Raw genomic sequence first — 72,089 nt, 5'->3', positions numbered from 1 at the left:
GTGACTGACACACTTTACATCATGATGCATCGGGAGCAATTTGTGGTTCAGTGTCAAAGGATCCTTCCTCACATAGACTGCAGGGGCCAGGGATCAAACCAGCGAGCTTCTGATAAGTGGACCACCACTCCGAGCCACAGCTGATTGGAAAATTAAAATAATATGAATAATAAATGAACAATAAATAAATAAATGAACATTTCTGTGTGTATACGGATTACACTAACAGTATACACATTGACCAGTTAAGTCAGGGTTGGAGCTGCTGGTAGGCAGAGCCAGGCTGGCTGCCTCCCCCTGCATCCTGTGTTCATGGTAAACTTGGCTGTTTGGAGATTTACTCACTTTTTAAAGAATTCATTGTACTTCCTGTCACAGCCATGTCTTTCTGTACCGATGCATGAATGTTGACCTTATCCAGTCTGATGTTAACGATGTTATCTGCTTTGTTGGTGCTGGAGAGCAGCTTTTGTCGGAGGCTGACGCCAAGGTGAGCGTGACGTCGAACTGACGCGGAGGAGCTCAGAAATACGCCATGAATCACATGGACTGGAGCGAAATACAACACTCAGGATCCACACACGGGGTGGCATAGAGAGCTTTCTCATTCAGCGCTGTGCACGGTGACAGCACGAGAAAAAGGAAGGAGCAGATGAAAATGTGCTGCTGTATTCACCGAACATCCCTCTTTTTTTAGGTCTCTCCTTTGAAAAGAAATAAAAGAGAAATAAGGAGGGAATTGCTAATGTAATTTACCACCTTTGATGTGTCATTTCTATGCCAGACACACAATCGCACACACACACACACACACACACACACACACACACACACACACACACACACACACACACACACACACACACACAGCTGGTTGATGATGTGAATCATTTTCCCGTTGGCACAGAAGAAGGCGTCTCTGTCTCAGAGTAAGAAACTGGTTTGATAGAATCTAACTAGAGAAAACAAACAACAGTTCAGGGTTTTGTTTGTCTGGTCTTTTCAGTGTCAACAGTAATTGACTTCTCTCACTGAAAAGAGACACACACATAGAAGAAAGGAGGAAAGAAGCAGGAAACAAAGAGAGAAAGAAACCCAATTTCTTAGAGAACCCTGAAAGGAAATCCTGTTCAAATCACAGCTGGAAATCGGGTATATATATATATATATATATATATATATATATATATATATAGTGTGTGTGTGTGTGTGTGTGTGTGTGTGTGTGTGTGTGTGTGTTAACAGCATTCAGTGCGTCAGCCACCTCTGGCAAATCAATACACGCTTACATCTCGGGGATAGATTGATGAAAAGTAGTAGTTTGGGCTGTGAGTCATGCTGATAAAGCGTAGAGTGACTCCTTTGGGCAGAAATAATTGAAATGTGATGATTTACTTCAAAACGCAGTATTTCAAACACGTGAATGCATCACAATGTAGTACTGAATCAAAACACGTCACTTATTGATCGAGGCTAAACATACACACCGATAGTTTAACCACATGTTTTAATGTAGGAGCGTCTACTTACAGATGATTTCAGACATAGACAGATCCAGAGAAACACATAATTCCTTTTATTTGGTCTTAAAATATTGATTTGAGGTTGGAGAAGGTCGATGTGAACTCGAAAGCAGACCAAAGAAAGGATGATTAGTGTGAAGTAGCTTTTATTTGGAGGCCGTTATCCCGTCTAGACTGTCCAAACCGGGCAAACAAGTTCAAGAAAGCGAGGCTGAAGAGAACAAGTGAGGCCAAGCATGAGGTTTATGTGTTGGGCTTGAGGTGGGAGTGAGGCACAGGTGTGTCGGGGGGGGGGCAGGTGAGGCCGGAGGTGGAGCAGAATGAGGGCACTCGGTGGACAGATGTGGAACAGCAGCTGAGAGGTGAGAGCTGAAGAAGAGATGAACAGATGCAGCGGAGGTAGAACAAATAACTTCACTGAGTGTTTCAAATCTCTGAAATGAGAAGGTGTTTTTGTCAGACTGCTGTCAGGTTGAAAAGATAAGATAAGATAAGATAAGATAAGATAAGATAAGATAAGATAAGATAAGATAAGATAAGATAAGATAAAACTTGATTGATCCCATGTTGGGGAAATTTCGCTGTTTCAGACAGCATGAGTCAAAAAAAAGGGAAAGAGAACAAATAGACAAAAGCAAACAAATAAAACTCAATGAAATCAATCATATATATGTACATTATTTACAAAAAGAGTAAAAAATAAAATTATCATGTGAAGGACGGCTCAGTTTCACAATGGACACATGAGTCAGATGTGGATAATACAATACTGTGGTTTTGTGCTATTGCATGGCAGTTTGCATAAAATACACGGCTGATCTCAGACCAGATATGCTGATAATAAAAGATTATTCCATTTGAAGAAATACAAGACCGGGTTAAGTTATTGCAGTATTGCAAGAAAATCATGTAAGAGGTGAGAGCGAGGGGAAGACTGCAGCTGTATGCAGCAAACAATGAGCAGGCGTGAACATACAAGAGCCTAAAGAGGTGCGAGGTTGAGCAAGAGAAAAATATAAAAAGAAGTAATAAACTAAGAGTAGAATAATCAAAAACTGATTCTTAGAAATTAAGTTTGTTTGTTCTCTGTTTAGGTTTGCAAATATGAACAATTTACATCTTGTTTTTGACGGGAAATCCATCCCAGAAACTGATTTTCAAAGACAATCAGAGAAGATTAATATCCCTGAACCTCACTTACTCCAGGATATTTATCAAAGGTTTTTCAAATGAATATTCTGTTAGTGAGTCCGTGCCTGAGCATATTCATGAGCCTCCAGTCAAAACATTCGCGTTGGTGTGCTATAGAGCAGGTTTGCTCCATATCGGCATGCCAGTTTGGGTGTGCATTCATGAACTCAGTGTACAAATAGCCTCATGGAGAATTGTAATACAGTTTGCAATTTCTTGAAAACCCCCAGACACCTGCAGAATCAGCTCAGACAGCCCGAACATGGCTGTGTACGGTATATAATCAAAGCCTGCGCAGGGTTTCTCCGGTCTGATGCGATTCCCAATGTTCTGAATTTGTGAGCAGGTCAGGGTTCGGTTCAAAAACAAGTCCAGGTATCGCCTCGCACGCTGTGCTACAGCAGCGAGATGAGGCGTCTGGAGGACAGCAGAGGACGACGACGACGCCGGGCTGCATCATCTTTCATTACTGCAGCAAGCGAGCGCTAATTGTTGCCTCATTCTCTTTGAGAGTAAAGTCAGCATTTTACCTTGCATCATTTCCTCCATGCAGGCTCAGTGTGCGCAGTCATGTCACCTGTGAACATGCGGCGGGGTAGTATCTGTAAATGTAGGTGCAGCAGTCTATCAAACAAGGCCCACAGCACTCATTAAGTCCACAGGGTGTTAGTGAAAGAGGTCTGAGAGAGGCAGAGTGAAAGAGAGCGGCTGGCCTTTGATCAAAGTCTGACAACACTATACCACAGGGAGATTACCATTACTCACCGAGGTGGGGGCAGTGGGAGGGTTCGAGAAGGAGAGGGTGGGAGAGAGAAAAGTGAAAGGGATAAACTGAATCAATGTGAGAGAAATAGAAGAAGAGGAACACAGCGGAGAGACACAAAGGGAGAAGAGGAGGAGGAGGGAGGAAAGAAAGAGGTAGTTAAAAGAAGGAGAGAGAGGCAGGCTTTTGATCATGGGTGACAATACCCGTCTGTGAGGGGTGGTATATCGTTGCATCAGTTTTGCTTCATAAAGGAGCGACTGAAAGATATGAGCTCGGTACAAACTGCAAATATTCCCCAGTCAGATATCTCTCTGAAACGCACACACACGCACACACACGCACACACACACACACACACAAAGATTTTCTGCAAGTCAAACCGTATTCTGTGCTCAGCCTCGCTCTGCAAATTCAACGAGCTCGGTCTGCTCGCATAGATTTAACACCCTCTCGCAATGGAAATGCGGCAGGTGTGCAGGCGTGTGCTTTCATGTCATGTGTGCAACGCCGCCGCGGTCGAGCGAGCCCAGGAGCTGCAGAGCTGAGCGAGGCACAGATCAGCGTGCGACAGATCGGCGTGCGGCGAGCGGCCACGTTCTGAGCCGCTCGCCATGTTGGAGAAGCTGCTGCATGCGATGCTGGACACCTGTTGACTGGTGATAGCAGAGGGATGGATTACTTCATGCATGCGCTTGTTTAGATAAGATAAGATAAGATAAGATAAGATAAGATAAGATAAGATAAGATAAGATAAGATAAGATAAGATATAAGATTATTATTATTCAGTCTGAAAGGGTTGTTTGTTTCAACAGACCTTCCTTTGAGTCGACTTGTCAAACACGTCTCACTAACACCGATAACGGCCTCAAACATTTCGCTGTGATTCCGTCCTCCGGCTCCTGGACGGACACGCTCCACACTGCGCCTGAGGTTCACTCTGATTACACAGCGAGACACAAAATGGCCGCAGAGGTGTGGCCACGAGATGGAGCGTCCACGCGGGGTGCTTCGAAATGACTTCAGAAAAACCTTTAAGTCGTCTCACACCTCCAGATATGTTTTTTCTCCGTCAAGCTGCTGTCAGCTCCTCCTCCTCCTCCTCCTCCTCCTCCTCCTCCTCGCTGCCCTCATTCCACCTTGGCTATCGCAAACAGACACACAAATATTACAGAAGCGCGTCTCACATTGCCGCCACCCAAACGCTCACAAATAGAGGACATTGCAGTGATGGACGCCAAAGCTAGAGGGTGAAAATTGAGGCCGGACGTCGTGTCAAACCAAGGACTCATAACAGCTCAATACATCAGCCTGCATGAGCCGGCACACACACACACACACACACACACACACACACAGCCCCTAATAGTCACCTGTGCACATGTGTACACACACGCATCCAAACACGTACTCACACATAAACACACAATCAAACACATCACAGATTGCACCTGACAGATGAGCCACTCTGGAGCCACTGAGACACAGAGAGACGGCGTGAGCGTTGTCACACTCGCTTACCGATGCCTCTCCATCCGTCTCCCGGCTCGTGCGTCCATCTTTAGAGAGCTGAGCGGGGGGGATGGAGGTGTGACCTCTCGCAGATTGCCTGAACCCACCCCTCCGTGCAGCCTCTCTGTCTTACCGCCGTGCTGTCTTCTAACTGCCTATCAGCTCCGCTCTCTCGCTTCGACTCCATTTTTCCACGCTCTCCTCTTCCCCCCGTCGACGGGCTCGGCTGTGCAGGGAAACGCAGCCCTGTGAGAGCCCGAGCGCGACACACAAAGCAGAAGCATCACTTTGAGATAGTGAACAAATAACCTGGAGAAACCCGTCACAGCTGGAGAGATCTTAAGCAGCGCAGTGTGTTCTCATGGTAATTTCTAGAAATTTATACGAAAAGCAGCTCAGACTGGTTTTGTTAGCAGTGTATGAAAAATTGAAAAGGAGGGAACGGCTGCAGAATCTCAATACGGGAGGTGCCTATGGGGCCGGTTAGAAGGGGAAAAACAATGAACAAGGCACAACAAAGGAACCAAAATTTACTCTTCCAATAGTGTACCTGCTGAGGTTCCACACTGATTTACCACAACTCAGCTTAAATATGGTTTAAACAAGATTATCTGTGTTTAGTGTCGGCTGTAAATAGTGGAAACGGAGGTTTAGTCCCAAGGATTTCGCCACATTTTGACAGGGATTCTTTGCGGGACAAAGATGATAAGTACATTGAGGTCATGGTTATTGTACCGTGACGTCCAGAGCACGCCCGGGTGGTTTGTGGAAGAGCGTGAAGCAGGCTGGATGGAGGATTAGCACTTTCCAGTCTGAGGGCATGGTACTCAGACAACAAATCCCCCACAATACAAGACAAAATATGTTGTTTGTCCGTGTCTTTGGCAAACCACCAACCACAAATTATTATCTTATTGACAGAACAACTCTGTTGTTTTTAGTGGTGTTCAAAAAAAAAACCTTGGAAATGAATCAGTTTTATGATCTTTTACTGAAAACGTCAGGCACATTCTGGTAAAGTTAATGCTTCGTTAAGGTTAGGGGACATTTGTTTGGATCAAAGAAACTGACTCTGACTGTCGTGCATCCCTCTGCAGACTGTAGCTCTATAACAACGTCGCCTGACTTCCTGCTTTGTTGGAAATGGACAAAATCATAATTAGTTAGTTTGTTAGTGACCGAAGGAATGAGATGGAAATGATTCAGTTCACGTCCAGAACGAGGTCGGAAAGGTGCAGCTGCTCCTTTGGATTGAGACGAGCCAGTTGAGGTAATCCATGTGATCAGGACGCTTCTCGGATGCGGCTCCAAGGCGGAGGAGACCCTGGGTCAGACACCTGGAGGGATTACAGGTGTCTCATCCGGCCTGGGAACGCTTCCAGGTGCCCTGGGAAGGGAAGGACACCTGAGACCGCTCAGCTCTGTTCACTCCAGCTGGAAATGTTTGCATTCTGCAAAACGTCAACAGTTAAGAGGACATTTTACAGGGAAAACTCAGCAAAGAGCGGAGCAGCACATAAAGCAGCAGCGTCGCACCTGAGTGAAGCTCAGTGCAGAGAAACCTGCAGCCGAGCAGCGACCCTGAGCTTCTCCATGTGACTCTCCCGTCTCATTATTTGCTGCACAACACGGCAGCAAACAACAAATAATCAGCCACGTTTTCTTCTTTTTCTCTACCTTTTTTTCGTCTTTCGGTGCTGCCGGTCAGCAGGTGTCACTGGCTGTTGCCATGGAAACAAAGGTCTTACTTCAGCGTTAGCCCGAGGATCGGGTGGCGAACTCGTTAAGCTTGATATGAGTCAGTGTTTATTTTGATCAAAGTGTAACCCAACAGCAGAATTAAGAGCGGTCTGAAATGTCAGTGTGACGCCGGCCTCTGAGCTTCCTTTGTTGTGTTTTCGAACCAGACAGTCGCACCTGAGCAGGCAGACAAACAGAGAAGAGCTTCAACTTTCAGTGCAATTTACCAGTGAGGTCACATCACCTGTTACCGCCAGGCGAGCAAATCATGCTCTTTATTTCATGTCTGCAGTTGCGTCTTTCTTAACCCTTTATCCTCTATCTCCTCTAATTCCTCAGCTTAATGCGTCACCCTCACCTGTCTCACCCCTCCTTCCTCCCCTTCTCTCTCTTTTGCTCAACTGCCCTCTAATTGAATAATTTATTAGCTGGCTGCTCCAGAATTTATTACTTGGGCGGACATTAAACTCCCTCAAATGCACACACTTCTCTGTCCGGAGACAAAAGACAAAGAGGGGGAACAAGTGGAGCAGGGAGACACGTGGAAGTGAGATTTAGGGGGGAGAGGTACTCAGAGGGTGGGGGGGGGACGTTGGGAGGACAGATTGATGGACGGGTCAAGGATTGATTTAGAGGAGGAGGGAGGGAAGGATTGAGGAGGGAGAGGTAGGCTGGGCATGGAAATGCAATAAAGGAGAGAATTAATGGCAAGTTAAGAGGAAGAGGAACAGTCAGAGAGGAAGAGTTATGTCAAGCAAGACGTCCCTCCACTGCAGCATCTGCGCTGAACGGATGCTTCACAAGGTCGCGAGCCACCTTTAACTTTGTGCTCTGTTTAGGATTATTCCTACCATGTGAAGCCAAGTGCAGACCATGACTCAGCATTTCTCTTAAGTGTACAAACTGACTCAGCATTCTGTGGCTAAGGTGGCACCAGCAACCCTCAAACCAATCACCTGTTAGTGGACCATGAATCTGTCCAGAGAGAGCAGGAACATGTGTTTGATATGAAGCTTATAAGCAGAATTCAGCTTTCATTTAGCATCTTTACGCCATGCAGGGATGCAGGCAGTGCTTAGACCGGCTCCTTTCATTGGGCAGTATATGCTCAAACACCTCTCGCCTTCCAATCAGATCAATGCATGTTGCTCCAGCCGACCTGTCTGTGAACAGCTGGATATTCAATATTTTCCTCTAACATTGCAAATTTATCGCCCAGTTCAGTGAGTAAGCAGTGAAATGTTTCAAAACACTTTGCATGTGAAGTCACAGCAGACGTCCTGAGTGTTTCTGAACGTGACACCAAACAAGTTTAATGACGCTGGAGTCACAGCGATGCTTATCGTACTGACAGTTTGGACACATATTGGCTCAAACGAGTATCAATATTTTTACCTCTCACCTCCAACATTAATTAACAGCTCATTGTCTTGATGCTCCTGCTGGCCTTGTGTTTCCTTCAAAACACTCCCTCGACGAGAAGATCCACCTTTAAAAGGCGCATTATTCATATTCGACATGTAGTTCCTCACCCAGCGGGAGGACGGACACAGCTTAGACCCCACAACCAAACTGAAATGATCCCCGTTTCTTATTGTTATTGAGATTAAATCCATTGATTACGAGGCCACGAGGATGAGGGGGTGCAACACACGGTGCTTCACAAAGACGTGCGAGCTTCAGAAAAACCTTGAAATCATTTCACTCTTCATGTGAACAAACTGGTTCAGGGATGAGAGCCCAGGCGGGGACGCAGAGACGGACGACCGCGCTGCTGGTTTCAGTCTCTTCATGGAATTTGCTGACAAAACGAACACACAGACGAACGCTGGCTTCACGGTCAAAATGAACTGTGACTGAAGGAATTTGGTCCAAGATGCTTTTGACGCACAGATCAGTAGAAACAGCTGATAGAAGAACGTTTTTCTCACTGGATCAAAACCAGTGCAAGTGTGTGGACGCTGAACACTGTGGACGACAGGCGAGAACAGTTTTAGCTTCTTTAGCTTCAGGATGCGTCACACTGCGGACGTTTCTCTACAGAGGAAACATCTAAAGAGACATTTCCTCTGACGTTTTGCCTTTTTACGTCTCATATTTTTGGACTTTCTCTCTCTGGAGGGCTATGCATGAACCTGCTCACGCTTTTAGTGAATTGAATGCATCAGTTTGCAACTACTGAACGTGAGCGTTTTTACGCAAATTAAACACATCGAGCTGAAGGAACTGACCCTGACCCACCCGACTTAAACTCACAGCATTTTAAAAAAGGCTGCTTCCCAACTGGATGACACTGCAGGACATCTGCAGCCTTAACAGCTCATTAAAAACATGTAGTTTTAATTGTGAGCTTGCACGACACTGTCTCTCAGCCTGTCCCCGTCTCCTCTCGTCTTTCTCGCACTCTGTCCCCTCATCTATCTTCAGTCTTTCCACCCGTCTGCGTCTCTCTCTTCCTGTATCTTCCCTCCTGGCTCGCTCTCTCCTGCCTCACAGCCTTCCCTCAGGCCGAGCTTGTAGTTTTCTGTCCATCAGCACTTCTGGGAAAACGAAAGAGGGGAAAAGATGAGAGGAAGCGAGTGAAGGGCCTTGAGGGATGCCGGCAGAGCGGCGGAGAGGCGACAGCAGAGGAGGGAGTGAAGAATCTGAAGTGGGGAGAGCGAGGCCAGCGGACTCCACGCTCGCTGATGTCCGGGCGTTGACAAATGGATGTCTAATGACCTGAGATTAACTGGCTGAGAGGTCAAGATGAAAAGAGGAGCCCTGAAGACAGAGGGGAGAAAAGGAGTGAAACATATGGTGGGCAGAGAAAGAGAGTGAATGAGAGTGAGATGAATAGACCTCGCTCTTGAGCTCCCAGCTGCTGGTCGAGGAGAGTTAGTCGAGCAGTGTTGGAGGAAAAAGATGGATTGCAGTGTTTGTCTTACTTAAGCCGTCTTCAAGTTGTGCAGTCAGAGGCGGCTGACTGGTAAAACTGGCAGGGAGAGACGGGACAGCGTGGGCCGGCTCAGAAATGACTGGAATATATGTCTGAGCAGTGTTTTAGCCTGAACTTAGCCAATGGAAAAAATAAAACGCTGTTTCTCACAAACACGTCAGTCCGCTCGGTGCTGATGCTGCAGCTGTTACAAAGGTGGCGAATGTTAGTCGTTACCTGCTAATTTTATCTTGCTTTGCTGTGAAGTAACTGAGTTTCTGTGTTTCCAGCTAATTATCAAGCAAGTTAGAGTCAAACTCGTGAAACGTGATTTAGGTTAATTTCCTTTGATTGGTGTGGAGTGAACCAGTTTGCTAACCGCCAATAAACCTCGAAGAAGAAGAAGAAGAAGAAGAAGAAGAAGAAGAAGAAGAAGTAAACCTGTCACCTTGGCTGTCTATGAGAAAAAAAATGGAGATGGAAGACGCACAATCAGTTATAAAACGTCCTCCGTCTTGTTTTTAACATACGTTGATATTTAAGTGACACATAAACAGCTTCGAGCTGCTCGGTGGGTCTGTGTTATTCCAAACTTTGAGTTCTTTCCGTGTCCTCTGCGTCAGTGCTTTCCTCCTTTTCATTCATCGTTTGCTCCGTCCGTCTTCCCTCGTTTTCTCTTAAATTTCCTGTTTGTCTGCTTGTGTGTTTGTTTGTGTGTGTTTGTGTGTCTAAATGTCTGTTCGGTTTTGTTCCAGCTCGACAAAGAGAGACCGCTGTGTTGACCCAGACTGATAAATTATTTAATCCAATAACCACAATCTGTATAGAGGAAGTCAGAGGACGGTGGTCGGTAAGGAAGCCTGGGCGCTCGAGGTGCACACAACACTTGGGTGCAAACAGACCTTTAGCCCGTTCACAGCAATGTGACAGGCAGGGGAGAGCCCATGGTGCACATAGATGACTCTTTTTTGGGGGCTGAAAAGGACTCTTTGTGTGCGCAGAATACAAAACCTCCACTGGGAATTGAAAAGGCTGCAGCGAGGTAATGACTGTTGCTGTAAGACCATCAGTATGTTTCTCACAACTGTCACCGTTTCCACCAACAGTCCTGAACTCTGACAACGTGCCAGGACTCACGGCTCGAAGGCTCCGATCACATCGGACATTCCCGGCATTGCAGCCCAGGTGGAGGGCGCTCGGTTAGGGTGGAGGAGTCCTCCTGCTGATGCATGGCTCCTCTCTGAGCTAATGGCATTAGGAGGTAATCCTTTAACATTAAGGTGTTTGTTTCAGCCCACACTCGGCTCTGTCTGTGAGGGACTGTGTGCAGCAGAGCACACTGAAAAACACTCGAGTGCATGTCAATGGCTGTCCCAGCAGCTGTCTCAGGGTCATCTGAAGCAGAGAGAGTCGAAGAGATTGTAAGGAAGCGTTTTCTCTACAGGGTGAATATAATATGGCTGTAAAATACCAATAAAAGAGCTCCGTGTCGTCTCAGATTTTCTTGTGAAAGCTTTGTCTCACCATCATTTAAAACAAGAAGCAGAATTTATTCATTTCAGTGGAACAGATGCAGTTATTGGATGTAACAGCGGTGGTAAAACAACTCCATCCACATGGACTAAACAGAAAGCCGTCTCTCTGAGTCCAAGTGGGAGGACGCCATCGTAGCTCGTTAGCTGTGTTGCACCACTTCTATATCACCTCCTCTGTCAGGGTATAAACTGCTTCACGGGTGATCCGGAAACATCAGCGTCTTTCCCTTTCCCTCCCTCCATCATGAGGTCAACAAATGAGAGAAATGTTTCTTGACTGCATGCATTGCATTTTGGTTACAGAGGTGAAGCAAGCAAAGGCCGCATATTAAAGACTTAATATCAAAGACTTCGGCCTCGATCACACATTCGATGCAAAGTATGGCAAAACATTGACCTCGAATGATGGATATAAGGTCTTTAAACTTAGAAGAACCGTGCAAATTTTGAGAATAACTTTCAGTTCATTTCATCGAGTCTGAGTGATGCTGCATGTTTGCCTGAAGATGCTGGAATATAATAATGTTCTGAAGGAATTTTATTTCTATCCTGACACACATGTGCATGGAAAATACTTATTTTATCACTTAATTCCTGTTACACTGATATGTGTTGATGTATTTACACATATTTCTCTGGACATTAACTAGCTAGGATTTGATATTTCTATCAGTCGGTCACAGCACCACATTTCAGGATTTGTAAATCACACAACGACAAGGCGACGAGCTGCAGCCGGGTGCGCTTCACACTCACCTCGATTGTGTTCAGGTGTCGCAGTCTCGGGAAAAACGAGCGACGTTGTCAAAAACACCTGCAGATACCTGAAGAGTGTGTGTTCATCCAGAGTGAGAGTGTGTCTTTGGGGTTCAGGTAAACCTTTGCATTCGAGTGTGAAGGTGCACTTATTAATGTATGTTTTTTTATACACATGTCTAAAGGGCAAAGGTTTTAACTTTTAACACACACACACGCACACACAGATATCCGTCTGTGTAAACTGATCTCTCTGTGCCACCGGTTTTGTCTTGTTTGTGTGTTTTCTCGTTGCTCTTCTGAATTCACAGCTGCAAACAGAAACCAGCGCGCAGCTGAAAAACAGCAACCAGCTAAACATCTCAGCAGGATTTAACATCTTAACTCTGGTTCCAATTAGCGAGCTCAGAAAAGAGGTTTCTGGGCCGTGTTCGATGTGACTTCGCCCAGCAGGAGCCGACGTTGATCACAGCTGAAAAAACTGCAGATGCAGTGTTTTTAAAGAGCTACGATCCGTTTAGACGGAGGCTCGTCTGATCCCTGAACGCTGCACAGCCGCCTCACTTACAGTCCACCGGGGCCTTGGCAGCAGATCCGGATCCACGGCCTCACAAAAGCCTGGATCGGGTCCATTTTAAGGCCCTGACACATGTTATTCAATCATCTACAAACAAAAAGCAGTGAGATCCGACAGGAACAGGCCAACGCTGGAACACTGATGGTTCTGTCCGAGCTGTCACTGGAAGAGTTCAGGCTGATCAGACTGATCAATCTGATCAAAACACACCTACACAGTCCTCGTGAAGCAAACACTACCACTACCACTACTACTACTACTACTACTACTACTACTACTACTAGTACTAGTACTAGAACTTTATGCTCGTAGCACCTTTCATCTAAGAACTGCAGCTCAAAGTGCGTCACAGCGTCTCTTATTATCCTTATTCTGCTTTATTTTTACCTCGATTTGATTTATTGTGTGGTTTTATGCATCGTCTTTATTTTATTTATTTTCATCCTTATTTCAGTCCTATTTTGCATCTATTTTTATCTGCTTTTATTGTCTGTCTTTTGCACTCACTCTGTGCATGTGATTTCTCTTTTGTAAAGCACTTTGAGCTGCCGTTCCTGTATGAAATGTGCAATGCAGATAAAACGTATTGTTATGTTATTATTAACATAGTGCTTCACATCAACAAAGACATGGAACGAGCTTCAGAACAGGGACAGATGTCCAATAAAACCCACCAACAGTGAAAATAAGAATATAAAGACAGTGTGTGACATAAGAGAAAATAAAAGCGCATAAAATAAAGTAAAATAACACAATTTGAAAGTAGGACAGTGCACAGAAGTGAACTATTAAACATATTTTTATCCTTAACTGACCATCACATGGCTAAATTGTTATGTGAGCTGCTTCTTTACACGTCCAGCAGTCACAGAGCAGCTTCAGATCGTGTTTCTGGTCACCTGGTGAAGGTAAGTCGGAGATTTGCTCTCTTTTAGCTCTGTTTTTGCTCTCTACCAACTCCTAATAAAAGAATATCTGGCACTTTAGCTGCTAAAGGCTCCACTGTGTTCACCAGCTGGCCTCTAATTTCGTCTGCCTGTGGTTTGGCAGGTCGTGTACGGTGACATTTCGCAGCTTTTTGCCTGAAAAAAGCCTCCAGCTGCTTCGGAAAATGATGTGATGAGAGAGGTGAGAGCGAATGAAACGGAAAGTTGCTAAAAAGCTCCGTAAAGCCGAGAGGAGCTGCAGATTGAGGTGATAATTCTCTGTAGATTCATTATGAGACGCCTTTCACCTCAGCAGATCGTTGTTAGACGGATATCGATTCCAGCAGCTTTACGTATGGTCTTAACTCCGCCATCACTCGCACCAGGAGATGTTATTTATGTGGTTTAGCCCTCACACAATGGTGATTTCATTCAGCGAACAGAAGGATGAAAAAAACTCATCGCAGCTCAAAGAGCAGAGGAGCGAGGGACGTTAGCTGAACAAAGGACGAGCTTTCCATCCGACGGGGACTGAAATTGCTGCGTCAAAGTTCACGGAAAATACAGCAGCTCATTTGTCAGCGCTTTCAGTCCCGTCTGGGGGCCGTTCGTATCAGCGTGAGAGGGCAGCGGCCTGATTCCATTCCAATCCACTCACATCAATAACTTCAGTCATCAACACGCAGCAGGGCAGCGAAATGGCATGCAGGAGGAGAACGTGCGAAGCCGACCTCAGGGGATCCAGGTCCTGCAGCGTTTTATTGATTTTTACTTAGTTTCTCACTCATTATATTTCTATTTCTATTATGCTTTCCCTCATATGGAATTCAGTATTTGGCACCTGAGTGTTAAATGTGCCGGGTCAAATCATCTTTTGGTTGTATTTATAGAGCTGTGGAGAAAATAACGATTTTGCAGAGTGAGAGAGTTTATTTAGACAGAAGTTTTTCTTTTTCACAGAGCTGCAGTTTGTTTTTTCCACTTTAAGAATTTGTATTTTTGGACTTTTTCTGGCTCCATGTGTCGTGCACAACACGGCCGAGCTTTGAGTACAGTATTGGTTTGTTTTACTTTGATTTGTGAGGGCTCTTCAAGGCACTTTGCAGTAAATAGAAAAGTGTCTACATGCCAGACGGCTCCTTGAGTGAGGTTATGTGCAGAAGTGGAAGATAAGAACCTCTTTAATGTCTTTGCAGACAATGTGGTTTGAAGTTTTCAGCGAAAAAAAAAGCGAGGTAGGAGGCAACCAGAGCAAGGTTTGATGGGAGGGGATCCCACCTGATCAACGAGGCCAGCTGCTGCTCAGCACCATGCAAATCATGGTGATTCCCACTTTGTTATTAATGACGAGTCATGTTTCAGAAACGGTAGATGCCCTTCTGTCCTGAGAATCAGCGCCTGTCAGTACTTCCTCTGAGCAGACTGCCTGTTTGTGACTTTCTGAGGACGTGGAGCTGTTTTCATGAACCCAGAGGCAAACAGATGGGGGTCAGGTGCGTCCGGGACCACGTTTTACATACTTTATTCACATTCATGACTCAGATGAAGTCATTTCTGAAGCTCAGGTTTTGTGTAACTGTTCCTGTTAAATTCTTAAAAGAAAAACTGAAGTGCTTTCAGAGCCACCTGTTCCCAAAATCAAGCTCTTGTCATTGATGACTGTGTACAAGCACACCTAAGCAGTACACATCCCCAAAACAAGCGCCTCTTACCCGCACTTGTCCGCGGAACAAGTGCTCCTGAGTGGTGCCTGTCAACAAAACAAGCACCCCACTGCACAGAGGTTACAGGCGACAAGTGCCTCTCAGGCGAGGCTGTTGAAGAATCAGGCCCTGCTCGGATGCACGCATGTGTTCATCAAAGGGGTCGGCCTATGCGCTGCAGATAGAAAATAAAAAAATAAGAGAGTACCCCTCAGCGCTGTGTGTACATAAATCAAGCGTCCCTCAGCAGTGATTGTGCACAAAAATCACCCCTCAGCTGTCCCTGTCTAAAAATTAAGAGGCTCTCAAAGGCTGCGCTGTAAGAAAACAAGTGCACCTCTGCAGGCGCTCTCTGCACAACAAGAGGGGCTTTTCTTCTCCGGATTCTGCACATAAAGCGCTCCCTCGGCTCCGCCCGGTCAAAGATCACAGCCATGTTTCACTTTAACTGTGTAATTTCTTTCTTTCCCTCTTCTTGTTGTTTGTTATTGTGCTCACTCCTCTGCAGGAATTCAGACACAATAACTCTGACTCCTGGGATCCGCCATCACTCACACGTTTAGGGCTTTTGTTCACACAGCGAAACACGACCTGCCTCCAGTTTTCCTTGATTATGTCTTCAAAACGGAAAATGCAGAGAGATGCTGAAGGTGTTGGTCAACCAGCAGAAACTCAACACATTCAACCTTTACTTCATTTGAGTATTTATACTTTATACGCTTCACTGCACCACATTTAGTTGGAGAGCCAAACTTATTATGATTATTATCATTTTACAGAACTTTGTCCACGATCAGCCAAAAAAAAGCAGCCTTTGATTTATTTCAGATTAAAATTCTGCTTGTGTGAGACAGAGATATAATAATATAATTATGATATTAACTACGTACTTTTACATGAGTACGTTTTTTGAAGGCAGTAATGGGTCATTTAAGTCATTTAAAGGCCTCCCTGACTGAAGCTCTGGTTCGGTGGTTGTGCAGCATCACAGAACAAACGGTTTTCAGGTGTGCGTACGGAAACAAGCACCCCTCACAGGGTGTTTTGTAAAACAAGTGCTCGACAGCGGTGCTTGTCAACAAAACAAGCACCCCTCCGCTGTTGAGGTTATAGATGACAAGTGCCCCTCAGGTGTGGCTGTCTGAAAATCAAGCGCTCCTCAGTAGTGTGCCGGGGACTGTCTGTGTCTGTAATTGCTTTGAGCCGTCAACTCAGTGGTAAACTGAAAGGACCCAATTAAATCCTCAGACTGGTGTCTGTGAGCGGCCATGGAGTGTGTGTGTGTGTGTGTGTGTGTGTGTGTGTGTGTGAGAGAGAGAGAGAGAGAGACAGAGAGAGGCTGACATGGAATAGCTTTCATACTGCTCTCAGCAGACTGTAAGCAGATTTGTAGTGGTGTCTTGTCACCATCAGTTCCTTGGTGTTTTTGTTTGTACGTGTGTGTGTGTGTGTGTGTGTGTGTGTGATGCAGAGGGAGAGAGTAATCACTGCTCGCCATGTTTTTTTTACTTCAGCAGCAGCGGAACAAGCTCTCTGTCGCTCTCTCTCCATCACCTGCTTCCTGTTTCCTCCTGCTTTTCTGTCCTCTTCGTGCTCTTTCATCCACGTCGCAGTGCGGGTTAGACGCCACGCCACAACGCGGGATCCGCGTGTGGATATCTGAATGTCTGAAGAAAGAAATAAAAGACGTTAATGTGCGTAATAATAATGCAATCGTACAGTGTGGCCACATTAGAAAGAAAACACACATTATATATTCAGGATCACCACTTTTCATGTCTACAAAGCACAAACAGCCCGGTGTCACATTAGAGGCTGTCGTCGTTAAATCCATTAGCTTTTCACATGCTGTTGCCTCGGGTGCAGCTGCATGTTGTTTTGATGCTTTAAAGATTATTTGATGCTGAAAACTGAATGAACGCTCTCGTGTGTTTCTATATTTGGTCGTCCAATGAGCAGGAGAGGCTGGGAGCAGAGACGCTGCTGTCAAAAGCCGAGCGAGCTGCATTTCATACGCGTTGATTTTACCTCTGTCTGAACATAAACCTGTTGATCTGAGCCTCAGTCCTCTTCATCAGCAGGTGCTCTGAGGAGGGGGGGTGAGGGTGGACACCATCCCCCTTGTTCACCTGCCTTCCCCCCTCTCCACCCCCGGAGTGTGCAGGTGCAGAGGGGCTGTTTAAATGAACATGTTACTCTGGTCTATCTGACTCATTGATCCTCTATCTGACTGAGGTTGGTCTCAGTTGAAATCCGTGTTGCCGTGGAGCTGTCCCTGGTGCTGAAGTAGCAGTCAGATTTGTGATTGGGCCTCTTTCCCTCAGTCAGTTTCCTCTTGCAGCTATAATAATCTTTGAACTCTACACCTCCTCGTTCTTCCACGCCACTACATTTCACAGGGAAATATTTCAGATTTTTTTTATTTGCGGCCATAATTAATATCTTGAGTTTAAGAATCATTTTTCTGTTGCACTTTGTGTGAAACAAATCAGACGAAAACATGACAGGATGCAGAATATACATAATGCACTGATATTCAAAGCTAGCAGGGAGCCTGTGCTTAGTGTCCTGATACAAATCTTTGTTCAGAAAGGAGGAGGGAGGCTTTCAGGCTTTAAAACTCCCCTGGTTGACCCCAGTGGCTTTTTCAAGCTTGAGATCTGCTCTCACACCTTTTAGAGCAAATGTGCACGATTTCATTAATTTAAGTGAATTTATTACTGATGCCACAGGTTGCTTCCTGCTTCTTTAGCGGAGATTACACTGTTTTTCCTCAGGGCACCAGTGTGTCAAATAGTACTATTAAAATCCAGCAGGTGCAATCAGGTTGTCTCCATCGCAGGACTCCAGTTTTACTGCAGAAAGCCCAACGTTTACTTTAAACTTTAGTGCATATGAATGCACTCACTGTCAGCTGCTCTTCTTAACTCTGCATGCACTGTTCATGATATCTCTGCTCCCACTTCATCCTCTCTTAATCTGCAACATAAGGAAACACATCTTAACTCTGATGTGCTTTGTCCCTGCATTTCAATCAAGGGTAGGAACAAAGATACTACCAGAAACAAGATAACCAAAATGGAAAATGCAGTTCGTACCTCCACACTACCTTTAATGAAGAAGAGTTAAACAAAATGATCGTGCATCCCTCTAACTTGTTCCCCCTCTCTTGTGCATCATTACATAGAAAACAGTAACAGGAAACTTATGTGTGGGAGTTTTAGGGGTCAGAGGTCATTCTATCTGTGCTAATGGGGGTCAAACCTAAAGAAAAGGAGAGAGAAAACCTGTGTGTCGACCGTCTCATACAACCTGAACGGCATGCAACCACACAGACACACGGTCAGATATAAAATCCCAATCAAAAATCATTTTTATAATATTACTAACAAACAACTGTGCCTGAAATCTGACCCAGGACGAAGAAAAGGAAAGGAAACGCGTGCGAAGGTCAAAAACAACCTGAGGAGATCTCAACAAAGCAACCAAGAAAAGGCAGAAAACACCGAAGAAATGACTGAGTAGATGAATTTAACGAGAAACAGACACACAAACCATGAAGAAATCAAACATGCAAGGACACAAACAACAAAAGAAAACTAAGGACAGCATCACCACACCCACCCACCCACCCACCCACCCACACACACACCCACACACACACCCACACACACACCCACACACACACACACACACACACACACACACACCCACCCACCCACCCACACACACACACACACACACACACACACACACACACACACACACACACACACACACACACACACACACACACACACACACACACACATCTTTTCACAACCTTGTTTCAGCTCAGTAAATAAACTATCCATCATTGTTAGCCATCTGGCATCTCAGCCTATCAGAAGCCTTGGAAGGCTGTTACCGGGTGGCATAGGATGTGGCGGCTCGCCGGATAGGGCCAATTGCCTCTGAAAGATTACTGCTTAAAACAAGGCTGTACATGTGTATCACGTTAGCTGAGCACGCAGCGAGCGAACGGCTGTGACGCTGACGCTCGAAAAGAGAAAAACATCTGAAGCAGCCGCGATGAATTAAACCGCGCGCTCTTGTATTCAAGATCGGATTGATATTCCATCTCCCAAGCGGTGAAAAGGAGATGTTTAGCTGCCTTGTGAGAGAGGCCGATATAAGTGTGTGTGTGTGTGTGTGTGTGTGTGTCATTTAATTCCCTGAAGCCCATGTCTGCTGCAAACAGGAAAGACTGAGTGTGTATTTAGTTTTGCTTGTGTGTGAGAGAGATATACATCTTCATTGATGCCGTCGGGTGTTACATGTTACATTATGTATATAAAACTGTGGATAATGTGTACTTGGAGCGGGCGCTTTAACACACACACACACACACACACACACACACACACACACACACACACACACGATACATTTATTTATAGACAGAAAAATGTGCATGAAATGAAAAGACGTATCAATAAGCACCTGTAGACGCTCCAGAACCTCTGATTTTTTACCTTCATGGCATAGTTGGCATTCTGAAACTATAATGAGCCAGTTTGAGTGTTTTTCCAGATCCCATAATATGTTTTAGAGTCCACTTTGTATTCTGTATTGATTTTGGCCGGTGTGTAAATCTCCTGCCCGGCTGAAATCCATCTCTCTGTTTACATATCTCTGTGTGAGTGAGTTAATTCTCTGAGCCACAGGCGCTGTGACGGGAAAACAAGATTGATAACTGGTTTGTTGGCGAGGGAGACGCATGGCTTCATCGACCCTGTCACGCACCGCACGCGATATGTGTTACACTAGAGATGATGCACGCTGATTTTTTGGCTGTTTGTACCTCATAGGTCATCCAGTGCTTGCTGAGTGGAGGTGGGGGGGATAGAAACCTGAGACTGGAGGGTGGACCTCCCTTTAAGATGGACCCTCATTGGTTTTAAAATGCTGTTTAGCAAATAGCACAAGAGAAGTAAAAGAGCTCAGACACAACACTGTGAAGCCAGACAAGGCAGAGATTCAAGACTCTGCAAGAAGCCTCGATTTGACCTGAAAATCAGGATAAATCAATGATCATTGGCTGGAAAATTCCTGCTGGTTATTTGAATAAAGCTCCAGGCTTGACCTTCAGTGATTCAAACACAGTTCAGATCAAATTTCATTGGAAGCACAACTTCATAGTCCGCTCCAGGGAACACGGCCTCGTCATGGTGGAGGGGTCTGTGTGTCCCCGTGACCCTGGGACAGCTCCTGGAAGGGTCTCCCAAGGCAAATTGGACCCAGGGGAGGCTGAGAGTGATTCAAAGACCCCTCATGAATTGGAACTGCAGCACCTCGCAGGAATCCAGGACCTCCTCCTGAAGCCAGACCTGGAGTGGAGCGTGCCGGTGGGATGTGGAGCGGTGCCAACTAGATGTAGATCTTGCAGCACTCTGGGTCTGGTTCCAAACCCCTGGAGAGAGGCTGGACTTTGCTTTACCATAGCTGGCCAGTGTGAGAGGCGCCTCTGTGTTGGAGTTCTCATAGCAGTAGCATCCAGCCTTCTTAAAGTCTCTGGGTGGGGTCCTGGACAGGATACTGGTGAGGGACTTGGGTACAAGCAGCCGAATCAGTTTCCTCCATGGAGTCGCTGAGCTCAGCCTATGGTGGAGCGCCATCCCGCTCTGACATTTTGACAACAGCTGATGTTTAGTTAGCTGGCCCGTCTGCCTGCACAGAGAGCAGCCAATGTCAGAAAAACATGCAAACTACCAGAGTTTATTGGGAAAAACAACAAAACAGGAGGGCCTTGAAGTGGAGGAGAAACCCAGTAAAGCATGAGTGTCGGCAGGTGTGAATTTGAGTTGGAGCGACAGCACTTAAAGGTAATCTCTGGCCAATATATGCCAAATACACTTCAAGGAAACGTCTACTAGGTTTTCATGGTATGTTCAGCTGATAGCAGCCAGGAGATATTATACATGTCACATGGCTCCAGGACTCCCCGAGGGTCCCTGAGGCAGAGCTGGAAAAAACTGCTGGGGAGAGGGACGTCTGGACTGCCTACCGGGCCTCCGACAAGTGACCGAAAGTGGACGGATGGGTGAGACAAAGACACAAATGGATGCAGATTTTTTCTATTTTTAATCCTTAAACAAGCAAATGTTTGGCTGCGTGATTATCTGAGTTTGACTTTATGAATGAACAGAATGTTCCTGGAGGAAAATGAGAAAAAGGATTTGAGTTCCTGTCTCACAGACAGACAGACAGACAGGCAGGCAGGCAGGCAGACAGGCAGGCAGGCAGGCAGGCAGGCAGGCAGGCAGGCAGACAGGCAGGCAGGCAGGCAGGCAGGCAGACAGGCAGGCAGGCAGGCAGGCAGGCAGGCAGGCAGACAGGCAGGCAGGCAGGCAGACAGGCAGGCAGGCAGACAGGCAGGCAGGCAGGCAGGCAGACAGGCAGACAGACAGGCAGGCAGGCAGGCAGGCAGACAGGCAGGCAGACAGGCAGGCAGGCAGGCAGACAGGCAGGCAGGCAGGCAGGCAGGCAGGCAGGCAGGCAGACAGGCAGGCAGGCAGGCAGGCAGGCAGGCAGGCAGACAGGCAGGCAGGCAGGCAGGCAGGCAGGCAGGCTAACGTTTTGTACTGTGGAGCTTGTCAATCTCAGTCAGACTTAAGTTCTTGCTTAAAAAGGCTTTAGACTTTAAACGCTGACAGACAGCTGTACGATAAGAGACCCTCATAAATCTGTTCATGTATTATTGGAGGAACTCTAAAGGAAATTAATTGGATGGGAGAGATAAACCACAACATAAGTGAAGACCAGGAACATTTCTCAATATGTGACTGACTAATCTGACGAGTGTGAGCTTGAAATCCTCATATTTCAGCGTCTTTTGGTGGTTTTGTGACACCAGCACTATTCACCCTGTTCATTTTCTCCTAAAATGAGCATCAAAGCGTATCTACAAACATCTGTGTGCATCTTTTCCAGCCCCAATCTGCTTGTACTCCTTTCGCTCATGCTGAATGTCCCTCGTTACCTCGTGTGAACTCAAACGGTGTGAATTACATTCAACAAGTTCACATAGGAGACAGTGAGCGATGAGTTGATGTCGATCTAAATTTATCTTCAGGCCTGCTGGAGGCCTCATGGAAAGACGACATGACATCATACTGTAGGCTGCAAGAGGAAGAAGAGGTGACACTGATCATCTGGACATCACAGCTTTTTATCAACACCCCCCCAATAAGTCCAGATGAGACTGACTGTGGCGACCTCAGCTGAAGCAACATAACGGCATCAGAGCACTTCATGAGTCTCGTGTTCGCCATTGTGCAGGATTTGTTTGCTTCGGCGAGCGTGTAAAGAATGAAAAACAAACTTGTATCTATCATCTCTGACACTGATCAGACTTCTGCCAGCCTCCTCCTCCTCCTCTCCTGTGCTGTTGCCTCCTTCCTCCGTCCAGCCGGGGTGATTCGGCCCGCTGGCTCTCATCCGCGGATGATACTGTCGCTGCGTGATGCTTGTAAATCTCGGCTGCGTGAATCTTTTATGCGACGGCGTCGAATTAACTGGGCTGAAGTCTGAAATCTGTGCAGGGAAGGACAGGATAAAATGTGTTATCCATAAACATAATTAAACTTGTTTTGTCACCTTTGTGTGGCTGAGATTCTTCCCCTTTCACAGCGATTCACAACTTGGATTCATTTTATGAAAAACACCGTTTCCTTGTCTTGATATGCGGAGCCTTCAGACTTTACAAGCACTTCAAAGTTGGAAGTTTCCACTTTATTTCCTCTCTTTTGTTTACTGTGCAGGTAAATGTGAATGAATTAGACTTTGGTGCTCATCGTTTCTGCAGAATGAACTGGAGAATCTAACCAGCGTGTCCACATCGATAAAAGTTTCTTCATGCACGTAACTAGGCTGTTTAGTAATATCTTAAGCTAGCTGCCAGCGATCTGGTGGGTGTAAACAGGCTGCAGCAATGATAAGATGGATCAAATTTGATCTTAAAAGGAAAGAAGAAAGACCAGCGAGGAAGCTGAAGAAAGTCTGAATCTGATTTACTGCTTCCTGTATTGCATCCATGTATCAGTCGTTCTCATCTATCTAACAATTGGAGTCCATTCTTCAGAAACACAGACTTTAAATGGCTTCTCAAAACAAATTGCCATTGGATAAACCACTTCTCGTTCCTCTCTGCTCTCTGAAATCCCACACATTTCCGTCGCAGCGTGGCCTCTAAGAATTTCAGGGACGAGAGAAGGAGCAACGGCGAGAAACACAAAGATTGGCATCGCATTAAAGACGGTCCTGTTGGCGGACATCATCAAACAGTTCACAGCTTGGCTCATTTGACTTGAAATCCAGAGTCTAGGGGTAATTGCTAGAAAACAGCCGCGCACTCCGCAAATGTGTGACTCACTGCTTTTGTGTGATTTTTGATCCCCGTTGTGTTTTGTTTTGCATTTAACAAGGACAGATAAGGAGTCTGAGACTGTGGAGCAGAAACTATTGGCGGGATGAGTGTGTGTGTGTGTGTGTGTGTGTGTGTGTGTGTGTGTGTGTGTGTGTGTGTGTGTGTGTGTGTGTGTGTGTGTGTGTGTGTGTGTTTGCAACCCTCTTCTCTTTTTAGTGAACAAGGTCTCACTTCAATCCCTGACTCTTTCAACGCATTGTGTCATTATCGAGCATGTCATTAACAAGGACGCTCCACTCACTGAATGGTTTATTGGTACACATGACACCATGAAACAACCCGTTACTGTATACGGAAAAGGGGTTTCTAATATTTTGTCCACCACTTTTTGGATGTTTTACAATATAATGCAGTCCCATAAATGTCTGTAGAGTTGAGTAAACGCCGACAGTATCTGACAGCGTCATCAACGATTCGCAAAGATCAACGCTCTCCGCCGCCACGGTCGACTCGACGAGCTTGCTTCACATCACTGGCGAAGCTCTTCTGCACATCCTTGGTGCTAAAGCTTGGTGGCCAGCCAGTGACATGGGAGCACAATAGCTCTCCAAACTAGCTTGCTTGTTGTCAATGAGCGACGCTGCCTAGCTTGGTAGCTAACAGGGCAATGAGTTCACAGACTTATCGGAGGCATTCTTCTATCATCAGCTTTGTCTAACAGATGCATGGCTCTTCAGTGCAGCGCAGCCAATAGGCTATCATAGCTCTCTTTGTTTTGGACTCTACAGCCCTCCATTCCTCTAAAGGTCAACGCCGTCAAGAAGGCTTGCCATTGGTCAGCGGTGCAAACTTGCATGTTTAAGTTCACCAAAGTTGAACTTGACATGAAAGATTCCTGAAAGTTTAGTGCTGCTTTGAATCAGCATTCACACAAATAACTCAGATTATGACTGAAACGTCCCGCACAGCAGGAACTCTGAAACTCAACACAACAACAACAATATACAATGTACAGGCACCAATCAGGTCCTTGTGCTTCACTTGTTCACCATAAAGCTTTATTATTCAGCCCAAACATCACCAACAAACACACGTTTTACCAAAACTTAACCCACAATCACAGAATATTACAGGAATATTATAGAAATACTCGAGGCAGCAACGTCTCTATGATCCTCTCGCTCTGCAGGACAACACGAGGCAACTTAGATGATTACTCTATAGAGTATGCAGGCTACAATATAGTGTAGAACAGAGTATTTACAGCACAAAGTTCAGAGGAAACTGAACCAGAAAGAGAAAAAACATGCCAGCTGCTGGATTTTAACTGAGACCAACCTCAGTCAGATAGAGGATCAATGAGTCAGATAGACCAGAGTAACATGTTCATTTAAACAGCCCCTCTGCACCTGCACACTCCGGGGGTGGAGAGAGGGGAAGGCAGGTGAACAAGGGGGATGGTGTCCACCCTCACCCCCCCTCCTCAGAGCACCTGCTGATGAAGAGGACTGAGGCTCAGATCAACAGGTTTATGTTCAGACAGAGGTAAAATCAACGCGTATGAAATGCAGCTCGCTCGGCTTTTGACAGCAGCGTCTCTGCTCCCAGCCTCTCCTGCTCATTGGACGACCAAATATAGAAACACACGAGAGCGTTCATTCAGTTTTCAGCATCAAATAATCTTTAAAGCATCAAAACAACATGCAGCTGCACCCGAGGCAACAGCATGTGAAAAGCTAATGGATTTAACGACGACAGCCTCTAATGTGACACCGGCTGAGGACGACCAAAACTGTCACAGTCTGAGTCGAGCTTGGTTTCCCATGGATACAAAGACACACACACACACACACACACACACACACACACACACACACACACACACACACACACACACACACACACACACACACACACACACAATGAGGTTTCTGTGTGTGGCTGACCTCGCTCTGCTGAAAGCGCTCTCGCTGCTCGGTCTGAGGATTTGCCCGCAGTGATGTCATCAGCCCGGAGGTCATGGGTAAAGTGCAGAGGGAGGAGGTTATGACTGCAGGGTGGAGGGATCGGTGGAGGGATGGAGGTCTGAGGCCTGACCAAGGTTAAAGTTAAGCAAGAGATCTTCCTGCGATTGCATTTCTGGAAGGGACTTAAGAATTCAATCACACCACCGGCTGGATTTCTTCGCTCCAACTTAAAGTTTGCTGTATTTTCTCCGTTTAGGTTCACACAGAGTTTTTTCAAGGATTCATGGCCATCACCAGGTCAGGGCCAGCACTGAGGTTAGAGCTACCAGCGCAAACCAGGGTGCTTTGAGCAGTTCTGCCACTTTCTCCAGAACTGCTGCACTTATTTTAATGGATAGAAACTGAAATATGCATCCCTGATTTTTCATCACTGGGTGGTTTTGTGCACTTTCAGGTTTTTCTTTTATGAAAATGAGTAATGTAGAGTGTTGTGTTGTAGAGTATTTACTGCACTGACTGCACTGTTTCCCTCTCTTTTCATGTCTCTTAATGCTGCTCTTCTCCTGTTAGGAGCGTTGTGAGCACAGACGGCCTTTCCACCGGTTCTAACTTCACTGTTTGTTGCACCAAATCAGGATTTTGGTGACAGATTTAACTTACAGTCTCTAGTTTTAGTCAAACTCAGTACTTATTGTCACAGTTTATTACCTCTGGTCGCCTCCTCAAAGGTTAATTAAACACCTGAATCTGAATATCCACCATCAGCAAAATTAAATTCTGCTTATTAGATGTGAACATATGTTTTTTTTTAAAATAACTATAAATACCTCCACAAACCGCGAGTCCACCTGGCAGAGAAGCATGATTTCAGGCTGTAGGTTATTTGGTGTGCATCTGAATTCCACTCGCGGTGCGTTCGCTGACACTCCTCCCTCCTTTCCTCTCCCTCTGCCTCACCTTGGGCTTCCTGTCTCCCTCCTCTTCGGTGTGCACCGGGGTTGGATGTCTTTCTCTCTGGGCTGAGCAGCGATCAAACCTGTGACTCTGCAGTCAAACCACCTTCACGCCCTCTTCTCCTGATAAAGGGGGTGGGAGGCGTTCAATGTTCACGGTGAAGCAGCGACACAAAAGCCTCACAACATCTTCAGCGCATCGTTTCTCTCTGTCTTATCTTCCTCGCTGCTGTCTGGTGGAGCAGAAGCACCATGAATTATCTCTTCAAAGAAATAAATCATGTACTTGGAAATGCAGTTATTAGGTTACATAAATGTCAAGAGACTCTTTCAGGATGTAACTGGAACCTCAAGCACAGACGTTGTACTACAACTTGTTTGGATTCTGCGCTATTACAGATATCTGGGACCCAGAATATTACCAAGAAACATTTAGGGGAAATTAAGCTGTCGAGTTTTCCCCTGATGACATTTAAAGTTGTGTTTATCTCCAAAGACGAATGCTCGGCTGATAATGCTCCTCTCTCTCCCTCTGTCCTCCACGCCGCCTCCATGTTTCTTTCTAAATATCAGGCCTTGTTCTCCTCATACACTTCAAAGGGAAATATTGTACTTATTCTTCATGCAAATCATAACAACAGGATGCATCACTGTGAGCGTTTTAGACTGCGATCAAGGCTGAGAAGCAAAAAAGTAAACATGCCTCATTTTGTTTCAAGATTTTGATCATTTAAGTGAGAAAATGCGTTGAAATGCTCTCCCTGCACTGCACAGCAATGTTTTCAGCACTCGGTCGCAGACAGAAATGTGTTGATGTGATCAAGGTCTTTGCAGGTTTAACATCTCCCGTCTCTTTCTGTTTGGCTGTGAGTTAAAATTCAGGCTGCAGACAAAATGATCAGCACCAGAGTTTTGTTTTAACCACAATCATCACTTCTACTAATCCATCATTCCTCCCTCTTTCGTCTCCCGCTCTTCTTCTCTCCTCTTCCCTGAAGTCCAATTAAAAATCAAGTCATGGTTTAGCCTCAAACAGCCGAAAAAACTGGAGAGTCTTAATTTATCCTTCCATCCATTATTATCTGAACTAATGGGAAACAAACTCATTGTTATCCCACAGCATGATCTATGGACATTAATTAAGTCCCCCGTCTTCTCTCTCTTAAATTAAATATCAGGTTGTGATCTTGACGAGCTCAGCTTACCTTCTCTCCATCCTCGCTCTCTCTTCTTAAATTCAGCCTGTGCTCCGTCTATAACCAGCAGAGCTGCCTGCAAAATTATTCTTTCAAGCCTTTTTCATGCTTCCAACGGCGCCTTGATCTGTGTTTATATTGTTGCATTTTGAAATATGAATCTTCACTTGCTCTTTGTTGGTGATGTTGTTCTGCGCCGCGTGCAAATCAACGGAGGACACAAGTGACAAACGTGTCAGATTACGAATGTAAGCGATGATTTTTAAGCACGTTATCATGATTACGAATTCATTTTCGTAACTACAGACAAGTAACTGAAAAAACCTCCCACATTTTCAACATTTGCATGTGAATTGTTTGCATGCTGTCTAAAAACAAACGCCACACATAAATTCAAAAAACTGCTGCAATATTCAACAATTTCACAAAAATTCCCTCAAAATTCTGCTCAAAAAACTGCCAAAATGGCCAAACATTGCACAAAAAAGTGCATTTATCACAAACACTGAGCGTCAAAGTTGGTTCTTGACCTTCTCAATCTTCATTCAAAGTCCACTTACTTGCTTTTTCTGCAGCTTTCAACTGCGTCTCACTGCCTTCATTCAGAGTGACTCAAACTGTTTCTGTTCTGTTGTTAATTCTCTTGAAATGAAGACGAGAGCGAGGAAGGAAGCCATTAATTTAGAGGTCTTGTCACAGACACATTTTTCGTGAAAAGAGGCAAAATAATGGAGGAAAACATGAATCAAAACAGCGTTTCCTCGGCTGATGCTCGTCCCAGCTCGCTGATCCCTCATTAAACAGCCCGCTCGTGGTTGCGATCCTTGTTTTTCATCTTGTTTTGTGATATTACCTCCTCAATGATCCCACCGTGGAAAATTGCTGCCTTATCTGAAAAGGAGAATTAAACTGGTGGACTCCACAATTTTGAACATTTCCTCTTTCTTCTTCTCTCATTTCACTTTCATTAGCACCATTAAATAAAGAGTGAAAACAGGATAATCTTGTTTTAATCCCCCTCACCTCTCCGGCCCCTCTTCGTCTTAAAATTCATCTTATGGTCCTTTTTTATCAATATATTGTAATTTCTCCCGGGTGGTCGCTCTGCTTTGGAGAAACAGCGTTATCCTTCCACATCATCATTAGACATTAATTGACTCGTCCTATCTTCTCCTCCCTTTCAGGTCTCCTATCTCGACTTGACTCGGTCTGATTAATTCATGCCTGCAGTACGTGCCGGATCTGGGGAGAATTTTTAAACAATCTCCATCCCTCTCTTCTTCTCTTTCTTTTTTATCATCCCCTCCGCTGTGATCAGACAGGAAGTGAGGAAACATCTGGCCGCTCTTTGCTGTACTTTATATCATCTGAGATGAGGAATGAGCAGATATGGTGGTACAAAGACGCCGGAGCTCGTCCTGATACAACACGAATGGATGTAAACCACCTCCAGCTCCTTAAAGACAAACATTTCGCTTCGAGCGTGCGCTTTCTAATGAATTTGGAAGTGTAATATTGTAAGAATTACTAAACAGGCCACTCCGAACTCACACAGCCATGATTCAAACCTGTGAGAGACCAAGAACTCCTGATTCACTTCACTGACTCCTTCAGCACTTTCAGGTAAGTGATACATAGTCGGGATATTGCACATGTTAATCACTTAAATGGTGATTTACGGGAGGTTTTGTAATTTGTGATTATGAAACTTATATTTTAGTCATGAAATATGAAAAACTTTGTTGTATCTGCAGAAATAAATCACCTAAATTCACATGTGCTTCCCTTCCCTGTTCACCACCACAGCTGCTGTCACTTCATTCGCCTGACTGTCAGGACTGAGTGGGCCGCACAGACTGAAGCACCACATTCACTTCGCTGTGTTGGTACACAGAGGTGGAGAACTTTATGTTCCGTGTGCCACTGATAACGTAGTGGGTAAAGCACACAATGCACAGGTACAGTGTGGAAGTGAAACACCTCTTGAGCTGCACATCTGTTGAGCACAAAACAGGCAAACATGGAGGGCAAAGTTATAATCATATTAAATGCTGTGTGTTAGGACGCATGCAGCTGATGCGGTCATGCAAAGGCAGAGCAGCCAGGGGTCAAGAGATTAATTCAGTAACTTCAAATAGTCCCCAGCGTAGCTCCACACCTGTGCAGGTGTGCAGGAATACAAATACTGTGATAAAAATCACAACATGCAGCTTTCAAATAATAATATTCACAAAAAAAAAAAAAAAAAAATTAAAATGCATTTCTGTCTATTTGGCAGTTAAAAGCTGGTTCATTGATGAAGAGTTGGAGGCATTTTAAGAGTTTTTTTTTTTTTTGAATATTCAGCATTTCAAGTAATTTATATGTATAACAACAAAAGCCATTTTCCTTAAAAGCCGCTAACTCTCCTCATGTTGTTTAAGTACTTCTGTGCAAGAACTGGAACATCGGTGTGTGTGAGGGTGTGTGTGTCCTCTCTGATAAAATATGATTTTCATGCTGACATGCTCGGAGTTCTGTTAAGGTATGAAAGGTCCACAGAAAGCCAAAAGCAGAATAACAAACGATAGAAACTTCATCATCAGAGGATATATGTGCGTACGTGCTGAGCAGAAACGGCTCCGATGGGAATAAAACCTTTAACCTTGAGAGCGTAAAGGCCGCTTAAACCCAGTGAGCCACACAGGGGAAATAACTCCTTAACCTTGGCAGCTTTAAGGCTGCAACAGAGAAGATTTCCATGTGAAAATACATCTGTCTTATCAACATAAATGTCCCATCTTCCCTCATTACGATCCTGCACATTTGCACGAATTTCAATTCTTTCTTCTCTTCTTCTTTTTTTCTTCTCCTCAATTTCTGTTCGCTCATTTTCCCTGAAAGCACATCTGCTGCAATTTTGAACCTGAACACCATTTTTCTTATTTTCATCATCACCAAAATCTCATCTTATGTGCTGAATAACAGCAAAGATACCTTGGCATTACCGACCTCTTGACTCACAGAAACCAGCCATTTCTTCAGCGCACTGACACCTGCTGTCTGTGCATGAGGCCACAGCGAGCGAATGAAGGGGGAAAAAGCTGCAGAGCGAAGGTGCAAACGGCTTCAGAGCGGGTCATGCTCACTCAGATTTTACCAATGTGTCTAATTACAGGGTGTGCAATCAATATACTTGTGAGGATCTGGGTTTTAGTGTCCTCTGGCCCCTGCAGGAATGTAATGGAGAGCTGCACTCAGCCGAGCAACATGTCTTCACTGAAGCAAGTTATGAGATTTTAGCCACAATCGATTAGAATGATGGAAGCGGGGGATAAAACCCGGTCCAGGTCGAAAAAGGGCTGAAGTTAGCTCTTAAGAGAGAAATACACATCTGTCTCTACATACAGTGAAGGCTGGACTCACAAATAAAGATGAAATCTGGTGTTTTTTTTAACTTTTAGTGTTTGAAAGTCTTGGAGAGTAAAAGTGTTTCCACTGACTGCAGGTGCAGCTCCGACCTGCTGCAACATTCATAGCTTCAGATGTCCTGATTTAAGTCTTTGTCTTGCAGGTTGATTGTCAGAAAAGTGTCCATCCTGAGAGGGTTCAGCATGAATCATCAGTGTAGCACAGGATGACTGTCAGACACTTCAAAGGTGAAATCCCTTCAGGTATGTTTGCTGGATCAGACTGCAAATCTGTACCTCTCGTCCTGGAGTCTAAACATCACCTGGGAATCTACCACAGAACCAGGTTTTACTCTGAGCCATATGAAACAACTCCATCTGCAGCTACATCCTGTTCTCTTTCATTACGTCATGACTGAAACAGGGGATCACTATCAGGTTCTTCATGAGCATAAAATCACGTCTGATGGCCACTTCAGAGGCTGTTGGCAAGCGTTTTTTTAGCATCAGGCAGCTCATTTTCCAAAATCTGCTTTCATGATAGAGAAAGTCTACTTTGATTCATGAACATTGAGTGATTATCCCCAATCGTGGGATACAGAGCTCTTCCAAATTTACTGTTTTAAGCTTTATATCACACTCATAACACGAATGATTTGAGCTTTAAGGACAGCGAACACGTCGCCTGTATGCTAATGCTGCAGCTGCCACAGGCGTCAGGTTCAGTGACACTTAACTTCCATCCAGGTGTAGGCCGACTACATCATCCAATTAAGCAATTAACATCCCATAACTGCGCTGAGCAGGCCCGGGTGAAGAGGAAGTAATGGAAGAGCAAAGAGTGGTGCGGTTTGATGCGGTTGGTGCATCGGCCCGTAGAGATGCGATAAGTGATGCAGTCAGATGAGTCATGCTTTGTCATTTTAATGAGCGGACGAGCGCATGTGTGGTGGACGCCACCAACCAGCCGTCCTCCCCACAGAGGGGCTGCTGTTGTCAGGCTGTGGGGACATTTTTCAGGCATGCTGTGGGTCCACTCGTCCCCTAAGACATGAAGGGTCACTGCAAATCAATCCAAATTAATTCTGACTGGTCACCGTAATCCAATGATGAAACATTTCAATCCCGGCGGGAGTGGTCTCTTCCAGAATTACAAAGCCCCCGTTCATGCGGCACAAGGGGCGCTGGATGGTATGATGAGTGTAAAAATGATGTAAATCAGATTCTATGGCCTTTGCAGCCATGAGATCTCAACCCAGTTCAACACCTGTGGGACCTCTTTGGACTGACGTGTGTGACAGCCTCCGCCATCGCCGTCAAAACGCCGAACGGGGGAATATCTGTTCGAGAACTCGGTTCATTCATTCAGGAACCAGGAGAAGTTCGCTGTTCTGCAGGCTTGTGTCAATCAAATCTTCAAGGCTGGTGGAGATGGGATGAAGCAGATCACGTTGCTGAACGCTCTTGGATTCATTCTCCACATGTTTACGTCTAATATAATTTGGCATCTGTTGCCTCCTTCGCTGCTCTTCCTGAGGTTAAATTTAAAGGTGATTTTGGGGGAGTTTTTCCTGATCTGACTCAAGGATCTAAGGATAAAGGGCGTCGTAGGGTGAACTGATAGTGAAGGCAAATTTCTATTTTGTGATTTTTAGATTATGTAAGCAGAAATATTCGGGGCCACAGCACCTCAGCCGAAGCAGATATGAGGCCGGGTCAAGCTGCAGCGGATCTGCTCTTTGCTTGGGCGATAGTGGGCGTTGAAGGCGGCTCAAAGGTACGTTAGGTCAGGGTTAGGGAGTGGTGTCAGAGGGGCCGAGCAGATCTACGACGGCACAGCTTGATGCCCTGCGGTGGGCATCAGGCTCAGGTCAAAGCATCGTTTAACAGCAGCACAGAGGAGCGCTCAGCCAAGTTTTGTCACATTTCACTGCATCTAGACGGGAGGAACATCCACAACATCCAATTTTACTACCTACTCAGCCTTACAGACATTACTCAACAGTTGATTACTTCAAAAGTTATAATCCAAAATTATATTCATAGAGTTATGAGATGAAAGCCTGGAAGTGAAAAGGTTTATTCCAACCCTCAGATGGTGTGCAACACACACACGTTATCCGTCTGGGCAGCGAGAAAGAGAGAATCAGTGTAGGAACAAAATAAGTCCCAAACACACACAGAAAACTACAACTTAAGAATCTGAATCTGAAATTCAATCATCTGAGGAAATGGAGCTTAACAACTTAATGGGAAGAACCAAAGGTGGTAATTATGGTGGGAAATTATTTGATATGCCTCTCTAAGAATCATATGAGGCATGTGAGAGTGGGAATCCGAAATGATTGAATTACCAAACTCATAATTCTTTTAATGAATCAAAAGACAGCAGAAACTCTGAGCCGAAGAAGAGAAGAAGAAGAAGTTGGTGAACGGACGAATTCCAAACTTTGATCAGCGATGAATCAAAGCCGCGGTCACAAACACGAAGATGAAAGGATGAGCGTTCAACGAAACGGAGCGGACATGCAGTGTGTGTGTGTGTGTGTGTGCGTGTGTGTGTGCACGTGTGTGTGTGTGTGTGATAACTCGAGGACACAGATCATCTCGCAGCCCTGACACATCATTAGATAAGAAATTTGGTGGCCGAGGGAGATCAGTGTACAGAGATAGAGATGTGTGTGTGTGTGTGTGTGTGTGTGTGTGTGTGTGTGTGTGTGCAAGAGAGAGAGTAAAGCAGCAACTGTCTGTGGCCTTCATGTTAATTTACTGTGGTCATGTAGAGGTGAGAGACTTTGGTAACACTGCCAGCTGTAACACATCATACACACACGCACGCGCACACACACACACACACACACACACACACACACACACACACAGACGCTGATAAAGGGCTTGGTCTGAGCTCCAGTTTGAGTCATTACTGCCCTCTTTTGTGTCACAGATGCAGGATTTGCATCCTTTCTCTTGGCGGATCGATTATGCGCCGCCATCGATCGCACCAGTCTCATCCATCTTAATCACATGTGAGGATCACAGAAGACGCTTGTTGTAACAGTTCATTACAGAGCGATGAAGAACAGCCATCCCCGGCACAGTAGAGTAGAGTACGACAGCAAATAAGATTCAGAAGAACTTTAACGCCACAGGTTTCGTCCGGCATCCACGGCCTCCTTTAAATTCACCTGTATTTGAACGCAGCACACGTCACTGAACATCACAGCAACAGTTTTCCTCTGATGTGACACGTGATGCTCAGCAAGCATTTTAAGGTGGACTGGAGATGCTGTTCTGGACCGCAGTAACTTTCCAATCAGGTCCAGAAAGACTTCATTTTAAAGGATCAATTCCCCTTTTTAATCATATAAATTCATTTCCTTTGAAGAAGTCAAAACCCGCAGAGAGCAGCAGATAAATGAAGGGCGAAAGAGAGAAGAGAGGATGAGAAACAGAAAAAAGGAAAGAAGGATTCAGTGGGTGGGAGGAAGGTTAACGAAAAAAAGAGAAAGTCAGGGAAAAGTTGGACTTGGCTCGACTCAATGAGATGCGGCAGGAAGATGAAAAGAGGCGGAAAGCGAGAGAACGACGGGATGAGAATTCGAACCGCGTACAGTTAATGGAAAAAAGTGTTCGACAGCAAAGAAGAACAGAGCAGTCCAAGAGATGGAGATAAGGCGAGGCCAGAAAGAAATGAGAGAGAAGAAAGGGATTTACGCTGACAGATGGATGAAGAGAAAGGGACCGAAAAGAGAGAAGGCGAGATAATTCAGGGAGGTAATGCAGTATTGAGCCGAGGTTCAATCTGTCACTACGACTCCGAGCGAGCGGCTGCCTGCCTCTTTAAACTCAGCTGCATCCGCACTTTATCTCCCGCGCTCCAGCCGACATCCTCCAGGAGGAGCCCGACGCGAAAATGTTAAATCATAACTGAGTATTTGATACTGATAATGCAACGGAGCTCCTTTGTGTCCCTCCTGTCAAAACGTGTTCTGCTTCGGGTCTACTGGATGTTCGAGCTTCCTCTGTGCTCACCTGAAATCTGACTTAAAGGTATGTCGAGCTTGATTCTGACTTCAAAGCCTGCGAGCCAATCAGAGTCCAGCATGCAGCTGACACACGTGTGAAGCCTCTGATGAGGGAGAGATTTCAGGTCATTTATGTTTCATGTGTAGAAAAACACAAGCGTGTCCGAAAGCACGCCTGGAGGGGATCTTTAATTTTGAATATGCAGCTCGTGTGTTCTGATCAATAAACGTCCATATTTCACACCCTGTTTCAAGGAATTACTCCAACATAACACAGAGTACGTTACGATGCAAACACTTTTATTCGCGTTTTAGTCGTGTTTCCATTCTGATTTTTTTAATTCGACACAAAATCGTGCCAATAAAGTGATGAATTTTAAGTTTCAAGTGTCGTTGTGGTTGAAAATTCTCTGTTTTCCTGAACTTCTCAGTGAAGTGCGAACGGCACGACGCCGACCGCCAACCGACACCAAAGAAGAAGCTGCCAAAGAGAAGAAAAGAAAGTGAAGCGACTGCGATTCCTTCAGCCTCATTTTCTTTTTGCAAACCTTCCTTTTCTTCTCTCCAATAACCAAACACTGCATTTCTTCTCTTTTTCAAATGGAATCCAATCAGCTCAGGACAAAGAAAGTGATAGATCAGATGGGGGCGACAGTATCGAGCAGCAGGCGAGGCTCTCACCTCCGGGCAGTGCCTCGCTTTCAGCCTGAAAACCTTCACCACACTCAGGAAAGCGCTTTTTCACACATCACGTTTCTTTGTTGTGTTGGCCGGACTGCGGCAAACTTGAAATGAGACAATGACAAAACTTCAATTTGTCTACAAATGAACGATGCAGTCTTTATACACAGTCCCTCAAATGAACAGACGTATAAATAAAGTTCTCATGTTTGGGGTCAAATCCATTGAAGTCTAAGACTCACAAACATCAGCAGGGACTTAGCAGCTTTCTTCCAGATCCTCTATCCCTGTTCTTCTTTCTGTGTTCATTAAATAAAATCATACATGTCATGAAAAGTGTGAATTTTTTCCCACAAACTGAAGCGTTTTCCACTTGTGCAGACGGCTCTTCACCTCAATTTACATCCACATGTCTTAGTCTAATGACTAATTGACTCGCATCATTATCACATGCCAAATTTGCTTTGCTTTCAGCTTAAAGGCACCTTTAGACCCCATTTACACCTGGCATTAAAATGCAATCTGCTGTTAACAAGGCATATAATTCATGTAGTCACAGAGCCTATAAGCCAACACTGAGGCAGACTGACGCAACGTTTCTTATACAAAGAAAGGAATGTATTAACGAATGTGCCGAATTTACAAAAGGGGACAAATAATTAAGAATTTGTTGTAAACATTGTTCCAACAACACTCAACAGCTCTCAAAACTGTCCTTTTTTAAAGGGTTTGCCGCCGTCTGAAATGACTCTCATGCAGGCTTTGCTCCGGAGGACAGAGATCCGATCTGAACGAGGATAACGAGAAGGCATTAAGAGTACCAGGTGTAAACACAAAGGCAAGATCGGATCGTTTGTTACCCGATAACTTTTCCAGATACAGATCCCATTTTAAAGGGGGTGTTAGTCTCACTACCTGCAGGCCATCGTTCAGGCTGTCTGCAGACGAGTAACGTCATCGAACTCCAGCGGCTGCACGTTTCCTTTTAATAAAAATGACATAAGAATAGAGCCTGCAGCCTGAACAGCCCGGCTCTCGAGCTGTGATGGAGAGACACATCCTGCAATACTCAGTCAGTCGACACCTAAAACCAGTCTGATACAACAGTCCTGCAGTAAAAAGCTCACAATGCTCTCCACAAATAACAAGAACAAACTTTTTTGCCTCTGTTGAAAGGTGCGACTTCTGGTTTTTCTGTCACACTTTGAATAAAAAGAAAAACCCAGCCGCTGTCAGCGTTTTGGTCGTTGCCGGTGGGCGTCACAGATCAGCTGATCATCGCTGCCGCGTGCATGACTGACGGCTTCGGCTGAACTCCCACAAGCTCGCCTTCTTTTCTGCAAACTGCATCAGCTGATCGCCTCTGAACCTGCAAACAGACGCCACTGCCTCAATCTCATGGTTGAGAGGGTGGTACATGTTTCATATGCTTCTCATTTCTCCCACTCCCCCCTCGCCATCCCTCCTTTATCTCTCTCATTCTCACTAATGTGCTCTTCCATCTCACCGTCTCCCAACAGTACATCCATCAATAACCGAGCAGGACTCTCTGCCTTCCTTCCACATCTGCAGCCTCTCACTCGTCTATCATTCATTTTTTCTATTTCCTCCCAGTTCACTTCCTATATTAATATTCTAGCATGAGCCTCACTCGGTCTCTATTGCTTACCTTTCTCACATTCTTTTCTCATTCATTTTTCCTCCGTCGATATCCAGAAATTATTCACCTCTTATGCTGCACTCGAGCTCGACAGCCCAGATCTTCTCTCTCTCTCTTTATTGTTTTTTCACATCCTTCTGTCTTTCCTCTTTCTCGCTTCATAACTCTGTTCAAGGCCCGTTCCTCCCTCTGTTCCTCATACTCCCACTTTTTGTTTTCTGCCTCTTCAAGGACTTTACCTGCATCCCCCTCTCCCTTTCCCTCCCCCCTCTCTCTGTCACCGTCCAAGGACTCAAAAGAAATTAAGCTCCTGACACTGAGGTGAAAATGAACAGGGTGAGGAATGAAGAACGATTGAATAAACGCTTTTTCTGTGAGACAGGACGCATGTTTTCCTCTCTTAATGTGTGAATCTAATGTGAAATAAATCGATTCACACTCAGTTGGCTGTAAACTGACCTTTCTGCTGTCATCCTTTCACTGCTGCCCATCATGTGTCGACGCTGTGAGGGCTTCATTCAAATGACTGTTCAAGCCCAAACTGGTAAAAAAGCAAAGATTAGAGAAAAGTTCAGAAAGTGAGTGCAGATTTTCTCTCCTTTCGTCGACCTTTAATCATCTCACAAACGCTCAGATTTATCCTTTGATCCGTTGGAGAAGCTCGACCTCAAGGTTGGGATCCACTACGCTAAATTAGTTCATGAAACAGCTCAAACTATCTCTACCAGCTTCAAGAGTAAAATGCTGCTCACACATCAGCGCGTCAGTGTTAACACTCTAACAATGTCATATAAGTGACAGATACATGCAGTACTTTTACTTTGCACCCCCGCTTGCAGCAGGAGAATATGACATAAACATGAGGACAGTCAACTCCTGGCAGCTCTGAAGGAGGCTGAGCAGCAGCTGAAGACTGAACATCTCCAGTGGCAGGAGGACGAGTCTTCCCTCCTGGCAGAGCTGCATGAATCCTGGGGCAAGAATCATCCCCGAGTGGAGATGCAGGAGAAAGAGAACAACAAGCTTGTGGCTGCTGGACAGAAAGCTGAAGATCAGGTAGATCGACCATCTCAACAACCGGATCCGGAGCTTTCTATGAAGCTCAGCTGGACGAGCAGAAACATGAGAACAACATCTGCTCTGAAGGAGCTCGAGGAGCTGCTGGAGAGTCATCGCAGCCTCGTCGAGCTGCAGGAGGACAAGCCATCCCTGCTGCAGGCTGCAGAACGCCTCGAGCAGACTGTGCAGGAGACGGTGCGGAGGGAGGCAAAGAGCGCCATGAAGCCATGACTCTGTTCTGTCTGACCTTCAGTGTGCCTTCACATTTAGCTTCAGGTAAGCTCGTCAGTTAATAAGAACAGTTATGTCTTAACGTTTATTGTACAGCCAGAAGATCGCAGGGCGCTCATCGCTTTTTAAGCACTGGAGATGATTTGAGCCTCAGGCCTGATGTAACATTAATTGATGACCATCGGCCTGTAGCCTCGAGCGTTGAAACAGGACCGGTGGATGCTGCTCACAGGTGGAGCGAATGAGCGGTGCGGCGTTCTAGCGAGAGCCTGCAGGATCCTACAGGAGGCGACGGCAAGATGCAACGTGTCCCAGTGCTTGAGACTCTTTCTGGCCTGAGTGAACGGCAGAGCGAGGACAAAAAGCAGAATTCATCTCCCTCCTTGATGCTCCTTTGCCTACCTCCATTCGTCTCAGAGTGTCTGAAGAATACAGAGAAGCAGTGAGGGTTAAGTGTTAGATCAGCGAGAGCGAGGCCATGCAAAGGATGAAAAGATTCAAAAAACAGTGAGAAAAATAAGTCTGTCTCTTAAAGATGCGATTAATGTCTGCAGGAGCGAAAAGGAGACGGATTTCACTGCCTTTTGTTGAGCAGGAGATGATGGTGGACGGATCCAGACAGCGCAGATGGAAATGCATACCTGCGACAAGTCCTTTTACAGAGGATGGCTGCGCTTAGCGGGAAACAGTAAACTGTAGAGGCGCATATGATGGAAATATAACACATAACACAAGCGGATGAACACAGATGAACATTATCTTACATTCTGTTTTTGCACTTTGAGCTCCTGTAAGAAAGGCGCAATACAAATAAAGTTTATACTACAGATCCATTAAACCAGCAGAGGAGATCTTTGGCCAGACATCAGCCAATCACCGATCACTGAAAATGACCCTGAAAACCGACTGTACATGCAGACACTCTTGTCTCTTAGTGTCAGCTGATACAAAAGAGAGGAAAAGGCAAAGAAGAGAAAAAACATGTGAGTGAAAGGAAGAGAAAGAAAGTCAGCGTGGCGAAGAAGTGAGACAAAACGACGCAGAGAAAAAAAACGTCCGTGCTCTGACACACACATCAGAGGACCTGCACTACACACACACACACACACACACACACACACACACACACACACACACACAGCTGAACATGGCAGGTGTTCCAGACTGAAACAAGTGACTGCCCTCTCACTGACCTCAGGAAGATGGGAGAGGCGAAGAAAAAAGAAAAAGCGGAGAAAAAGCAGAAAGAGGTTGCAGGTTGCTGCTCGCTTTATTCTTCCAGACAGGCGGAGACAGTAAAAGCTGTTTAACTCGAACCTGAACGCCCCGTCGACTGCAGGTCAACAACAGCTTCTTTTTGTTTGAACAGAAGCTCACAGCAAACGTGTAAGCCAAGACTTTTAATATATATCTAGAAATGTACATGTTCTTATGGTTTTGTTGAGCGGCTTGCAGGCAGAAGCGTCCCTGCGTGATGCGGCTGCCCTGTTTCAAACAGTTGAAAGGGGGATGATGACGGCTGCTGCTGCGCACAGATCTGCTGTTTACAAGTTTTGACTTTCAGCCGTCGAGGACGTCGGACTTTCAGGTGATGTAACGCACCTTCTGGCGGCCTCGCTGGAGGTCGAGCTCTCGGGCAACAGGCTGAGATAAACATCACATTTTGTAGCTTATTAGGAAAGTTAGCCGCCTCAGTGTTAAAGGATACACACAGTTAACACTGCGATCATTAAAAGCTTGACTCCAATGTTTTCTAAAAAGCAGAAACCTAAAATTTCATAGTTTTCTCGTGTTTGATTGTGTATTTAAAGGCCTGTTTGGGAGTCTTTAGACTTTCTTGTAGAAAGATTTAGTTTATAATTGGATAATCTGCCCCTCCGGTGTCCTGATGTGTTCAGCTAATTTTACTCGTGACATCTCTTATGTGCAGTCAGAAGATAGTTTAGTTTGGCTTCTCTTCATCCTGAGCTAATAAAAACAAATCATTAAATAAACTGGCTGATTGTGTGTACATGCAGCATATCTCTTTCTTTTGCACAGACAAGCCTTTTAGGGAACACGCGGGTTCAACCTGGAGCTTATGGACTGCTCTGATGCTACTCTTGATTGATGAATATTACTGTAACTTGACAAAAACAGCATTTACTGTTTCAAGGTTTGCAGGATTACAGTGACATGATGAGACCTGACAGATGTCAAACAAAGAGCCGGCATCACATGAGGAGACGCTTTTCCGTGAGATTATTTGGCGGGGGTGCACAAATTTGAGCTTTCCCCAAACAAATATGAACGTTTCACCGTGTTTAAAGGAACAGCACCGATGGAGTCTCATTGTGCGCATGCGTCCACTCTGCTCTCCGTAAAATTGCCTGATTTTTGGCTGCATTTACGTGTGCGTGTCAACCTCAGCTGCAGTATTTACCAAAAGTCTATTAAACAAGCAGATGGCCGCTGCTTGTCCCGCACAAACACACTCCTCCTGTCACCCAGCGATGCAACACAATGCAGAACGATTTCTCGGATGGTTTTTGGACACTAGGTGTCTCCAGACTCTTTGATGTCTGTATTTGAGGTTCATTGTAGGTCAACAACTTATCCAGAGGAACAATTCACAGCTTTCTCAGTTTCATTTCTTTCTAAGGCCCCGTCTCGCTTCTCAGTTTTCTTCTCACTTTATCACACTGTTTATTGAAATTCTGCCACCCTCTTTCACTCTTTTTATTAACATACACCAGCCTGCGCGCACACACACACACACACACACACACACACACACACACACACACACACACACACACACACAGGAAGAGAGGCTGTGCAGGGATGAGATTAAAATTCAGAGCTCGGTTTACATAAATTCACCAAGAATCCCCCAAAGGCTGAGACTACACAGCCACAGACTTATATACACTTCAATTTATACTTGTGTTTTTAAAATTACCAGCAGAACATAAATACTGGCTGACACAAACTGAGTCTGACAGAATATTTTCCCATGTCTCCAGCACCGCCTACTGTGCGGTGTCTAATTAAGGTTACAGGACGGTTCAGAGGCTGCAAATACAAACACCTTCTCCGAATCTGACGACGGGCAGCGAGTGCAGACGCGTGCGCCGACGTTCGTAAGCATCTCAGACCAATCAACCAAGCATCTCAACCAATGCTGACGGTTAGGAACACATGCAGTGTTGCTGCAATCTTCCACTTTAAAATCAAGACAATAATCAATAATGTTCCCAGCTGGAGGCTCAGGACGGGCCCAGTTCTACCTGTGTCCACCTGTGTGATCTATAAATGACATCCACCCACCGGCGCCGACACGGCTCAGCCCTCTTTGCTGCACCGAGCAGCCCACGGAGATAATAGCGACTCACAACAGGGAGGAGGCACGGTCCAAACCGCTGAGCGTCCTTTGCCCGAAGCCGAACCCGCTGCTGCAGCGATTACCCTCCCTCTGACTCTGACAGCTCTGACGGACGTGCAGGTAACTCCTGCTCGACTGGCGCTAACGACAAAGGCTGTTTTTGAGGGGACCTTCCTTTAACTGTCGGCTGGAAACGACTCCAGAGCGGGAATTATTGTGGTTGGATTTAAAACTCTTATGGGGAGAAGTGAACAGTTTGAAGGATGGGTTAATGTTTTTCTTTTGGGCTTGGACGCCAGATTTGAACGAACTGAACCGATTCTGCTGGGGGAGCACAGTGGGCCGAGGTACTGCACCGTGCTGTGTGGTATTTTGTGTCCTGTTGAGATATGATGAACTGCATGTCGGTGAACATCATCTCTCTGAGAGGGTTTATCCTTTGTGTGGTTTGATGCATCATTTATTTAATTCATCAGATTCTGCCTGGCAACCCACCTCTGACGATCAAACTGCTGCAGTTTGCTACAAGACAGCGATTCTTTGAACTAAAGATTTCCTCCAAAACGGACACTTGTCTGCTGCTTTTACTCACAACATCTGGTGATGTCATCATCAGTGCACCGGCACAGACATTCAGACCTGGACTCATCAGCTGAGACCAGGGTTGTGGGGGTAGGGTGCTCGCTTGGTTGTGATTGGCCAGCGAGCCCAGTTCAAGAACATCTCTCCTCTCTCGTGCACCCCCCCGAATGGCACAGAGAGGGCCGGTAAGGAGACAGACTGGGCCATACGGACGGTAAAAAGTTCTTGACGCTCCACCGGCTGGGATTTGTCCGGTGCTCCAGATGGTCAGTACGTAACTGTCTGGCGTATTATATCTAAAGCCTGAGCCAATAACATACAGTTTAAATACAGAATGTACAACAAGAGGACAGCTGTAGTTTCTAAGACATAAAGAAGCATAATCTGTCTTTTACAGGTTCATATGTCCTCTTTAAACATTCATTAGTAAATGATTTAGGAAACCAAAAAGGCCTTGGCTGTAAAAATGCTAATGATCCACTGCAACGTTGACCCTTCGTCCGCAGTGGCTGCTGATGTTAAACATTGGCCGACACTTGGATTAGAGGGTAAATCCAGACAGGGACACGACAGTCAGTCAGACCTGATCCAGTCCAGAGTCCCTCCAGTTCTTACACAGAGGTGAGTTTAACCTGGTCTGCCCAAAGCCCCAAACCTGCAGAAAATGCCACCATTTCTCTGCCGGGTGTCCTCCCAGAGGCCCTGGCTCATCCTTTTTGACCTGAGCATCCAAAAACTGAGGTTGAGTTCCCTTACAGTCATATCATCATTACTCAACATGTTCAGGAAATGGGACAGCCTCGCAGCGTTATACGTCTGGCACCCTGAAATGTAGTCCTTGAGCAACAGACTGAAACACATTTTCACCCCAAAGCAGCTAAAAAGGCCACTTTTCCAAATGGAGCTCTGCATTGCTGTGAATGAATATTTGGTAACAGCCGTGCATTCAACCACACACACAGAAAGATGAGCGAACACACACCATGTTTTCTCTATGAGCAAACACACTCACAGATTCTACGCACATTAAACATCAACACAGATGCAGCATCACTGCAAAGAAGGAGTCCAAAATTGTCTTAAAGTGTAAAGCCCTATCACACCGAGTACAAGGCTGAAAATCAAGGCAAAGTTAATTCTGTCTTGAGGGGAGATTTAGACAAAAAAGTGCAGGGAAACAACACAAAACTTCTCGAGAATTAGTCAGACAGATTTAGACTTTTCGGCCTGATGGCAGCTTTCCTCGTCCTTATGCTCGGACAGCTCGAGATGACCTGCGCCACCGATCGGCAGTTTAAATCTGAACAATAGATGAACCATCCAGACTGAAGCTAAAGTATTATGATAGCTAGAATTGGCCTTGCTGGGGTGGAACACGCTGGAACATTAAAGCGGATTTTATTGGCCGATGGACTCTCCGACCTGAGGCATCTGCACTTAGGTACAGTATTCGCTGCCAAGCTGAATGCATCAGAGTTTAATTATCAGTTATAGTGATGGATATTCATGGTATTCCAAGCCAGGGATGGTAATTGCTGATAACTTCTATGTGATTTGAGCTCAATATTAGGCACCTGGTCCATTAGTAGAGAAATCTCATATTCACTGAATATAAGAAAATTCAAATTGGAGCACTGCATTAGATTTGGTGCTGTGATGGAGCTCGCGTGTGTGTGTGTGTGTCGATATATTCATCTATTAGCTGCAAGACATTTTATGGCGTTGGAATAAAGTCTTTCAGCGTACCCGTCCGCGGAGCGCTCAGACAGGAAATGAGTTTAATGTGGCTGTAAACACATGTGGGAATATTATAAGCAACTTCAGTGGAGCTGTAAATATGAGTCTGTGCGAGAGGAACAACGCTGGTTTTGTCTGAGGAAGAAAGGGGAGTAAAGAGAAGAGTGTTGGCTTTGTGCTGTTGACTGAACACTGTGTGTCCCCCACACTCTCTGAGTCATAGATACTGTATGTGTCCTGAAGCTACAGAGAAAATGAGACAGATGGACAGCGTGGAGCCAGCTCCAGCCCTGACGACACATCAGCTCCTACATACTGTTCAGCTGGTCCACGACCAGTCTGAGCAAAACCAGGCCGCTGCATTCCCATCATGCTGCTCTCTGAAGGGTCACACACTCGTTTTCAAGTTTCCCATCTGGTCTCGATGGCCAGAAAACAAATTTCAGACATGGAGCCGACCATCAGGAAGTGCAGTTAATTGTGTTTTATCTTAATGTGTTTGAATTCTCTCGTGTTTTGAATGAGCTTTTGTTCTCTCCCTCAGTGCTGGCTGGCGTTATCGGGCTTCTTTAGAGCTCTCTTTGCATTTCTTTGAAACATATCAACGTGCTGATTGCCATCGTCGAGGGAGAAGCACAGGTGTAATTAATTCCATCAATAATGGCTGCACCGGCTGGCACGGGTCTATTTCACGGCCGCCGTTTTGAAGTGCCATAGGAAGAAAAGCACAGGCGTTACTAACAACGTCACCTGTGGCTGCGTCCTCTTCAGGTGTCCCACCGAGCCATGACAGCGAGCCAGCGTGCACAACACCAGGACCCTGAAGCCGAGGCAGCTGAACTCAAGTTCTTTCTTTTTGTTATTTATACATGTGGTTTTTATCCTGTGACGTGTCAAAATGTCTGTGTTTGAAACCACCTGATATGCTCGCCAATGCTAGTACAAACTGATTTGGCCGAGATGAAGCACGCAAACAAAAGCTAAATCTGCAAAATCCAAAAAATACCTGGACATTGGTCCCTGATGGTCCCTGAATGCAACACACGCTCCAAAGTAGCTACAGCTACTTCCTTCTGCTCCAGTCCTGAGGATGACTGACCCAAACCTGGAAAACCATCTGCGAGCATCATCACCATCATCATCATCATCATCTGACACAGTCAAAGAGAAGCAGCTCCAGGCTTTGCAGAGGTTAGTGTGATATATGTGTTCAATAATTCAACACGGCCCTCAGAGCACGTTATAAAAATTCAAAAGCCCCCCCCACCCTCAGCTTACAGGGACAGTGATTGGCTGGATGGAAAATTCATTTTATTGGTTTCTGTGACGTTTCTGTCAAAACGTCCGTGAAAAAGGTCCAACTATCAACATCACCTGGTGGCAAAAATCCATCCTATCAATAAGAAAAGTGCAAATGAGGCAACGACAGCCAATCGTTCAACATTCAGTCAATACCAGTTTGGACTCGTGGGACATAAAATGTCTCAGCAACCAAATCGAGAGGAAGCCAAATAAAGCCAACAGATAGAAAACACAACCATGTAAATGCACGTATACGGCATCTGAAGGGTTACAATGAAGACCTCGTTATTTCACCTGTCTCCTGCTTCACATACTGTTGATTTCTTTAGTGTCATTTAGTGTCAGCAGAAGTGTGGCCTGGTGCCATTTTTATGGACATGCAACCTTCTACATAGCTTTTCTTTGCAGAGTGAGAAAGTAAAGTCCTGACGTTGGCTGTCAATCACTGATAAACACAGTTTCCTCCTCTCAGACACGCATGCACCATAGAAACAGCACGCGTGTGTCATGTGCCTGGATCATTGAGGACTAAATCCCTGTCCTGAAGGAGGCTGTGGGGGTGAGTCAAGGATAAAGCCGGCAGTCAATGTCAAGAGACAAGGTGATGAAGGAATAATAGAGAAGTTAGTAAAGAAAGTTCCAGATTAATTAACGCTGTTTTGGGCTCAACTAAGCAAAGCTAATGGAAACTATTCACTCTTTCTTACTCGCCCACTCTATTTCCTCTCCTTCCTCCCTCCTTTCTCCCCCCTTATCCTCTTTCCTTCCCTTTCATGCATTCACCATCTCTCGCCATCCGTTCCCTCTCCCCCTTCTCTCCCTCTTTGGCCTCCCTGTCCTCCTCCCTCCCTCCCCCTCTCTCCCTCTTTCTCTCCCATTAGAAACATATTGGGGTGACTTGGACCATGAAATTAAAATATTAGTGAGTGACATCACTGAATATTTCCAATTCACTGGAAAGAAAGAATGAAAAAAAATGAAAAGGTCAAGCAGAGGGCAGATTAGCATTTGAAACTTTATATTATCAGCGACGGAAAGAGAAGATGTGACAGGACACTCGGCTGTGATTGGAGGGTCTCTGTAATCCCGGACATCCTGGACTGAGCAGCACAACAGCGTTTGATATTTAAATGATTTTCAGTCTTGGAAATCGAGTCCCTTTAGCTTCCTTCAGTGTATTTCAAATAACAAAATACACTTTGAAATTCATGTCCGAGCAAAAAAAAGTTTCACACCTTCACGTTTTCCTCCTGAAGAGTTGGACGGATGGAAGAAATGACTTTTTTAACTGAAAACTGTGTTTATCCTCATTTTATCTGCCCAGTTTTTAACTTCTGAATAACTTTTAACTTTAACTTTATTACCTTTTTACAGTTTGTTTGTTTCCTTCTTTTTGTATTTTTACATTTTCCTGGTGGAGAGTGGAAATGAGTTTGTGGTGCTCAATACATAAAAACAAAAACAAACAAACAAACAAACAAACAAAAAATGGCTTCTTTTCCACGGACTTCATCAAGTTTGGATTTGGGGAATTTGGAGGTATTTAAGTATGCTCAGCTGCACTTTAGGAGGTCGATCACATATCATACTTGTTATTGTAAATTAGATTAAAAAATATATAAAATAATTACGGATCACATGACAAAGTGCTGCAACAAGCAGCCTGTGTTTAAAGAGGTCACAGTCGGACACATATCACACACAGACGGTTTATTTTCAGATTTTGGAAGCAGAAATAAACAGCAAGATTAAATGTGTCTCCAGAGGTCCTTTAAATGGACAAGTGACCCCACCTAAAGGAAACTGTACATCTGCTTCAGGTTAAAGGACGGTCTTCTTTTCTCTGGACGTCCTCTGTCTGCTCTGTCTGTCTTTATGTGTGTGTTCGTGTCTTTGCTGTAAATGTACGAGCGTAAAACGGTTCAGGATTTCCATCCAGTTTATCATCCGTTCATTTCCTGGCTGGACAATCACCAAAACAAAGGAGGGGAAGAGGAGAAGACAGCAAAGAGAGAGAAATGAAAGAGATAGAAAGAAAGAAAGGATGGGAGAATAAAGAGAAAAGAAAGAAAGAAAGAAAGAAAGAAAGAAAGAAAGAAAGAAAGAAAGAAAGAAAACGCAAATAGAGAAAGACAGAAAAAGAAAAACAAAAAGCAAAGAAAGAAAGAAACAAACAAACAAACAAAGAAACAAAGAAAGGAAAAGGAAAGAAAGAAACAAAGAAAGTAGGAAAGATAAAGAAAGACTGGAGTAAAGAAGTGACGTCGTGTCAGGCGTTGATCCGGGAACTGTCCCTTCTGTCCCTTCTGTCCCTTCTGTCTCTTCTGTCTCTTCTGTCTCTTTTGTCTGTTCTGTCTCTGCTGCAGACTCCCTTGGGGAACATTTCGGGTGACCTGGCCAACACATGGAAACAGTTTCTCGCTCTCTTTCTTCCGTCCCGTCTTCACATGTGAGAGTGACTGACTAAAGACACGCACTGCTGTCTCTCTTCATTTCTGTCTCTGTCCAAGTTCCTCACTTTGTCTCTGAACACAGCGCATACCTAAACTCCATTTTCACAACATCAGTCCGTATTAATCACTCGGCTTCCATGACGTTCATATTAATGACCTGCTGAGGTCAGAAAAGGGATCATTCCCTCTGAAAACATTCAACCACTCAGTGTCAGTGCGCAGGTGCAGCAGCTGCAGCAGGTATGAGCCACAGCAAACTCTCTAACTGGATTGTTATTTCAGAAAAAAAGCCAGAAAGTGGAGCGCTCAGGCTCTTAACTCTGCAGCAGCATTACTACCTTCGGAGAATTGACAGTTTAATCCAATACAGAGTTGTTGTTTTTTTCTCGTCCTCTTGTTTCTATTAAGAATAAAAGTTAAAACCTGTGAAAGAGCCAGGTGTTCCATCATCATCAACAACCAATCCAGCTCTTGTTAGTGAATTACAACAGCAAAGAATTGCTCTTTTAGTTGGTCAGGGACGAGTAAAAGGCCCCCGCTCTGCTATTTCTGTGACGGAAACAAGCCACACGAGAGAAGAACTCAGTGGATGTGAGAGTGAAAATTGGCTCCACACTGTGTTTCAGACAAAACCGCTGGCCGAGTCCAATTCAAATGTGGGCATATCAGCGATTAGACGGCTTCATTTTCGACACTTTGAACTTTGTACTCACCCCTGTCGACTTAACTGTCTCGCTCACTATCTCCTTCCTTTGTCTCCCCGTTTATAAGCTTCCACACTGAAAACACTGAGAAGTAAAATCGCTCCTTTTATGTGTGGGTGAACAGGGAAACTGAGCTAATGCTAATGTGGATATTCAGCAATGCTGTTGTCGGTCATGGCTGAGCACACTGGTGGTCGGATAGTTTCTGTTTGATAATAATGTGATTTTTTTTTTGCAAACTCTGTATGACAGCCACTCAAATCTCCTCTTTAGCTTGTATGTGGCAGATGTTGAGAATAAATAAGTCTAAAATGATAAATAGCAAAGAGTTTAATCAGTGGAATTGATGCTATGCGAATAAGAATTCATTCTTTTTATATTTTTCTATGTAGTTAGTCTTCGCTCGTTAGCTTATTTTGCCCTAAAACATGTGTGGTGACTGACGATTTGACCTGTCAGCGATTATCATAAAAGAAATAAGTCGGTTTAAGAGTTTTTATTTCCTCAAAACAATGTGAAATATTCTTTTTCACTTCCTGGTGGAGATGAGTCGATCAGTGCCGCTCTCATGTCTGTCAGTTAGCAGTCGGTTAGCTTAACTTAGCGCTGTGAGTCGTCACTCGTTGCCTGGCAGCTGATTTCTGCTTATGTATGAATTAAATGTAAAAGATTTATCATGTTATTAATGGAGCTGGAGAGATGTTGGTTGGTGGATTTGGTAACTGTTGGACAGAGCTAGCTGTTTTCCCCTGTTTCCTGTCTTGGTGCTAAGCTAAGCTGGAGGCAGCTTTAGCACGCAGAGATGAGCAGATCGGTCTTCTCTGATTGGCTTGGCTGTGGAGGAGCTGCCATCCGTGAGCACCAGATGTGTTTGAATGCAGCAGTTCAGGTCTTTGAAGGGGCAAAGTAAAGTTAGCGGTTTGAGGAAACACGAGAAAGTTCCTCTCCTCCAGTCTAACCTCAACTCCTCCTTGTCTCGATGCCTCTCTACCTTCCCTGTCCTACATGGTACCCCCCTCTCTCACTCTCTCACCCTCCTCTCATTTCTTGTCCTTTTAACCCTGATGAACGCCGGATGCCGTCACGTCCATATATGGGCAACACTATCTGGCTGCTGTCCATGTAGCCAATTAGAAATGCCAGATGAGTCGGAGCGCGTCCTTTGGAGACCGAGGTCAGCCCGGCAACTATTGCCGTGGCAGACCTCATCGGGACATGTGCCCGGCCAATCATCTCCTTTCACCTTCATTAGGGATTCGGTTAATGTCAAACCAGCATTGGATTGCTCCCTAATTCGCTCTGTCATACTCTGGCTGTCTCTTTATAAGCACTCATATACACTCTCTCAGTCGCAGACTTTCATCCCTGATGAACTCTCACAGTTGTATGCACGACCCCCTTTCCTCCGCTCCATCCATTTAGCTATTCCCTTCATCCCAGCTGATGAATGAGCTCCCTCAATGCAACAGTGACCTGCATCTGCCCTCTTTGTCTTCCCGTTTCTTGTACTCTCTTCTTACTTGTCTTTTCTTTCTCCTTCTTGGGCTCTCTACACTCAATCTGCGGCATCTAATACTGCTAATACATCTAATGCTAGTGCTAACGATGTGCCCAGTGAGCGACTTCCATTGGAGTCTTCTAGAAATGAGATTCATGTCCTGATTTGCAAACAAAAAATATGTGTCGGAGGATTATTACGTTACTGGTATTACACAAAGAGCATTTGTTAAGATTAAAGAAATATTATGCTCCTGGACCAATATTTAAAAGTCATTTAAAGCATTTTTGATCTTCCAAAAACCATGACCAAGGTCCTTTTGTTGCAGAAATCTAACCACGTTCAGGACTTACCCTCGCCGCCTGCCTTTGTCTTGTCTACTGTACAAAAACATAACAATTTCTTCACCAGAAGCAGAAGTTGGCTTTGAAAGCAGTCCAAGGCTGCAATAACATGTTCCATCAAAATGTAGCTGTCAAAACAAATTATTTGTTGTATATAAACACAATTTCTAGATGACGCCAAAGAGCGGGAAAGTGGAAAACATCATAATAATGAAAACAGAATAACAAGCTTTGTGAATCATGTGTTCCACTGTGACACAGAGGAACGTCCTGGTGATTATCTTTCATCCGAGAAAATGGTGGATAAGGAGCCGATAATCTGCATGAAACCATGTTGACTTGTCTTTGAAATTGGGAAACGGAACATTTTCCTTCATTACTGCGCCAGTCTCACAACAAAGCCCTGCTAATCCTTGAGATGTAGCACGTCAGCGTCACATTTGACCTCCAATAGGTGTGAAAACGTGCGTGACGATAAAACTACCACCAGAGGACGATAATGACAGCAGAAGAGGACGAACGTCACCTGAAGAGCGACCATGACTTGTAGGAGGAGTAAGGAGGAGACAAAGGTGGACGGATGAGTCAAGCACAGCAGGGTGTGTTTATTCCTTTGGTTGCAATCTGCAATCTCACCACTAGATGTCACTAAGTCCTATGAACTGGTCCAGCTGAGATTAAGCCAAACCATGATCGTTTCCTAAACCTAACCAAGTGATTGGTGCGTATTTATTATTGATAACTTGACTGTGGAATGAGAACATGTCCATTTGCAAGTCAGAGGACAAATCTGACAGCATGACAGCTGAACTGGGCTTCAACACGCAATATCTCATTTTCTGCTGGCCAACTGTCCAAAACCACCCAGATATCTGTTTGGTATTTTGAAATATGGCACTTCTGTTTTTCTCTATGTACTTGATTGAATTGTTCAGTGTTTTCTGAGGTTTTCTGATCTTCATCACCCTCTGCGGTTCTGGATGGTTAACCACACCTGTCATCGTCGAGCTTGGTGTACAGAAATATTAGTGTGGTTTCCATTTTTCAAACATTTTGACCCGATGAAGATCCAAGTGGGATTGAAAGGTTGTCATTATTAAACTTCTGTGTGTGCAGGCTGTGCCACTGCTCATTTTTTAAGATAAGATAAGACTTCATTGATCCCACACCAGGGAAATGAAGTCATTACAGCCGGCCAAGTATTAAAAAAGCAAACAGTGGCACAGAAGGGTCAAGATTAAGAGTATACAGGATATAGAATAGAAATATTGTTGCCAATATTCTTATGAGAAACTGCCAATGCTGTATGGAGTGTTCATAGTTCAGGAGATTTTTAGCTGGAATATCTGCAGAGGTCTTCCTCTTTCCAAATCCAGCCAAAACACCGAATAAAGCAGGTCCATGTTCACAATCGGTGTTTGTCTGATGCTCTTCAGTGGACACAAAACGTTTAATGTCCGTCCAACCTGGCGAAAGGAAAACTCGGCTGCTGCCATCCGATTTGTTGCACATTGAAAGGTTTTCGACAAACAATGCAAAAGATAAAAGTGATTCAACTTTGAGTGCAGGAGTAAATCAAAGTGCCCAAGGTAGCTCCGCTGTGAGGTCCAGCGTCTTGTGCTTTATTTAGGAGCGCTGGCTCACACTGGAGCCAGACAGCCTGCCAGGGATCATGTGTGGAGACTCATTACACTTTTCTTGTCTTCAGTTTTCAAATATTCCTTTTTTTTAACGCTTACTGTCTCACCCCATTTCTGCCTCATTCTCTGTTCATTTTCTGCAGCTCAGCGTAGCCCTGGCTTTGACTCCAGTCCTCCTCTTAGCTCACAGCATGCCCACTGTGTATTACTAGTCATTAAGCCAGCTATTTTCTGTGCCATATACTTTGAAACGCTCTCACAAATGAGACTCAAAGAACATAAGAATCCAGCAGCAACCTTTCATTTTCTAAGAGTAAACATCTCAGACACTGAGAAAATAACTGGTTGATATTCATACTGGCATCCATTTGTGTTATTCACAGTGCATTATTAATGGGTGTTTCAGTCCCAGGGTCTTGAAATATTTTCAGTGCGTAGGCGGAAATATTAGCAGCAAAAAGGCACTATTCAAGATGCAACACGCACTCGATGTCCTGGAAATGAAAACACAATGCGGGTTTCTTTATGGCCATTGTAGAATAACACAATAACTACACTTTTTACATCCGCCACTTCACTTGGTGAGAGCTGGCTCCAGGATAAATCACAATGACAAATATCCACCTGCAACGTGCCAACAAGTTCTCATGCATACATGACAAAGTAGGTCAGGCCTTTTGAGCGCCTTTCAACCGCCATTCGACTCTTCCAGATCGCTTTCTGAAACGGCAAGACGGTACGTTCCAGGCCAACATCCAAAACTCAGTCCCAGAACCACAAGTCAAAGCAAGCAACTACCTCACACAACATAAATAAATAAAAGTGAACTTCAGCCCGGCAGCGCCGAGCCACTCTCAGCAGCGTACCGCGTTCCAGCGAGCAGTAAGACGAGACGCTGGCCGAAGCTCAGCACGAGCGGTGAGTCCAACAACAACCCGGACGATGTTTTGGAAATGGATTGTCTATTTGGATTACTGCAAAGATGATCGTGTGATGATGATCACGATCACAAAGTTCTACTACTGAAAGCTAATTGAATGTGATCACAGTTTCACGCAGTGGAAAAGAAAGCGATTCTGCTGAGCACATGGAGAGAAGCAGCTTTGTATGATCTGCATGATAAGCAAATAAATGTAATGGATGTTATGTAAATTGCAGAGGCTAGATATTAATCACTGGGCAGACTCCTTGTTAAGCAATCTCTGAGTCTGTGTGTGTGTGTGTGTGTGTGTCTAGCCTACATCTCCATTTGTACGCATAAAACTGTTGATGCTTGATATCAGCAGCTGCACATGTGCACACATGAGCTCACACACTTAAATTAGTGCGATCGTGACTGCAGCTGTTTGACTTTCATTAGAAACACACCCACACATGTAACTACAACCTGACGGTGATTACTGTACTCACTGTACGTGTCCGTGCTCGGCTTGGGTTGAGTCCAAGCTCTGGAGCGTAATGAGGAAGGTATTTCACAATAAAAGCCTTTGCAATTATTAGCTAATGGAAAGCTTTAATTATGCAGCAGCTACAAGAATGTGTGTCATGTTCGTGTTGTCTTTAAAGCTGAAATCTGTGGCTCTTCAGCGACTAAACGCTCCACTATGGTCCTCCAGCTGAGCAGGAAGTGGACAGTGAGCTTTTTCATGCCCACTGCGGCTGAAAATGACCCTGAGAGCAGTGAGAAAGAACCAAAACAGCAAAGTAGCAGCCGGACGCAATGTCAGCTCCATGAGGAGGCACCAGGGGGTCGTAGCCCTCCACTCCATCCACTGTGCCCCCTCACCTGAATAAAAGCATGTCAATGTTTTCTCAAGCATCAGTGCAGGTCTAGTGATGGCTGTGTGAAATGGGAATCTGCTGCAAAGCTTCAGGAAGCACCAGAGACTGTGAGATGTTTTGGATATTTTGTATGTTTTTGCTGAAGTCAGTCTATATAATGACATCATACTCAATGCTGCACAGTTCATGCTTTTCTGCACGACAGCAATGAACGAGATCTGCAAGATGAAGAGTGGGAGACAGCGGCTGGACGCGAGCGAGAGACGTGACCCACGCCGGGTTCATCACAGTCTGAATTAAAGCAGCACTGTGTGTCTGTCACCGCTAACAGAGTCTGTCTCATACACAGAACTGCAGAGTAACATTAGGCTTCATGATCAAACAAAGCTCTGTAATCACAGGGAGACGTCTGTCCATATTCTCTCCCCCTCTTTCTCTCTGCTGTGAGTCTGCATTTTTATCAGTTGGTGGCTTTTATAGTTCCTGGTTTCAGAGGGTGCTGCAGCCTCCTCTGCCCCCCCCATGTCCTGAGTACAACCTTTCAGCCAATGTAAAACATGTGTGTCCTTACATTTACATGATTCCTCCCTGTGTTTGTAGTCAGATTATTAGGAAAGTTATGAGAAAGCACTACGATGCACAACTACGTTACCGCTCTCCAGTGATTCAGTGCCACCCTGCTGAAAGCGTCTCGCCCCCCCCTTGGATATTTATTCTCACCAGTTAGCTAAACAATGAGCTGAAACTGTGAAGCTCTGCAAAGCTGAGGGGAGCTCCAGATTTGGGTGATTATTCTCTGTGGGCACCTTTCACTTTGTCACAATGCTTTCATTTGTCATTTGCTGCAGCGTTATTATAAAAATAGCAATTAAAGCCACTTTCACAGAAACTGCAGCTCTGTGCAGGACAGCCAGTTTTAAGGCTGCCTGAGATCAGCGGGCTTTTGGGGGTGATTCTCCACAGATTCATGTGTTCATCGACTCTGGTTCCTTCCTCCACTGTGCTGTACGTTTGTCTTAAATGGTGCATCTTGGGTCTCTTGGTGTATTTCCTTTTCATTTCATCTCTCTTCTTTTTCTCCCCCTCTCTCATTTTCTCTCCCTCCCTCATCTTTGCTTTCGTTGCCTTTCTTGCAGGTCAGAGTCTGGTTTACAGTAAGTCAGCAGTGCTGATTAGCAAAGGAACAGCGAGTACAGCACTGTGAAGCAGCTGTAACTGTAAAACGAGGAGAGGGATAAATAAAGATAAGAGAAGAACCGGGGAGTGAGAAATCAGCAAGCAAACAAAGCAGGAAAGGAGGAAATACAAGGAATACGATGAAGAAATCAGAAACGCCTGAGAGCGAGCAGGAGGCAGAACGGAGGTATGGAGAGAAGAGTTCCTCCTTTCAGGTTGTGTAGTAAATCAGTTACTCGGCGGAGGGGGGGTTACCTCCACTGGAACCTATTACGGATAGAGTTATCTGAAGGGGAGATGAAGAGATGAACAATGAGAGATGGAAAACTGGAGGCAGAGAGAGAGAGAGAGAGACGAAAGGGGGCGCTGAGGACTAATAAACTGGCAAAGGATGGAAGAACAACCTGTGTGTCTGTCTGAGCCGTCAACGCTTCTCAGCAGCCAATTTGAGCTGACAGAAAGTCAGGCCACTGGGCCAACAGCGGCGTTAAAGAAGGCCCCAAAAAATATATACATCCACAAGCAGAGCGAGGCCGAGCGAAGCTGAGGAGGGGGAGGTCGTGGCTGCACTGCTGAAAGGACGGGGAACCACGAGAAGTCGAGCTGGGAGACAAGCCAAGCTGGACGTTAGCATTAATTAATCATTGTCACATTAATGTTGAGATATTAGCGTAATTACCAGAAACAAATGAGTCCACAGCTGAGACTATTGGCAGCCTTTAAGGGCATCGACTGAATGCTAGATTTTAAATAGAGCCCCACAGAGATGGATTAAGATGGAGTCTACTGAAGTGCTCATGGTGCAAAGGGATAATGCATCGTTCTCCCTCTGTAACACTGATGGATTATTTGAACCAACAATCTTTTCCTCAACCTATCCACACAGGTTTGGAGCCAAACATAAGCGAGCCGCGACCGTCTCACACGTTTAGGCACGTGGACATGTCGGGTTGCAGAGCCCTGTTGGCACGCGGGCTTCTGGGAAATGTAGTTTTGAAACAAAAGCTTTCAAACATCTGAAATATTGTTGTTTTGCAGCCTTGTCTTTCAGGATCCTTTTCATATTTCATCTCATCTGATTAGGCGCTGCACTCTTTCAAATTCAGATGCTCCACAAATCACTTTAAGCTCATAATAAGCATCACAAAAAATTTAGATTATGTGTAATATGAGATTATGTGTCCTGAAGCAGGACGTAAAACATTTCTTAAGACCGTCATCTTTGAACATTTTCTACAACTGCTGATCGTCCTGCAGGGAACACGTTTGTCTTTTAATTACTGCTCACTTTGAGTAATGGATCCCCCCTCTCGTTAGTCAGTGTTTGAAATATGACACTTTTTTGCTAATTACCTCTTGTATTTTGCACGTCAGCCTTTGAACATGCAACATTCATCCATTCAAGTACGGCAGACTGTTACCATGACAATAAGAAAATAGGTCCAATGAGATCAAACCTCCCCAAAACCCCCTGCTATTCATGCTAGTATCTTTGTGGACCCTCCTCACATGAGGGCCCTGTATACTCAGTCCCCTCGCCCCCCCCAGTGCGCCACCCCTGCTCCTGTCTAGTGAAAGAACAATGGATATACATGCATGTTTGTGTGCACATGAAAACTAATTCTGCACAACTCAGATCCCATTAGTCAGCAAATGTTTACATGCATGCAAAATGTGTATTTGTATGCAATATGTATACATGTTTGTGTGTGTGTGTGTGTGTGTGTGTGTGTGTGTGTGTGTGTGTGTGTATATATGGTGTGTTTCATATTGTGTGTTGTTTTGTGCTGTTTGAAGTCATTGTGTAGAACGGAGATGCCATTAGCCAGGAAACAGCTCCCATAAGGCCCTTTTTAATCAACTGGCCCAATCATTGTTGTGGAAATAATTATAAAGGAGAGAGCGAATGTGTGTGTGTGTGTGTGTGTGTGTGTGTGTGTGTGTGTGTGTGTGTGTGTGTGTGTGTGTGTGTGTGTGTGTGTGCTAGAGAGAGAGAGACAAAAAGCAACAAAGAGAGGAGATGAGAGATGGAAGGAGGAAGGAAAAAGGCAGATAATTATTCAGCTTTTCTCAACAGATGCTGCCTATGGAGCCAATATGATGTGTGGTTAGAGATAACAGCCCACACACACACGCACACACACACACACACACACACACACGCACACACACACACACACACACACACACACACACACACACACACGCACACACACACACACACACACACACACGCACACACACACACAATTAACGCGTGCATCAATAATGCTATTTGTGGAGGAGGAGCGACTGTGTGTGATACATGTTTGAGGATCTCTACCTGCATTCGTGTGTGTGTGTGTGTGTGTGTTTGTGTACTCCCATTTTTTCCTCTCTCTGCAGGTATGTGTGTATTGGTGTGTGTACCTGTGTGTGTGTGTGTGTGTGAGTCACTGTGGGAGCTACTGTAATGTGCTCCAGCAAGCAGTGGAGCCATTTCACCGAGGAGTGACGTCAGTGTTTAACTCAAAAGTGGGCCATAACACAGCTGTGTCCGTGTGTGTGTGATGTGTGTGTGCGTGTGCAGCACGTGGGTGTGTGCAGGATTAAGAAGGTTACCTGGAAGGTCATTTACTGTTTACTAAAGGTACGGCACATCCACGCTGGACTCGTGTTCACAGAAACGCACACACAGCCTTGTGTGTGATTTCAGTTAATTAGAGTTTGTGTAAATATGCCTTATTCTTAAATAACATGACGCTAATTATTCGTCCCATTTTGACACACAAAACCTTTGAGTTGATACTTTTTCAACAACTGCTTTACAGGAAGGATATATGGGCTATGCTGTGCGTGTGTGTGTGGGGGTGGGGGGGTGTTCACAACAGCAAACACACACATCAGCCTTTTACTGTAGCAGCAGACAGAGTTTGCGTCAGGAAAATGATGTCCTGAGGCTAAAACTGTCACAGTCACCTTCAGCCATGCAAACTGGCACCCCCCCCCCCCCACACACACAAACACACACACACAAACACACACAAACAAACACACACACGAAAATACCCCTCTTTGTACACTCCTGTTCCCGGTGACCACTCCTGACTGTTAACGCCTTTCTCGGCTGCTGAACAGTTGCTCTCCTTGGTGATTTATCGGGGCGTGTGTGGCTGCCGTGCTGCTGCTCGTGTGTCTTCACTTATTGTTCATTCTGTCAGACCGGCCACCAGGTGGAGCTCTAAGCGGCATCATGTGCATTTCAGGTGAGAACTCGTATGTCCCATTTCTCTGTGCTTCTTGGACTCGCAGAAGAAACTTCAGCACCAGCTGAAATGAGATCTGATCACTATGATTGCGTTCAAGAAAATGAGCCGGTCTGGTGGCGACCTTGTCCTCTCTCCCGGCGTCACTGCTTTGGTACTTTTGCTGTGATTTCCCATGATGAAATGTTCTTCGTACCTCTGCCCTCAGGCCTCGTGCTGCAGCGTACACACCAGCAGAACACCACCCTCTCCGCTCAAAGGGCTGCGTTCAGAAGCAGATGTGGAAATGTGTTCAGCTGGCGTCCTGATGCTCGCTCCAGAGAAGTCATGCCTGCATGTTTAACTGTGTCTGTTATTGAGGCTGAAAGAGATGCACGTTTTTGGGGCACGTTTTCATTTCAGAGTCGCTTCCTCCCTCATTTTAAACCCCTTCTTTTCCTTCCTTTGTAGCTCCGTTTGCTTTTCATTCTGCTCGTCTTCCTGTCCCGTGTCTTTCACCGCTCTCCTCCATCACACTGTTTCTTCTCACAGTGAGGCCGTGGATGCTGAGATATGACCTTTAAACATGGCTTCCACAGAACACAGGATACAGGCAGAGGAGACACAGAGAAAAGGAATAGTGGATGAGTTTCACCACCCTCAGAGCATGTTTTCAACACTTCACTGACCCCTAAGAAAACCATCTTTTTTGCCCCTTGTTAAACTCTCCCCACCTACTGTGCCCCACATTTCTTTCTTTCTTTCTCACACATGCAAGCAGAGTCTCTCTCTCTTTTTTTTTTTCATTTCTTCACCTTGTTAAAAGCAGCCCAAAACAAGGGAGGAGCGAAAAAGCAGGACAGAAACTGGGAATGTTAAAATCACATATATAAAATAATCATTTGCCAACAACCAGCCAGATGTGAAGAAGCCAGAGCACATCAGGACCCCCCCCCCCCCGCTTGCCATGGAAGCAAGCCTGCAGCAAACTGAGAGCGCTGTCGAGCTAAGTTCCTCAGTCCCGCGTGCTTTCTCTCTTTTCCCACATAAATGACCTTTGTGTCTCACCGCTGAGGCAGTCCATGTGATAGTTCTGCATTTGAGGCGACTTGAGCTATATGCACACACAAACAAGCTGCATTTTCCATTTCCTGCCTTTGTGTTCTCTGCACCTTTCATTCTCTCCCCCCTCTCAAGTCTGTGAATGCTGAATATGCAGGCAGACATACAGTCGAACATTCACATTGCTGCCTTTGTGATAACCTGGAGCCACAATTCTCTGTATAAACAATATCCTGCAGTTTCCCATATAGTCTATTATCAATATCCTGCAAAAAGGCATGTGTCCGCAAAAGCAGTTGTTTGAGGGATGGAAGAAGAAGTTAGCTGAGTTTTGCTTAAAGTTTCGCACCTGCATGGCTCACAGCGTCAGCAGCAGCAGAGCCTCGATGGGAAGTTTCAAACCATCAGACTGGGCTCCAATTCTATGCTGTATCCTGAAAATGCTTTGTAATACAGTTGAAAATGGACTATTTTACTCATTCATACGCAGAGTATTACTAACAGGGAGCTTCAACAGGGTACAAACACTGACTTTAATGCAGCTCGCACAGCGAACATGGAGCTGATACGTTCAGTAATTACATTTTGCAACGTTCAAAATATGTTTTATATTAAAGTTTTGTCAAAAACCAGGCAGCTTTCATTTTCTTTCAAAACAAAGTTGCTGTTGCTGAACTCAATCAATCTCATTAGCTCACACATTTACCTTCACTTCACCACTTTCTCCATTTCTGTGGGATTTTTATATGCACTAAACGCACCTTTAAAGTTGTGATCCAAGTGTAAACAAACCTAAATCCACACAGTGGCTCATCAACTTGAACATAAGTCTACTTTACTGTGCCGTGTTTCCAGTGTGAGCGCACTTCAGACTTGTGTTTGCAGTTAGCATCATGAACACCGGGGACACGGCTTTTGTCTTATATGTCATTACAGAGTATATCTGCAGTCTGGCATAAACCCTCGCTGCTATAATGTCAGAAACAAACACCAAATTTTCTGCAGGGTACTGATAACATGTGAGTCAATTAAAAAGCCATTTATGCCGGCGGATTGCTCATATTTGCAGGAGGCGGGACAGCTGAGTGTTGAGAGTGACTGCTCTGTAAACAAAAGGTCACCAGCTTGTGTGCATTAACAGTCATGTATACTGCCGCTGATTAAAAGGGCGAGAATGGCTACAAGGTGCAATGTCAGCCAAATTTGTACAGTATTGAATTATGTAAATGAAAATTACCTGTCGCAACAGGAGCGGAGGAGGGAAATATTTACTCTATTCAGGCTCGTTTATGGCGGTGAAATGATAAAGGCTGAGGCGACACTGTGCAATCACTGCAACACAAACATTATCAACATTTAGCCGCTAATGTCACGATAATTTTACACAGAGGTGTGTTTACATGTGAGGAGAAACACACACGCACACACACGCACGTACACACACACACAAAGGACGAGGCAGTTCCACCTCTTATTGATGTGGGTAAAAATAAATCATTTTTACGAGGCTTTGGTCTGCACAGGTGATGGATGCAGCCCCACACACACACACACACACACACACACACACACACACACACACACACACACACACACACACACACACGTGTCCTGCTCTCCACACTTCGCCGTCCCTCGTATCATCTCTCTTTCCCTCCCTCTCACATGATGAAGTAAATCGAAGGACAGGCCCAATAAATCTCTTTTTCTTTCCTTCTGCTCGGCTTTCGTCTCTCCGGCCGTCACTTCCTGCTAACTCATCTCTGTGTCGCCAACTCAAAGGCAGCCAAGGTCTTTCCTGTACATGTGCAGGGATGACTCAACTTAAAGAGGCTGTGCACAGGCAACAGCAGCAGTTTGTGGCAGCGGCAGCAAAAAGCCTGACAGGGCTGACTCAGAAGATAACAGCCGGGTTTGGACTGGCATCTGTTCAGTTTGTGGCTCCCACTGTCCAACTCCACAGTCCATAAACCACATCCAGCTCCTGCAGCAAATTATTTGGTTCTGGTTTTTATTTACGGCTGTCAGCTGAAGCTAAACCACGTGCACGATCAAGCACCGAACCAGCAAACTGAAGTGACTGACTTGATTTTGACCTCCAGTGGTTTGAGCTCTCGCCTCGCTGCAGTGACGTCGCTCTTTGGAGGCAGTGAAACGTTGCTTTTCAAGCTGCCGTTGATGCTCTTAAACTACGATATTACTGTATAACAGCTTAAACGAATCAGACTCCGACCTTATCTCTGCTCCTCCACAGAAGAAGAATCATAGGTCACATCAAGCAAGAATGAGAAAATACTCCACTTCTCTGGATTAAAGCAGTTGTTCTTCTTGTGTTGTGATGCAACAGAGTCGTAAACATGAGCCAGTCCCAACGTTTAAGGAACGTGTTGCTGCCATCAAATTCTAAACGAGGAAACAATGCTCAAAAACAACGAGTTTCAGCGTTGGTCATGCTGCCTTGGTTCCATTTAGGCGACGTTAAGCGCATGTTAGAGAGGCTAACTTCTCCCACCTGCGTGCTTTCCAGGTCTTTGTGGAAGCAGCGTGACTGATCCAGTGCAGTGAAGGTCCTGGAGTGACGTGATTACGATGAAAGAGCAACACCAACCCGGCGGTATCAGCTCGTGTGCTGGTTCACTGACATTTGTAGGTCGGTTTCAAAAAGAATAGAAAGAGAAAAGTGCCAGGAGAAAGGCTGATTTTTGTTTTGGTGAAAGGTTGTTTACACGCCTGTGGTTTAGCTCGTGTTGAGCAACATGGCGTCTCTCCTCTGTGGCGCTGCCGACTGCTGCGACTGCACGTCTTTCAAAGTCTTCCACTCCACGGGCGAAGTCACACACACACATACACACACACACTGCCGCCTGAGCTCCATCCATCCATCCATCCATCCATCCATCCATCCATCCATCCATCCATCCATCCATCCATCCATCCATCCATCCATCCCAGCTGCACTCCCTGTGTGACCTTGCCACAGAGCACAACCTGTCAGCTTCACCCTGACCTCTCACACACCAACACCAACTGAACAATTCTCACATACAGTATGCGCACACACCAAATGACACACATGCGCACGCTGACGATCACACGTCTTCATCCACGCTCGCTGTGCTCTGTCCACCACACACACACGCACACACACGCAGTGACCTGATCAGCAGTCCCGCAGGAATACAGAGTGTTCCTGTTTGTCTTTCGCACTGTTGAGCTCACTTCAAGTGAACAGAGATGGGGAGGTGGGGGGGTGGGGGGGGGGTGGAGGTGTTTTCTTTTTTCTTCTGTTTTCAGTTTCTTCTTCCAGGTCCTGCTGCACTGCTCTAAATCAGTGAGGTCTGTGCATGAAAAGGTGATGATTTCTCCCACCAAAACAAGTGTGAACGCCGTAAAACGGCCGTAAAGCTTCGAGAATTCAGTCTGAAAAAATCAATAGAAAATGTCTCATTGACTGAACTCCTACTGACGTCACAGCACTGTACGTTCTGAAAAACATCAGGGTCAGTTTTTCCCCTTTTGGCTGAGGGTCTTAAAGAAAACATGGACGCTTCGGTGGGAATCCGCCTTAAACGAATGTGGCTCAAGCAAAAGCACATACATCTAGAAATACGCACATATCAGAAAAGGAACCCCACCCACACACAGAGAGAGACCACCAGTCGCAGCATTGGAGAAACCATTTTTCTTTTCAAATCAAATGCAACAAACTCGCGAGAAGGACGTTCGTACAGACATTTTGACATCAATAGCAGGAGGAAGCACAGGTGTAAATAGAGACATGAATTCATAGCAGAGCTGGTGAGCTGAGCGTGGTCTGGCCTCCCGGGACGCCGAGCCTTCGTCAGTGTTATTGATTCCACCTGTGCTTTTCCTGCTATGAGAAGTCAAATATCTGACATGAAAAGGTTTATTCCCCTGTTCCCTCGACCTGTGCATCTCACCAAAGCCCTCCACGAGGAACGGAAGTTAAAATAAATGAAAGTGCTAAAACACAATGAACCAGCAGCAGATTGTTACCTGTTCTGAGGAGGTTTCCTAAAGGCTGAATTTCCTCTCATGTGTTCAGAGGTCAGACACCTGAGTTCAATAAACCTGATTACATACGACCTTTGCTCGTTTATACACCTGGCTGCACGCGTCCTGAGCCCACTCTGAGGCTGATGACTGGACGGCCGTCAACACAACCACAAGAAGACGACATAAGAAGTTACCTAAAGGGATTTCTCTGAACTGTGTGTGCGTTCTTTTGCAGGATGCATATTCTGATTATACATGTGTGCGCATGTGCACGTTAAATACAGGAGAACACTGCCTATTACACAGTTTTAAGCTTATTAATTTTGCAGCAGATGTTAGTGGCTAAATTTAGATACGTGCAGGCTCAGTTAACATTCATTATTAATCTCTGGTAAAACTCTCGACTTTACAGTAAATTGAACCCGTGCTCTGAGATTTCGTTTAATTGAGTCGACTTTTCCTCTTTTTTTAAAGCTTGTTTTAATTTAGTTTTTTGTTGTTTATTGCTGCTGTGTGATACAAAGGACGCACTTTACAGTAATTAGTGTGTATTACTGCTCTCACGGCGTCTGCTTTTATCATAGTTTACACTCGAAATCACACTAAATTTCAAATGAAATCTCTTTGAATGACCTTGTGCCAACACGTGCTAAGAGGTCGTCTCTTTTGTTCACAGCGTTAAAATCCAATTCAGCGTGCTGCTGGTTAACAGGAAGTCCAATAATGAGGCAATCTGCAGGAAACCATGCGACGGAGCGCTAACCCAGCTTCAGTCGCCCGTCATCTAACCTGAGGCGATGCCTTTCAACTTCCTCAGAGGTGAATTCTTACATAATCCTCCTCCAGCAGCATCCAGCAGTCACAGTGAAGCAGAGGAAGGCGAGCAGGACGCGATCACCTGTTGATCAGGAGCCATTTCTGCAGAATGCTGTTCCTACAGATGTGATGCTTGTGGGATGACTTTATGGATGCTGATGTCGCTCCGTCACTTTGGTCCAAATTTTAAATATCTCTGCAACAACTTAATGCACGGACAAATTTTCACTTATCTTAAGAGGTATCTTAACTTTCACCGAAGGCATCGGCACGCAGACAGTCAGAGAGCTTAGCAGACCTCTGCAGCCCACTCCTCACCTCTGATGCTACATTAGCTCCTACTAGCATAACACCTGAATCCCTGAACTGAACTTTAGTTGCATTGTGGGTAATGTAGGCACCAGGAGTTGACGAGGAGGACACAGTATCTCCGGCTCAGCTACATAAATTGTAATAAATACATTTTGAGCTACAAACATTAATTCAGCCTCCTGAACAGTTATATTCTGGCGTCGCTTCACCTGCTCTGGATCTGCCCATCGACGCTCTGAACCCATCTGTGTGAGCAGCTGGTGTTCTTGCAGGACGTCGCTGCCCCCCGAGCCGCTCCGAGCTCTTCAGTATCACTTCGTTCAAGCTGTTTTTCGCATGTTCAGCCCACCCGCTGTAGTTGGGCGACGTCCTTGAGTTTGAAAAAAAGGCACTTTTAAACTATCTATCTGTCTATGAGAAGAAATATTATTCATGTGTCGTGTCTCCCTGCCACTTGAAACCACCAAGAACATCACGTTTCGTTTCCATTTTCTGATTGCGACACGTCTACTTTGAGAACAAAAAGCTCAGCGTATGTGCAGCTGTTTAATCAAAGCGCATCACGCAGCTTTGAAGACACAAGGCTTTCATCTCGCAGCAACAAAGTCGCTCTCGTGAGGTTTAAAATATTACCAGCATGAAGCAGCATTCTCGTCCTGACGAAGCCAGCACGAGGTTACGAGGAGCCCAAAAAAGCCAAATAGAGGCTGGCACTCATGTGAGCTGGTGAAACAAGCAGACCAGAACAGTAAGAACAGGAAGACTGAGGAGTCCAGTGAAGCTTCACAGCTGCCCAGTCTTTGGCTCATCACTGTAAACTAGCCCTGTCTGGCGGCCATGACGCACTGTCTGACTGCCTAAATGATATCAAGCTTTTACATCTTAAACCTAAATGAGAGTAAGACGGGATCTCCAGGTGAGGCTGAACATGCAGCTTGCGTCTCTGTTCTGTCAAACCCGACGCTGAGAATCTCTGTATTTTAATTGACCCTGGTCTTAAATTGTTTTAAGCAAAGTTAAGCAAAAGTTTTCTTTCAGAGGCGATAATCCAGATTTGTGGAACCGCCTCCCTCTACATGTTCAATCAGCCCCCACCTTTGAACGCTTTAAATCCAGCCTAAAAACTGGCTTTCAGTGGTTTTCAGGTTTGTGATAATGTGCTTTTTGTCATTGTCTTTGTTTTATTTCTTCTTTTCTTTTCTTCTTCTTTTACTGTGTAAGAGCGCCTTGATCGCCTGCTGGTTGTTTTCGCCCCTGCTCTAAAAATAAACTGACTCGGCTTTCACATTTCTTGTCATATTTTCACTCATTACCACAGAATATTGGTTAATGCGGCTTTAAATGCCGGTTTTGACACTCCTGCTTTCTCAGATCATGCACATGTGCCTGCGACCTCAGCCGTTTCACTGCTCAGCGTGGAGCGTTCACGTTCTCCGACTCAAAAGCTGAAACCAATTACGCTTAATATCAAAACGTGTGTCGACCGTCCTTAACAGCGTGTGGACAAATCCACTGGAGCCACATTTCTAATCACTTTCATCTCCTTCAGCAGCTTCCAACGTGTCTCTGCTGACATTAACTTTCAGCACCAATGTCAAACACAGCCTGTGCTCACAGGACTCCACCCATGCACCACCAGTTCATACAGTGCTTTCATGCGGGAAACTCCATCTGCTTGGAATGAACTACAAAAAACTATGAAACACCCACTGGTCACCTTAAATCAGTGATTCTGAACGACTGGACCGTGACCCGGTACTGGGCTGCAAAGATGTTATCTGACAAGCACCGATCATCCATCCATTAAGGCCTCCGCCCCCGCCTCCGCCCTCCTGCCAGTGCTAGCAATGAAGGCTAGATGATAAAGGATGGTGGTGAGGTGAAAGTGGATTCAGTTTAGAGGTTTTTGTTTTTTTATTTTAAGAACTTGTCGACCGCATGTCCGTGAGACCAAGGCCTGAATTCGAATGTCCATTTTATGAGCTGTTTCCATGTTTACTTACTACGTTGTGTATTTAAAGCGTCTAAAAGCCTTTAATGCTTCACTGTCTTCCCTTACATTGATCGATTCAGTCTGTCATGCTGCCATCTTGACCAGGACTCTCTTAAAAAAGTGATTTTGAGGTCGAATAAACCCAAAATGTTCATCCGGAGATGCGAGTTTGTAGCATTGCAGCTTGAAAATACAGTAAAATACAATAGGAAAGTGAATTAAATTGAGCACCTTGTCGCACAGCGCTTGACTTTTCAGACTCTTTCATACCCAGGAATAGTGCTGTGACCTTGTTAAATTCAAGATAATAATTAGATTTCACTGCCTGGCACTCTTTCTGTAAAAACCTCGCAGGATCCTCTGAGGTCGGCTTTATTTAAACTCCCAAAGCATTAGAGGAGCCTCCTGCAGAGAAACATCAGAAATATTCCACTTGGCTCTGTGTGAGTGCCAGCTTTGCGCTTCCAAAACTAAAACTAAATATAATAGTCTGATTGCCATATTGAAGCATTATTTTCCCGCAATCTACAAGTAATTTTCAGCCTTTTTCAGCAGTGTGGAAATTTTCCCAGACTTCAGGATGGTACCACAAACAGAGCCGCCGCTCTTTGCTCTTTGGGTCTCTTGCTCGGGAACTTCCTGACCTTAATCACTTCGTGGCAGTTTAATTAATCAAAGCGCACAAGTCAGAATGGCGGTTTGCTTGCCTGTTTGTCTGATTGCTGTCCTCTCGAGAAATTATTCAGCCACAGACTGAAGCTTTTCTTCTGCCGGGTCTCAAACACTTGAACTCTGACTAGTAATCTTCCTGCCTGCCATTAGATAATTATTAGTCATGCAAGAGAAGAAAGGCGCTTTGATTTACTGGATTGATGACGCTGACAACGTTAAAGAGCGAGACTTTGAAGCAATGATTCTCCAGCTGAAGTTATCAGAGACAATTCTGCACAACAACACAGTGAAATAATCTAAAGTTAGTCCTTACTGCTTGCTTTTCTTTTCAGCATAATATTTAAACGTATAATATGAAACATTTGCACATTAAAGTGACTCAAAACTACAAGACTTATGTGATACATTTTGTTGATTTGTGGATTTACATGTGGAGTCCCTCATTTCCAGCCAACTGTCAGGTGTCTGACAGGTGGAAGTTGGATAAGCTTGAAATGATGATGTGTGTGTGGAATTAGTTTCCTTCACAGTCCCATAAGACCGACTGCATAATGCATTTATTAAGAATATTACAGTATAGCACGTAGACTGAACACTTAAAGGGCCAGTGTGTAGGATCTAACTAACAATCATCATGTTTGCTTTGTCTTTGTATCTGCAGACAGAGCGGGTCCTCTTCCACTGAGCCCGCCATGTTTCTACAGTGGCCCAAAAACCGACTCTACAGAACATCTTTTACGTTTTTTGCGAGGATTATTCAGTTGGTTGCAATCTATAACCTCACCATTAGATGCTACTAAATGCTCCACACTGGCCTTTAAATGCTTATCAGAAGCCAGAACAGTGTTGCTCTCTTTTCTCATTAATATATTTTGCACATGCAGGTAAAAGTACTGAAAATTAAATAAAATTACATTAGTTAACGTTATTGAGTTAACGTGCAAGGCTGGGATGTGTGTATGCATTGGAGTTGCTAGCAATTAGCATTAGCGGTTCACAAGCTAATGTAGTTGTTTAGCAACTAGCATTCATGGTTAGCACTGGTGATTAGCAGAAGTGATTATCAGCTAGTATAGGTCAGTCGCAGGCTAATGAGTGTGTTAACTGCTCTGTTCAGTTTTATTTTACAAACAAATATAAGCAATAGAAATTTGCTAAATGACAAGCGACTTTCTAGCAGAGATTTAAATGGCTACATTTTTTGCAATAACAAGACATTTGAGGAGCTCAAAGCAAAGCTGTTGCTCATGTTAAACTTATGACATGCAGTCCACAGTCAAGCACGACAGACAAACAGCGCTGCTGACTGACAACGTTTTGCAGGTAAGCCCTGTAATTAAATGTGTTGCACCCGTCTGGACCTGAGCGTTAACCTGAGCCTGCGACTCAATTACACACGACAAAATAAAACACAGTCAATGGACATCAACACCCGATGCCAAGAGCCGCTGAGATCAAACTCTGGCAAATGCTCGAGCAAGGTTCAGCAGCCTTGACATTTCACTATCGTTTTTCCATTTTTCACGTTTGACAGTGCTTGGGCTAATCTCATAGCATCACCTAATTAGGTCTTGAAACATAATCAATCTAATAGGCTAGCTAGTCCCTAAATCAAAGCCTCTGCTTGAAATGACTGAAACATTTACAGTCTGACTCACAACCTCCACATCCAAAGCCATTATTTGTTCGATTTTTGCAATTACATTTAGCATTACAATTTAATAAATGGAGTCTGACGCGTACTGTAACAATGAGCTCAAATAAACCCCATTATTCGACTTTAAACCAGCCGTTACCCACATGCATTTGTTGTTATTGGCGAAGGCACACACGAGGCTTGAGAGCAGCACATTATGAGGGCTTTGAAAGCCTCGCAGTGGTTCAACAGTTGGCTCCATATGCACGTACCAGCCGACGCTTTAAGGTGCTCTTCACCTTCCCAGACAGCTGACAGCTTCAGAAGAGTCGGATGGAAAGGCCATAACCTCTGGAAAGTTCTCCAGCTGAGCGGCGCTCTGACCTTGGTCACTTTTAGACGGTAATTAATTAAACCACATGATTCCTGACTTTCGGCTCGGCCTCTGTCCGCCTGTGTGTGTGTTTAATGCCTGTGTGTGTGTGTGTGTGTGTGTGTGTGTGAGAAGGAAGGCGATCGCTCCTCTTTGAACTTGTGCACACGGATGAGAAGGTGTGTGTGTTTGAGTGTGAGAGTTGCATCAGACTGAGTGATATATGAGGATGTCGGAGTGCGGCGGGGCATCATCCGACAACTAGGTCTCTCCCACGCACACACACGCACACACACGTGCACACACGCACACACACACAGAGCTAGGTCAGCAGCGAGGGGCCTCTGAGCCAGCGGTAGGTTAAAGTCTTAATGACGGACATTTCTCTCAGGAAACTTCTTTCCATATGTTACAGGGAGACTCCCTCAAATCATCATTTTTCACCTTGTTAGAGGAGCTTCTTCAGCTTAAGACATCAAGAAACAGATCAGGGAGGAGGAGGAGGAGGAGGAGGGAGGAATTTTTTTTGTTTTCCACAGCTTTCCTGTGTGTTTCTTGTCTTTGTCCTCCTTATGGACGAGAGCAGCGAAGGCAAGGGAGGACAGCGGGGCTCAAGTGACAGGAGGGTTGATAAAAGGTGGAAGAGTTTCCATAATTCACAGGAAGCCATATTTTTCTTGATCCTCGCTGGATTACAGGAACAAACGAAAAAGTCAGATGAGGCAAAGAAAGAAAGAGGTGAGGAGGGAGGAGAGGAAGGAGGTGGGAAATAAGGGCAGGTTGTTACACTTTCTCTATGTTTTAATCTATATTTTAAGGAGTATCTCTGTTTGGTGTAGCTCCCAAGCGATTCTACATTTCCCTGCGTCTCAGACAGGATTATTCTGATGGATGACGCATCAGAGCATAACACCTGTCACAGAAAGAGCTCATCTGACAAAAGCTCATCTGTAGCACAGGAGAAAGAGCACAGAGACTCTGCTACAGGCTGATCCGCTGCACACTGGAAACACTTACAAAAAACACGTCTCAACTTTATCTCTGTGTATTTGTATTAGTATGTACACCACTGCGATTGTCAGCGCTGGCTGTATCCAGCAGGAAGGTTTTATTCATCTCTGAAATCCTGTGCTTGATGATGCAAGCAGGGCCAAAAAGTGGCAAGAAAGACTCATTTCAGCCCCGAGATATCTAATCATCTCTTTACCAGATAAAACTGCAGGACTCGGAAAGTCGGAAAAATTGCGTTTTCGACTTTGTTTGCTTTTCCTCCTGCTTGACCTGTGACTCCGTCCGACAGATTCTTGGTGTTAAAAACCAGAAGTTTCCTCCTCTGATTGGGCAGCAGACAAAAAGCTGCAGTGATTAATGTCAAATTGTGTTTGCCCAGAACCAAGCACATCCTTAGCATCTAAGCTAAAGGTGAACTGAGGTGCTATGAAGGCGTCTTCTGTTCATTTCGGTCTGTTCCTAACTGTCATCGCACCAAATGGAAAAGTGCCAATTCAGCAGCCAGTGGACAGCTAAAGAAAGACACGGTCCATCCACAACACCATTTTTGATGGACGACGCGTCAGTTTGCACAGAGCCGCTCCAGCCAGGCAGGAAGTCAGACACAGGAACGGTGTAGAGAATCTGTTTTCAAAATAAAACACCCTGTGCAGACTCCTGATCATACATCAACAATCAACGCAATTAAAACAGACCAAACAAGAAAACGTTTAACTGTGAAACCTACTTACTCATGTTAGAAGCACAAATATCGAGGAAAAACGACCAAGTCAGCAAAATCTGAGCAAGTTAACAAAACGCTTTGCTTCTGAAACGCGCCTGGTGGGGTTTGCAGCTGCGTGGAGGACAGAACAAAACCACTTTGCCTTCGCGTCGGGTGGAATCTCGGGATGAGGAGGCGCTTCACATCCGATGACGAAGATCATCCTTTAACATATTACCTTTACTGTATTACCCACGTCCTGTTGTTATGTTAAAGCCCTGCACACCCACTGAAGTTTTCATGAGATTAGACCTCTCCTCAGGCCAACTGAGTGGATGAATGCTGATAATTAGAGTACATGACGTCCCCAAACTCTGTCCTGATAGGAGTGACAGTGAGATAAACCCACACCTGGACAGTCCAGAGACGAGGTCTAATGAGGCAGCTTCACTGAAACACCTGCATAGGTGGAACCACAGCGCGTGGATGTGAATGAAGAAAGGTGAGGACGTAAACAGGTTACAAGTTGTCTCGATTGACATCGATCACACCCTGAAATCCTTCCTCTCCTTCATGTATCTGCTATCCGGCACCGAGCAAGTTTCCAGAAAGCTGGAATCAATCACTCACTACATTCTGCTCATTAACAAAGCAATCAGCTTTACTGCTTTACAGACATGACTCGCTACATAACTGTGCAATACTAAGCTCGACTCCATCAAAGGTGCCTTTCAGCAGCTCCAAAGCGGCCGCAGCATGTTGCATCCTCGGTGTTTAACGCATGTAAAAAGAGAAAACGACATGTTGTGGTTTAACAAGCAGCCGCACGACGGTTTGGAGGTTTTCACTGACCATCCACAGCTAGCTTAGCCCCAGCGACTGCACTCAGAGGTATGGTCCTCACAGTGACGCTGCAGTGTTCAAAAAGGGTGTGCTGAAAGGGGTTTAATTCATGTGTCCTGATACAATCTTC

This window comes from Chaetodon trifascialis, chromosome 13 (genome assembly GCF_039877785.1).
Source record: "Chaetodon trifascialis isolate fChaTrf1 chromosome 13, fChaTrf1.hap1, whole genome shotgun sequence".
Lineage (NCBI taxonomy): Eukaryota > Metazoa > Chordata > Actinopteri > Chaetodontiformes > Chaetodontidae > Chaetodon > Chaetodon trifascialis.
The sequence above is the reverse complement of the archived record's forward strand: the minus strand, read 5'-3'. Positions refer to the sequence as shown.